The sequence below is a fragment of the Coffea arabica genome, chromosome 7c, assembly GCF_036785885.1.
Source record: "Coffea arabica cultivar ET-39 chromosome 7c, Coffea Arabica ET-39 HiFi, whole genome shotgun sequence".
NCBI classification, from domain to species: domain Eukaryota; kingdom Viridiplantae; phylum Streptophyta; class Magnoliopsida; order Gentianales; family Rubiaceae; genus Coffea; species Coffea arabica.
In genome coordinates, this window is record NC_092322.1 from 23,192,126 (window position 1) to 23,264,214 (window position 72,089).

General features: G+C 35.2%; 2 protein-coding genes and 1 long non-coding RNA gene across 8 annotated transcripts; 1 reads left to right on the plus strand and 2 right to left on the minus strand.

Annotated features, from left to right (window-relative positions):
- The first annotated feature begins 12,938 nt into the window (after positions 1-12,938).
- On the plus strand, positions 12,939-34,483 carry LOC113700046 (uncharacterized). 5 transcript variants are annotated; one of them, XM_027220470.2, is made up of 15 exons: positions 12,939-13,271; positions 14,173-14,323; positions 15,448-15,551; positions 16,405-16,466; positions 16,560-16,651; positions 16,731-16,854; positions 17,318-17,404; positions 18,363-18,468; positions 18,690-18,794; positions 19,642-19,742; positions 27,757-27,822; positions 27,930-28,017; positions 28,799-28,862; positions 31,946-32,009; positions 34,173-34,483. In XM_027220470.2, the coding sequence occupies exons 1-15, from the start codon at positions 13,199-13,201 to the stop codon at positions 34,302-34,304; spliced, it is 1,419 nt and encodes a 472-aa protein (XP_027076271.1). In that variant the 5' UTR covers positions 12,939-13,198; the 3' UTR covers positions 34,305-34,483. The 5 variants fall into 5 exon arrangements, with proteins under 5 accessions (XP_027076271.1, XP_027076272.1, XP_071912719.1 ...); XM_027220471.2 differs by having other exon boundaries at positions 28,802-28,862; XM_072056618.1 differs by lacking the exon at positions 34,173-34,483 and adding an exon at positions 33,110-33,331 and having other exon boundaries at positions 13,046-13,341.
- Positions 34,484-34,509: 26 nt separating this feature from the next.
- LOC113700048 (uncharacterized) lies at positions 34,510-40,058 on the minus strand. 2 transcript variants are annotated; one of them, XR_011817419.1, is made up of 2 exons: positions 35,888-40,058; positions 34,510-35,056 (listed from the first exon to the last, which is right to left on the minus strand). It is a non-coding gene; the product is annotated as an uncharacterized lncRNA (long non-coding RNA). The 2 variants fall into 2 exon arrangements; XR_003450514.2 differs by having other exon boundaries at positions 34,510-35,089.
- A 2,071-nt stretch (positions 40,059-42,129) lies between these two features.
- Positions 42,130-47,295, minus strand: LOC113697766 (large ribosomal subunit protein bL21c). The gene is made up of 5 exons (XM_027217348.2): positions 46,920-47,295; positions 46,159-46,239; positions 42,894-42,995; positions 42,753-42,827; positions 42,130-42,491 (listed from the first exon to the last, which is right to left on the minus strand). The coding sequence occupies exons 1-5, from the start codon at positions 47,226-47,228 to the stop codon at positions 42,423-42,425; spliced, it is 636 nt and encodes a 211-aa protein (XP_027073149.1). The 5' UTR covers positions 47,229-47,295; the 3' UTR covers positions 42,130-42,422.
- Positions 47,296-72,089: the final 24,794 nt, after the last annotated feature.

Sequence of the window (72,089 nt, forward strand, 5' to 3'; positions counted from 1 at the left end):
ACTTTCCTCTATCAAATTGTACTATAAAGGCAAGAGCAAAAAAGCAAAAAACCACACAGGTCTATCAGCTTTCTTGAAGATTGAAATAAGAAATTGGGAAAAGAACTTGATGCATGTTTCATGGCAAGTTCCACCACAGGACGACCGTCATATAATTCTCCAACATCTTTTACCATCAGGAATTGATATTGTGGTTGCAATAAGAAGGCGACAATAAGGATTTCGAAAAGTGAAAGAAATTCAAACAAGCTATATTTTTGCTGCTTTAGATGCAAATATTTCCAAGTGGTATGAAGGCAATGAAACTGATGAGGTTTCTAGCCAATGCCGACAAGTCAATTCTACAATCAATAATGGAAGACGTGTGCAGAATAGAAGGCTGGAGCTACCAAATTCCTGGTTCACCATGTTACTGATGAAAAATCTTATTCTCCTGGCTACATATGTTTTTATTCTCATTGTTCAAGCGATTAGATAGGCCTATGAAATGTAGAATTATCCTAACTCTATGTGTAGGATGTGACGGCCCCACCTCCCCCTAAGGTGAATCCGTAGTCCCGGCGAGAGCAGGGCAGGCGATCCGCTAAACCCTTTGGTTCGCCTTAGGGGAAGGTAGGGCCGTCACAGGTGGTATCAGAGTTTAGGTTTCAGATCTCTGTAGTGTATCCTAGGCTTGAAGTTTAGGATGCCGGACTGTGAGTTTGGTTTGAAATATCAGTGATTCTTGTAGGACTGAAAGGTGGACAAGTAAGTGTTATTGACTCTTAGTGTCTGCTTGGAACACTTGAGTGATTCTTGCGGGATGTCTTGACTTGATTGGTATAAGATGGAATGTCGAGAACGACATTCTTTTAAGGAGGGGAGTTTGTGACGCGCCGAAAGAATGAGTGTGAGTGACCTCAAACTATTTCCAAAACTACTTATGAACTGTTTTCTTGCATTATTTATCGATTGCATATCATGCGTGCTTGCATGTGAGTTCATGACATGATTTGGCTTCACTAGGTTCTTGGGAAGTCTTGTGCTAAACACCAACGTTTCTACTCCTGTTTATTTGGAGCAAATGGCTCCCTCTCTCACTGTTTATTGTTACTGGATCATTTTGAGCGTTGGATGTTTAAGTGCAAGGATTTCACTGGCTTACGAGAGCAATAAACGTACATTTGATTACTGATTCATGACATCATTGAAATGAACTATTGTGAAACTGATTTGATTACTGATTTTACTGGTTACTCGCTGAGCTTTTAGCTCACCCAAAAAATATTTTGTTCCTCTCCACAGGGCTCGTGGCGAAGGAAGGCTTGTAGTAATTATTCACATGATTGGATGGCATATATCTTGTATAGTTTGGATTTGGAAATCATTTTATGTATACTTGGGAATTGTTTTCGCTTCGCTTATGACATGTAATTATTGGAGAATTTGATGTAATATTTGATATTTATATTGTAATCTATTTGAGGACTGTAGTGAACGATTGTGTTCCGGCGAGAGTTGGGCAGACGGTCCGCTAAACCCTTTGGTTCGCCTTAGGGGAAGGTAGGGCCGTCATATAGGACAAGAATGCAACAGCAGGGTATAATCAGTTATATTCTAATGCTTGAGAACATTAAGTGACTCATTATATGAAAAATTGCATACCTGTGTCCTGTCAATGCTTTTATGTTAATACATATTTAGTATAGCAGCAAGGTTGTGACAAAGAAGACTTGTTTATAGTTGGTAATGAAGTAGTGCATATATGTTTCCTTACATATTTACCAGATATCAATATAATGAGTCAAAAAGCAGTACATACAACATGTCCATTGCAGAAGCAGTAAAAAGATCAATTTTGCTATCCAGGAGTACAAGACAATCTCATTGTTCAATTAGTTAATAGAAAACAAAGTGCAAGTTTAAACACCACAAATAATCAGATAAGAATTGACTATAGCAGAAGAATACTAATAAGGATAACCTTGTTATTATAGCCTTGTTATCAAAGTATCAAGGATATATTACACAATCTAATAAGCAACAATCCATGACAAAAGCAAATAGCCATCTTTTAACCACTTAAAAGATGGATAGGATTGCAGATTTTTATTGAACTTTACAGCAATATTAGGCCACATTGCAATCTAGTTTAGTCTATAACACCATCTACAACTAGTTGTTTAGATGGTGAAGATTGCAATGCCAACAAGTCACACAGTCAGGTGTACTTGTATATACAAAAGATACAAGTGGTGCAAGAAATTTACAGCAATATCATAGTGCAACACTTAGGCAAAAGCATTACTATTATATTTTAAAAGCCAGAACCTGAATTTACCATATAGTTACTACTACTTTCCTCTATTAATAAGAAGAGGAAACAACACTACTTAGAATCTCAAACTGAAGCTACTACTTATGCTCTGAGAGGCCACAACTGTAGCAGTGCTAATGCTTACAGAAGTTTCAGATTGTGATCCTCCAGTGGGTATAGCTCTAAAACCTATCACAACTTGATTTCCTGATGTGCATGGTGCATTTGCACAACTTTGTGCATTGTCATTCGACACAATAATTTTATTTTTCTTTACAGGTCTTTCTCTCTGAAATGAATATACGAACCACTTAGATATGAGGCATGTTGTAAAACACTCAAATATTAGAATCAAAGATGTGTTTGCCTTTTCCGTTGCACCATTCAAATGTATATTCAGTGAAGTTGGTTGACTAGGAAGATTGGGATTACTTCCTTGGCTTGATACAACAATTGGCACACTTCCTTGTGCAAGCACCTATTGAAACATGTCACACATAAATCATTTAACATTCAGATGAGGCATGTCAAAGATTCAAACATATTGAATGACAGTTGCAGCATTTATTGCCCAAACTCTAACTCCGGGTAAGCTTATGTTAGCTGTGCCTCTGCCTGGTTTTCCTTTTCTAGTAGCAGTCTGCAATGAAGCTAGTGTCTTAGTTATCGTTGTGAGGACCCGTAAAAACCCTTTCAATTTTATTTTATTTTATTTTATTTATTTCTATATCGTCTTATTTCATTCTATTTTAGTTCATTAAAGTATTTTATGGCATTTGCATCGAAACAAAAAATTCTTTATAGTTGTTGCACGTACTTAAATTGTTTCATTTTTTTATTATTATTGCATGAGTATTTAAATTTCACGTATGGGTTTAGGCTCGACCATTAGACAGAGGTTACGAGCGATAAGTATTGTGTTCAGAGTACACTAGTGAGAGGAGAGAAATGGAGTCGATGGTGTTGCGATGCGACACTAGGTCGAGTTGACTTCGACGCGACATAAAGTGGCTTCACTTTATGTCATTTCTATTGTCTTTCAAACTCAAAAGTCAAGACACAAAACTTTCACAAATTCCCTTTCCTTTCCCCTACCTTGGCCGACTCTCTCTTTTCCTTTTCCTCTCAAGAAAAACTCTCAATTTCTTGGCAAAAATCCTTGCCAAAGCTTGCTCGATCTTCCTCCATCCTCTTGCAACATTGAAGACCCTTGATTCTTGAAGAAAACCCAAGCTTAAGGAGGCAGATTTATGGTGGTTTTGGTGACTTTTGGACTCTTAACTTAGAGTTTCTTGCTTTGGAAGATAGGTAATTATCATCTAACCATTTCTTGTTCCTTTAGAGTTGTTATCTTAGTAGAATCATAGCTTCATTTGCTAGAAATTTGGTTGTCTTAGTTTGTTTGGAAGTTGGGCTCTTGGAACTCCCAACTTAAGTAGAATGCCTTGAGGAGGATTATTAGGTAGTGGGTTTGAGAATTTCTTGTATGTTGGTTGTTGTTATGGTGAATTCTAGCTTGGTTTTGGTGTGAGAGTTTAGGAGGAAAATTTGGAAAGAAAGAAAAAAGGCTGCTATTCGAATTTTTACTGGAGCTTTTCCCCTATTTTAATTCCAAAAATTTGTGGTTAAATTGATGCAAAAATACTTGCTACATGTTGGGTTATGTGTGTGTAAATTATCTTCCAAAAATCACTTCATTTGATTGAGTTAAAGTTATAAACTAATAGGAGAAGAATAAATCTAGAAATATTTTCTGTTCTGGTATTGGCTGAATGTATGACCGTTTTGGCCCCATCTTTGTCAAAAATTTTTGTGTGATTTGGCTACAAAATTACTCAAGAAAATTTGTTAGATACTTGGCTTCAAATGTGAAAAAAATGGATGTTGTTTACTGTTAGTTTGAATGTCAAGAAGAGATAAAAATTTCGTGTACAAATTTGGAAATTTTGGAGCAGGGCAGCCAACCAATGTTCACTAAACAGAACATAATTTATCGTACAGGAGTCAAAATCAAGTGCCATTTGAGGCATTTAAAACTAGATTCCGAGGGTTTTCTAACGGTATAAAATACACATACTAGTTCATTTTCTATGAGTCGCAGTGAACCAACAAAGTTGGCTGTTTTCTCTTCCTGTTTTAACTGCGACACAAGAACAGCTGCAATTCGTAACTCAATTTCACTCCCCTTATGAAATAAATTTGAAGATAATTTCTTCCAATGATTTTTAGTATTTTGAATCTAGTTTTCAACGCCATAAACCACGCTAATTTTGGACTTGTGTGGCCTTAGTTGTGAACTGAATTAGAAACTGCGTCGGGTGAGTTCCAAAGCTGGAAATTTGAATTTGTGAAAGTCAAAGTTTAGATACTCACGCATAAGTTAGTATGGATGGTTTTTTATGTTTATTCTTGGCCCAGGTGATCAAGGCGACCTCGAGGCCGAGCCATCTTTGGAAGTGTAGTGCCAACTTGATCACTTGTTTTACTTTTGGTGACTGTCAAGTGCATGACTTGATGACGTATTTGTTTATTACTTTGATTATTTTACATGATGGGATGTGATATATATATATATATATATATATATATATACTACACTTGATGAGGCGGACGTGTACTTTATCTCATCCGACCTCCTTTAATTGTCTCGATTTGTCTTGCTTGTACTTGAATATTGAACTTGCACCTATACCTGGCTAATGATTGAGCGTTGTCTCATCATCTTACCTGTTACTTGAACATGTTGGGGATGCCCAAAACTCATCGGTAAACTTTTCACTTCAGGCCAGCAAGAGCTTGGCCGGGAGATTGGTGAGCCATGGGTCTCTATTGATTTACCGTCGGTTAGAATGCGTTCACCGACTAGGTATACTCGAGTATTACTAAATAATTTATTTTTGACGAGCGGGATCGATTGAGGGTTTGAAACGGTGGTTGGAAAGTGGTAGTAAAGGTTGTTCTATGGACTTGTTGTGATTATGTTGATGGAGTGTCAACTCATGAGAATCTGGATCAAGCCGTGAACTAGCTCCAGAGAGCTCCCGTATTCTCTCTTGTTTGAACTTTATTTTACGCACTTTTGTATTTACTTGGAAATTTTTGATGTTCGTATAAATTGTGAAATGGATGTTTATTGACATTATTTGCTTGCATGTTCGTTTTGAACTCACTGGGTTTTGCTCACTCCTTTAAATTTGGATTCCTTAACAGGTTGTGAACTGGAGGTTGGTGGCTACAGGATTTCCTTTTGTATAAGTTTAATAATTTTGTACTTGGGATACATCTGGCTATACACCGTGCTTGTAGTATTTTGGTGAAACAAGTGTAATGTAATAGTGTAACTTTTGGTTTGATGTGGAAATTTTGGAGATACTTGATGTTTTATATTATGACTTTTAGTGTTGAATTGTAATTTACTATTTTTGGCTTGCTAGTAGTTCTGGCGAGAGTTGGGCAGGCGGTCCGCTGAACCATCTAGTTCACCTTAAGGGAAGGTGGGGTCGTCACAATCATTCATACATGTTGAAGTACCTATTACATTATATGTTATACCTGATTCTGATCTGTAGAGTTGCTAAAATTTGTAGTCACATGCCCTTCTTTGCATATTCTTTTGTTATGAGCAAATTGCAAACACTTAGAACATTTAAGAGTAGTTTATCTTCTTGTTGAAGAGTGAGGAGCAGCTTCATCAGGACCCATTTTTCGAGTTCTTCTTGATCTACCTGGTACCCTTTTAATGATTGGTGGCACAAGTGTTACAGGGGTAACTTCTTTCATTGGAGGCCAATTTTTTTCATGGCGAATAGGCATTATCATTGATGAGTATGTGTTCTTGTACTTCTCAGATCCAAATGCTGCATCACAGTAGTTGTCTAGGTTGTCCCTCCTATACGTTGTTCCCAGTGCAGCATGCTTGCGTGGCATTCCAGTGATTTAAAAGACCCTACAATCACATGTTCTCTCTTGTAGTTTAATTATATATGTCCTGTCCAGATCAGGCACTTCAAAGATGAATTCACCAGCCATCATCAATTAACATTTTCGAGTTTTTTCAACATTGTCTTTCAATTTCTTCAGCACCTTTGGGGCAACAGTTGCAGTCCTTGTGGACAATATGCATGCTCCTTCATACCTCTTGTTTTACATTACTTCTCAGCCCATCAACAAGTGTCAATATAGGTGCTCCTCTAAGGTTTCTAACCCAAGAATTAAATGATTGAGTGAAGTTGTTTGTGGCATGGTCACATTTGATTTGGAGAGAGAAGGCTTGTCTTGCCCAACTTGACTTTGGAATCTAGTTCAAGTACCTCCAAGCTTTGATGTTTAGGTCTTTAATTCTTTCCATGGCCTCGTTGTGCCCTGCTACATCAAAACTTTTTGCTGCTTGCCAAAAATAGGTTCTAAGAAGTAAACTAGGGAACCGAATCTTGAATTTGTTATATATGTGCTAGCAATAATATCTTGCTTCTGCAGATGGTACTTGTTCTTCATAGACAATGTTCAATCCCTGCCAACAAAGATATCAATGAGTTACTATATGCTGGTTATTAATGTAAGCAATAAAACAAAGACAGATTATAATGGCAAAAATAGTCAATGTACCTTCTGCCTATCGCTCATGAAAGTCAATGAGATATCATTGCCAAAAGGTCCAAAACGCTCATGAAAGTAATAAAAAAATCAGTTCCAACTCTTTTTGTTCTCACATCCAACAACTGTATATGCAATAGAAAGAATGCTATTGTTTCCATCCAATGTCATAGCTGTCAAGAGAACACCACCAAACATGCATTTCAGATGACAACCATCAAAACCTACAAAGGGTCTACAACCAGTCAAAAAATCATCTTTTTGTGCGTTGAAACTGATGAACATTCTAAGAAACTTTGGTTCCATTAATAAATCAGGTCTATCATAGTGGATTTTTGTGACACCCCCGTTTCTCTCAAGGGCGAACCCTAGGGTATCGGTGGGACGCCTGCCTAACTCACGCCAGGACTCAAAACGCAAAACAAATAAAACTATATAAACCAAAAGGGTACTACTCACAATATCTATACAGCTCCAAAAGATTTCTATTTACATCTTCAAAAGTAGATATCCAAACTACTACATTAACTGATGTTAATAACCAAAAACAGAAAGTAGACCCTATAAAGAGTTCTTATACAGATCATCAAAATAAGAAAAAACATCTTAATTGTCCCACTATGACAAACGAAAACTATCTATACTAGTGATAGTGCCAGAAAGGTTTCCCGTGTCGGCCCCTGTTAAGAAAAATAAAAGGAAAGGGGTAAACTATATGCTTAGTAAGTAAACGGGGGTAAAAGCGTAAATTGCACATTAAGACGAACAAATACATCACAAGGATGTCAAATCACAAGTATAAAAGTAACATCACAGTTAAGGATACAGGTTGGCTCCAAAGCCAAGTCGTTTGCCATGTGTGACCTCCTGTCGACACTCCGTCGACCACATATAAGGGTCCGTAGAACTCCACTTGTACTCCCACCGTACACTTTATCACCCTCACTGGCTAGTCACCTCACAAAATGGCTCGAACAAACGAAACAAAATTGAACTTGATTCACAAGGTCGGTTCACAAACTTGGTTCACAGAACCACAAACTTGGTGACCTTAAAACTAGGTTGGACTGGTTTCCACCAAATCCCAACCGGTTCGAATAGTCCGTCTAGGTCTTGAGATCGGGCCCCACAAAAGTCACCATAAACTACAAGTTCAAGGGGTTTAGCACCAAACTAATTTATATAGATATGTATCTCATAGATAAACACATGTGTAAATTAGAGTTTAGGTCGAGTGAGATCAAGTACACCCTCGCCTAAGTACCCTCTCATCCACATCAAAGCACATATGCAAATTATACACAAAAATGGCCCGAATACTTACTCACAGAACAAGAACAGCAAAAGTGCAAAAATCGCGTCGCGAATGATAGTTAGTAAGCCTCACTGGTTTCGTCTAGCTCCCCATCGACTAAAATAGAAGATTGCACCACATTATTTCACAAACGGCTACTCATATGCATAAATCAAGCAAAACGACAAAAATGGACACACACACGCGCGGAAACGGCAAACGGCCGTCAAAACGGAAACGGCAAATTTGCCGTCCCAAACTGTTTTAACTAAAAGTTAGGCTAAAAATGTTGGATTAAGGTATATAAGACACCGTTTCGAAGTTAAGAAGAAGGGCTACAACTTTCATGAAGACATCTCAAGCCAGATCTCAATAGAACTATGACTAAAATGTATAAGACAGTCGCAGCCGTTTCAATTCAGGTTACCGAGCAGGTCCTATTTGAACGATTATAACTCATGACTCAGAGATTGGAATCAAGAAATTCCAGAGGCGTTGGAAAGCTCATTTATAAGGCTATAACTTTTGTGTTTTGACCACAGGTTGAATCAGTACAGAGTATAGGGAAAACGGGTTCAAAATTCCTGTCAGAATTGTCCAACTTCAAAGGCAGTTCTGACACCCGATCTTGTTTTGGATATAACTAGAGCTACGGAACTTGGATTTGGAAGCACTTTATACTGTTTTGAAACTAAAACAAAGATATACAAGTCTTATGAAGACCTCAACTCCCAGTTCCTTCGTTATCAATGTGAACTGAGCACGGTTAGAAGCAAAATCAAGAAACGTAGCACAATTCAGAGTTTAGAACAGAAGCGAGGGTTTTGGTCATAACTTAGGCTACACATATCCATTTGACCTGAAATTTTGCAGGCACAATAAGCACTTAAGAAGCTACAACTTTCATGTTTTGGGCAAACCCTGAATCAGTACATAACACAAAGAAAAATGTAGCCAAAGTTCAGATTCTGGGCTGCCTTGTTTTCCAATTTAACCGATTTCGCACGTCGCAAACACATGGTTCGTTGCTATGGTTCTCGTGCAAGTTTTCTAACCAATTTCATACCAAATAAACACACATAAACCACCTCCTGTTTGCCCTACAAGAAAACCGAAATTCCTTTCCCTATTTAATCCCAAAACTTACCAAACACTAACCATAATTTCTAACCTAGCTTTATATACATCATTGAACCTAATCCAACCATTACTTAGCCAAACCCTACCCAACCAAACCCTAACCAAGCTAATACACCCTACCTTAATCTAGGGTTTCTTGATTCAAACCAGCCCTTGCTATCAACCAACCAAACAAATGAGGCAAATCATCAAATATATCAATTACAAGTTAAACAACACAAGATTAGAACTAAGTAACATGTGCATCATTAAACCCTAACTAGGGCAGCCATAACCAAAAATTTGGAGCAATAAACCACTAATATAATCTATTAAACTACTCTATAATCACCATATAAACCATAAAAGTTTACAATCACAACAAAACATCACTTTCATAGCTTCAAGATTTCACCACCAAAAGTTAACTTCCAAGTAAGATGATTTACCTTCAAGTAAGCCTTGCAAGTGATAAAACTCCAACAATCAAGTGCCAAAGTTGTTGTCCTAAGCTCCAAGATCAAGATTGAAAGCTAGAAGAAGATGAACTTGGAAGAAATTTCCTCCTCCCTTGGCTTCTTACTCTCGACCCTCTCTCTCTCTTTCTCTCCTTGGTTTTGTTTGGTTTATTTCTTATGATTATCTAGCAAAACCTATGGTGTATTATAAGTCAAAGCTTATGGAAGATATTTTCCACCACAACCAATCACATAAAAGTTCACATTTTGCTTCTTAGCCCTTACACTTTCACTTTGTCTTTCTTACATTCTTGCCCATAAATATATGAAAAGCTTTCAATTAACTCCATAGGTTACAAACTTAATCTAATCTAAAACACTTAATCACACTTAAGTCCTTTACTAATCATCCTCCTATAGTAATCACCTATACTTAGTCATACCTTATCTCACATAAAAGCAAATAAACAACAACTTTCTTATCATGGGAAATATTAAGGGTTGTAAACCCAACTTAGGGTTCTCATAAACCATAACACTAGAGATGTTTTTCCTTATTTAGGGCTTCTTAACTTTTTAAACTCACTTAACCTATATAAAATGGATCAAATCCTATACTTACTTGTACTAACACACACACTAGCATAACTAACTTTAACTACAACTCAAACTTGTGATTAATACAAAAACTAGGGTTTCAATCCTAACCCAAATTAGAGTTTTCTAATTAGCCCTAAAACCCAATTTTACCGCACAAATAATTCACCTCACCTACTATCAAACTTAAGGACTAGTCGGGGTCTCACAATTTTCACAATATTTTGGTAGGTTGCTATAGGATTTTGCATGTGATTTTTGAACAATCTCTAAAGCTCTCTTTTTGGCTCTATACACTTGGTTCAACACCAAATTTCAGCATCTTAGCAATTACTCCCTCAGTTGTGATATTAGGATGCTCTCTCAACACATCAACTAATTTCACTGCAATCCAGTCATAGGTTGTTTCATTATTCTTTTTATTCATTACACATGTGTATTCAGGATTGTAAGATTTCACCATGAAAGTGATAGAGTCAGCAATTGGAAATGCATGTATTCTCCAATTGCAACCTTGTGCACCACATTTAGTAGTCACTCTGATTTTTTCATTATTCAATCTCACTAATGGAAAGTCTTTTTGTATGATGTAATCTTTTAGAACAACCCTAAAGGCATCAACATCAGTAAAAAGCATCCCTTTCTGAAATTCAATTTCATCTCTGGGATTGTAAGTCCACATTTTGGACTTCATTACAGCTTTCATATAGTCTGGTTCTTCGTCAGATTCAGTATCAACCACAACACCTCCATTTTCATTTTTTTCAAAATCTGAAAAGTCTGCATCATTATTATCTTCAGAACAAAGCGAAGCATCATCATCACCTTGAATGTCATGTAACTCATTCTTCAAATCATATCAGAACCTGAATCATAGTCCTAATATTCATCCTTACTGCTAACCATGTCATCCAAAAGTACCACTGCATTATCTTGTATTCCTAAGTTCTCTTGGTCAATCCCATGATTATTTCCTTCTATGTTGTTAACTTCTGGAGGGGGAAATATGTCTATGTCTAACAAGTGAAGGTTAATAATCAGGTAATTTTCATGTAGTTTGAACATTTCCAACACTGACTTATCATCAATGACATTCAAGAACCCCAAACCTCTAGGGATTACGCACCGTATATGTAGTAGTATGTTTAGATTTCCAAGAAACTGATTTAATGCCTTTTCAGCAACATCATTAAGGAGTTCAATATAAGAGTACTTATCAACATCAACATTAGGAATTTTACATTTTCTCCCCATATAATGGATAACAGTATCATGTGCGACGACAAATCCCATCCTACATTTAATACAAATATTCAAATTTTGTGAAATGCAAGCATATACAATAAGCCACACATATCATAAACAAGTACTGCATTGACTTTAGCACATAAACATAACATTATAGAGGTTGCATATACAGCAGCAAACATAACTTTGTCTGATATTTTTCTAGAGTTTTCAGACAAATAATATCCCAATAACCAAACTACTAATAACATACATCATCTTAAGCAGAAGACTGACATTTGGACCAGTTTGCAATCAGCATGCTTACTCCTATTGATAACACAAATTACACCAGCATAGAGATGGATTTTGTACCTGATTTTCCAGCTAGAGGATGTGTCTAAACAACAAGCAGATGTTTGAGCAATCTCATGGGTTGATCATGTATGATATAAAGGAGTTCAATCACTATGTGCAAGGTTGTAGTGTTCCTGGTTCTTATCCTTGTTCTCTTTGTTTGAACAGAGAGCAAGAAGTAGCAAGTGAAGTTTCAACTCCAACACCTTTGCACTTCCCTTTTGAAGTGTCATTTTTATGGCTCCAAAAATTCCCGCTTATGATTACTACAGTACCAAAAATTGGCGCCAATCACTAATTTCTTGTAACTATTTACACACTTTGCTTCATAGTTTTTTTCCCCACCAATCCAATTCATTTTACCATGATAATTTGCAAGGCAATTTCATCATTTAACTCTAATTGATGGCAACATTTTGTCCCCTCGATTTGACAAGGGAGTTAGGTGTTCATTTTGAAACCACAGGGATGCTAGCTGGGATTAGGCCTAACCTCAGGGGAGGTTTCTGAATTTATCCCTTATTTGAAATGGTCTTTTTGTCACTTACAAAATTCTTTCCCTACAACAAATTTTTCCAAAACTAATGGTATTACCTCTTTTTTTTTGCTTTTGTTTTGAGGACAACAATATCACCTCTTAAATGATAAAATTCATCAATTATGTTAACTTTATGTACATTAACATGGGCACCGTTGGCTGAATTATTGTTTTAATTAGATTTAAAACCATTTTAACCAAACAATTTTTTGTTTGCAAACATGGATAAGATATTCAAATTAAACCTAATTGAAACATGTAATATCTTTGTAATATCGTGAATCAAATTAAACTCCAGCATAATATGATGATCATTCAACATTTCTCTTCACTTGTGGATTTTTGACGTGACTAGAAGTAGATAATGATGATCTTGAGTTGGAGAGGGAAAGGATAAAAAAGAAGGAAAAGCGATTAAGGAAAGGATCAACTCAGTTAATAAGAGAAAAAAGGTAATTTGTGAAATTTTAGAAAATACTTGGATCGTTTGAAACGAAGTTTGACTTTTAAATTGTTAGGGTATTTTGTTGGTAATTTTCAGCGCATATGTTGGTATTTAATTTTTTAAAACTGCAGGGGCAAACTTGTTCCAACCCTCGTGATTCATGTCTTCCTTCCTCTGCAATCTTTTTTGTACTAAATTCGACGCTCTCCTTTTACTCTTCTGCCTATATATGCAAATTCAAACCAACTGCCCATTTCTAACCGTTTGAAGCCCAATGGAAAGAGGAGAATGTTCTACTCCTGTGTCCAACCCCTCCGACAATGGTGATGATATCTGGGCCAAACTTGGTTAGCCCCTTGTTCCTCTCTCTCTCTCTCTCTCTCTCTCTCTCTCTCTTGGAATTCTGCCAATTCTGCGGTGAGAAAGATAATTCTTGAACTTTTAAAGTACATGATTGCTTTCAATCTTTTATTGCTGTTGTTGAGAGCATAGCCCCCTCTCTAATTGCTTCATTTTTCTTTTTCCCTTTTCCTCCCTTTTTTGTTATATTTGGTAGAATTCTACTTAGTTGCATGTTCAGAAAGATGAATTCTTGAACTCCTACATCTTTGTAATTGATCCCAATTCTTTTTTTTTTCCCTTGTCGTTGTTAGTATAACAAGGGTGCATGTTCTTGCTGTAGAATTGAGGGTTTTGAATAGTGTTTCTAAATAAGGTAGAAAGATTGATTCTTTCTCCATTTTGGAGGTTTATTAAGCCATAAAATGTTGTTGATTTTCTCATGTCTACCCTTATTTGGTTCATTTTTGCCTGCATTGTAAATTCTTTGAATATTGAATATCTTGAATTTCGTTTTGTGAATCTCTTTTGTTGGAAAGAACAGAAAAGACAGTTTTTGCCCTTGGTTCTCGTCCTTATGGAATTTAATCAATGAAATTTGGACCTAATTGACTTTGTTATGATTATACTGATACTGACTATAATGAGCAATTCTTTCTTTTATGTAGCTATTAATATGAGGGGGGAAATATGGCCCTCTGTCATGTTTGAACTTTACAGTGCTAGGACATTGGTTAATAACAGTGAGATCTTGCCAATTTGACACTTTTACTGTCAGTAATTCTGAGAAAACGTAATAGCATTTTTCTTTGTTTTATTGGGTTTAGGGTATAGACTGTGCCCCTTTACATGAATAAGTGTGCCAAGAATTTAACTATTGTCATTAAAGGTCTTTTTGTTCTTTTGTAGTACCTTCAAATTCGCAGTGCTCGGACATTGGATTGACGTCAAGTGAGACACTAATATGCTCTGAGATCAACATCTCATCATCTGCAAAGTCTGAGTGGTGTAAAATTATAAGAAATATGGATCTGGCTTCTGCCACAATACAGAACAAGAGGTATGCAATATTGTAACGCAAAGTGTGCTTTAGAATATTCTGTTAGTGGAAGTATTTCTTGTGCTTTACATATATCAATGAATAAGGGAGCAATTGTGATTTTCGTTTCGATGAGAACAGTGTATAAAAATGGTTTCATTGTCACGAAAGGAGTTACTACTTATCCTAATTACCATACCATCTGAGATTGAACATCTTACTAAATTGGTGTCTGTATTGCATTTTTTTTAATCTTATGACTTGCATATGAGTCAAAAAACTATACTTTTCATTGAAGAAGTCAAATTCTACATATTTGACTTTGGATGAAACTATTGAGGTGAACTGGTGGATGGTAATTTTTTCCCCTTTTGCTAAATAATTATTTTTGATAAATTCTGTGGACTGGAGTAGTAAATTATTTATTTATTGACACATCATGTTTGAGTTGTTTTTGTAATGCATTAATTTACTTGTTGATTTTTACCAAAACTTCTTTCTTTGGCGGCTATGTCTTGGTGCACAGCAGGGAGAAAAGAGCTGTCTTTGCAGTTGTAGCTGTAAAGAGAGTTTCTGCAAAATATTCTATGAAATATTGATGTGTTCTCATAAGAGAAGTTAGTTTGTGTATGATGTGCCTGTTATTTAACCTGCCTTTGGTTGGTCTACATGTACTTACGAGGAAATTATGGGAGACTTTAAGCATTACCTTTAATTCATATAATTCACTGGTTTAGTCATTGTTGTGTTCCCCCTTTTTTTTTTTACTTTTTTTTGTTGGCACCAGTTATGTTTGCTGGAAGCTGTTCTTTCTGGGGTGACAGTTTAGTTTCTGAAATTGGACATCCATCTTTCTTCAATAATTTGGCTCTTGTAATATCATTTGATTAGTATACATCAGTTTATGCATCCATGAATTTTTCTTAATGTGTTTTGTTTGGGTCTTTTTGTATCACTTTTATGTGGTTCTTTCCTTATAAAGTGAGGTTCTTTGTAGTTGACCTGCTTTCTTATTTTAGTGCTATTTTCTGATCAGATTGTGTTTATCCATGATCCATCTAGCTGATTGTTTGGCAATTGAATTGGTTTTCATGTCAGTTAGGGATTTAGAATTTTTAGTCATCTTTCTTTTGCTGATATTGTAGTGAAAACGAAATCATTGTGGATGAGATGGTTGTTTCTGGTGAAGAAACTGCGGTTATCAGATGTGGCAGTGAGATTATCCCTTGTTCTGATAGTGAAGGAAAAGGTGAGATTAATTACTTGTTTCGGCTTTCTTTTAGCTAGTTTCTTGTCCAAATTAATCTTTTTTGGGTCTCCTTGTGAAAATTTCAAGCTATTTATTCACACAATTGCTGGTGGACTTCTTAAAGTGTTTCAAAATTTTCAGGATCTACTGTTTAATTATAGCATCTGATATAGCCAAGAAATGTGATCAAATTCTCTGTTAGAGGATTAGAGGGCATCAAAATTGGTAATATACCCATCAGAAAGAGATACAGTTCTCACACAGGCACTTTCCCCCTCGCTCTATTCCTCACATTAACACACACACACAACACACTCACTGACTAAATCTCACGTGCAGTCTTACATACAGCCTTTCAAACTTACATGTGCATCACTACCAGCCTGTGAAAATAAAAGCGCTGAAGTTGCTCTACTAACTGGCTTCCAGTAGTTAAGATTGGGAAAATATCTGAATCCACTGATGATTCTGCATTATGAGCTGTAAATACTTTTTACAATCTGTTGTGGCAGGTGTAGTCGTTTTAGGGTGTTAGTTTTTTATTCTGGTATTTCTTCATTATATTGCATTATCCCATCTTTCGTGTAATTGTTGATACAAACCCACCAGTATATGCCTCTGATGGCATACAGTTTGCATTTTATAATATTCTTGTCCTATTTAATTGTAACATTTTTTGATGTCTTTTATTGTTTGCCTTAATTGTTAGTAGTGTCGAAGATGTGATTTTGGTATACCTGGAATAATTTGTTCATCGTTGTTAGTTTTGTAAAATTTTCTATTATTTTTGTGCTATGATAAATCTTATGGATGAGCGCTGTTGCTTAATGCTGGCCAATGTCTTTTTTTCCAGGGCTTTTGAGTTATAGATTTAAAGTAATGCCTACCTCCGAACCATTCAAGAGAGACCTGAAGGTGACTGACATTAGCAACACATGAAGCTTTTAAGTGAACAGTGATACATGTTTACCATTCTTTTGTGCTTAATTTGATATCTTCTTCTTGTAGATTTTCCTGGATCCTGAGCATGCAAAGTGCTGCATTTGTCTTAATGTTTGGCATGATGTTGTGACAGTTGCGCCCTGCCTTCACAACTTCTGGTAAAGAAGAAAGGCCTTCATACTTTCAAATCTATTTGTACCTTATTTGGATTATTATTGTTTATTCTGTCTTTTTCAGCAATGGATGTTTCTCAGAGTGGCTAAGAAGGTCCCAAAAGAAACATTCAAATGTTTTATGTCCTCAATGTAGAGCAGTTGTACAATTTGTCGGAAGGAATCATTTTCTACACAGTATTGAGGAGGTAAAGTTGATGATTCAACCACTATTCTTCTTAATAGAATGCATTCTTCAATTCCAAGATACTTTCAATTTTCTTTCCCGAAATGAAATCATATCTCTAGTTGGTGGTTATAAGTTGAATTTGTCCCTAGCACTTAATAGATTTTGTAGTTCTTTGTACCTTTGAAGGAATTGCAGCCTGTGAGTTGTCACCAGAAGCCAACTTTTTAAACCACTTTATGTAGTATCCTATATGTGTGATATTGCCTTATAACCCCTTTGTCACAGTCTCTTTCTCCTTCTCTACCCCTCCCCCCTGTTGGACCTTCTCCTCCATCCAACAATCCTAGGGAGTTCTATTGCGGCAGCAGAGGCACCAAGACTACAAGCCTTGTTTACTTTTTCTTGGGGACAGTTATAGCATATACACATCTGCAACTCGTTTTTTAACTTCTGGTTTTGATTGTAAGTCCTTTCTTCCACAGGATGTATTAAAAGCAGATGATTCGCTGAAGCGGTCAGTTGAAGAAATTGCTGTCTTAGATTCATATGCATCAATTAAGTCCCCTCTGGCAAGTTATTTTGTTCTGTGTGCTAGTTGTTTCGTTAATCTCAGAGTCTCTTTGAATAAAGTTTCCAATTGCCCTATGCGCATGTCTTATGCTTTTACTTTGTCCAGTTCTTGCTTTTGTTTGGCCTTAATAGCTTATAATATCTCAAAGAGTTGAATTGTGTGGAGTTACATTGTTAGGATGTTTATGCATGTTTTCATGCCAAGTATTTACAAAACAAAAGATTGATAATCTATATTTTTCCTGGCTTCCTTGCTGTTATTCCAGAGTCAGAAAATGGTGATATTTGAATTTTAAAGTGATACAAGTTTGAAAAAGAAATGAAATTTCATAGAAGGAAAGATATACTTTATTGTTTGAAATGTATGTACCTGTTGAAATTTGCTGTTCTGAAAAAAATATAGGATCGACTAAAAATCTATGTTTATGCATATTTCAGTAAAAGGCATAAAACCTTGTAGGTCACCTTGGGCTTTGTTGATATAATGCATGTTGGTTTTAGTGAAAAAGATTGAGCATGTGCATGGTTCGAAGTCTTGTTAGATAAGTTAAAATGGGCTTCTCGTTTCTTCACATTTTGTTGGAGTTCCTACGCAAATTGCGAGTTTGAACTTGAACTTGGTGCCGATATTATTGATATAATTTGAGAGCATTCATCCTTCCGAGGCTTAACAATGAGCTAGTCAAACTTCTCTTGGCAGATTATTTTTTTTAATTTCATATTACAAGAAGTTTTCATTATGCTTGGCTAAGCAATTACTGAGGGTACCATATCCTCTAAGACTATTTGGGCTAGAAGGGCTTGGATGTCTAGTGAACTTTTACAAATGTAATGCCCTTTCTCGCGTCACTTATCTGATACTTCACCTCAAACTTCATTTAGTGTACATGTTGTTCAATAGTCATGTTTGTCTATTGGAAACAGACCTATGTTTTTTAACCAGTACCCGTATTTTAGGTCTTGAACGCTGGGAAAAAAAATCGTCGGAAGAGACTGCGTTCTCCACCAGAAGATTTTCCTCGAGAAGCTGAAAGCGATTTGGAGCTTCCATGCCCTCAGTGTGGTATGATGATTCCTTGAATCATGTAATATTCTTTGAGTAAGCGGCTTGAGTTGCAAATTTTAAACATGGTTGTATTTCCATAATTGATTAGAAAAAAGTCCTTATTTCACTTTTCTATTGTAATAAAATCACAAGAACCTTCCTTGTATTGTTATCCTTTTAGATGATACCTATAACTTTTCTGTTTTCTTTTGATATTTATTAGTAAGTGACTCTTTCAGGCACTGAATTTGCTGGGTTTCGGTGCAACCAAAGTACAGTTCACCTTCAATGTCATTCATGTGGTGGAATGATGCCTTCCAGAACGAGTGCTGTCCCACAACACTGTATATTCTTTGGCCAAACTGACTATTCTGCAATGTTCTTTTACTAGTTATGCCTTTGCGAAAAGAAGCTAATTGCATGTCTTCTGTTGGCTTTTGTTGATCTAAATTTTAATCCTTTTCTGACTGGTCTATACAAGGTCATGGTTTTTCTTAAAACTCCTAATCTATATTTTGGTTTTCTAAACATGTTACCTACAGACAGGTAACCTTAATTGTTGAACTTACAATTGTCATGGGTAAGTGCACAAATTTCCTTCTTTCCAAAAATGATTAATGATATTTTCAAAATAGCTTAGGTATTTTCAGTGTTAAATTATAGTAAGTGTGTTCCACTGAGAAGTTCTTAACAAGGTGTAAGGCCAACCGTTAATCCACCTCCACTTCTAGATGCTGACAGCCGATACCCTAGGTGATTTCTAGGCCTTGCCATAGTCTCCAAAACTACTACTGTCATACTGTCTCCGTACCCAATATTATAAGGAAAATCATCATTGGCAGAGCAGGTCCTCATATCCCGCTGTGCTAGTATCACCAATAGCAGATCCATCCATGTTCAACTTAGCCCTGCCGGCTTTTGGAAACTTCCATCTTAACAAAATTGATCCCTTAGTCATTAGGAAACCACAGGAAAAGACATCCTGGGACTCCTTAGTCTTAACAAGAATGTGCTCAATGTGGAGTTCCGTCAGCATGTCTTGACCTTCATGTTCTGTTATTCTCACTTTTTTTTTGATGTTGTGTTACTGTTGCTTTCCAGCATGGCTTCTTAGTTGCTTTTTATGCAGGATGTCTTTTGACTATGATAATGTTCTTTCTATATGTTTAGAGAGTTCGCTTTGTTCTGCAGGTTTGGGATGTGATAGAGCATTTTGTGGTGCTTACTGGAATGCTCAGGGTGTTGCTAGGAGTGATTCTCATCCAATGTGCAGTTCTGAGACTTTCAAACCAGTAAGCACTTGCCTTTCTTGGATTAAACACATTTGTTTTGCTGATTATTATTGGTATATAGGATGTAAAATTTACATATTAGGACAACAAATAGTCTCCTTGCAACAATGAAGTGAGCATATGGATGCACATTGAATGTAGATATGCAGAGGTATCGGACGAAAACATGTTGAACATGTGAGGGAATTTTCTTGCATATGCTTGTTATCCTTCATATGGCAATTGGTCTTCTAATGGCTAATATCTATTTAGAATGAAGTTCCTCAATACTGCTTTTATCTCAATGGAATATTGAAATTTGCTTGAAAATTAATTATGCACCAAGAGATAGAGAAGCTATGGACGCTAACTAGATATTGAAATTATTAAGTGGTACTAGGAACCTAATTAGCTTCCATCTGATGCTAGTCGGTGTTTGGGAATAATTTTTTCTTTTATGTGACGATTAAAGACCCAGTTCTGTACAGTAGCAAGCAGTTCATAATTCTATTTTTTGGCATGCACTATGAAATTAACTTGGACCAAGTTTCTGATAGGATATTTCATTTTAGTATATATGTTTAATGGCCTGTATATGAGTAGAAGTTGGAATTTTGAGAGAAGAAAGGGATAAAAGAAGAGGATAAGAAGGAGAACAGGAAACTATAGGATTCCATCCTAGACTTTTTATGGATTAATCACCCATGGTAAGGCTGCCTTTTTGTCAACATGACAAACACTTTTATTCCATCTCCACATGAAGCTCTGTGTGCTTGTGTGTGTGTGTGTGTGAGAGAGAGAGAGAGAGAGAGAGAGAGAGCTATGCGAGAGGAAGCAAGGCTAAATCTCTGGGGGAAGGACTTCTTAACAACTAAGTGAACTTAATGACTAGGAAATCTTACAATTCAAAGAGCAACAAGCTGAAAGTTTTGGAAGTCAAGTTGGATTTGACTGGCTGATTGGAGGCAGCAATCAAATTAACTTAAAAAGGTTGGTTTTGACCATCAGCAAATCCTAATTTCTGATACCATCTAGGTGGTCAATATTAGCTTCACCGGAATTTCTGAAGGGCTTTTCTGATCTTAAGCTTCAGAACATAGAATAACTAACAGTACATTAAGATAACCTAAAGCATATTATACCGTCTGATACACAAGGGTGCCCAAAAATTTATTCATGTTTCTGATTCCCTAACTGCTATTGTTATCCTCTTTGCATACTCCGTCAGTATGGATTAGAGTATTTCTTCCATGAGGATCTCGATGATACTCTGCTAGCTTGGTTTTAAAGTGCATTGTGAAAGGCCAACAAATTGCAGTTGTGGTTAATTAAAGTTATATGCCTTGCACAAAATAATTCCCCAAGGACAGAGACTACTCTATGTTGATGTATGAAACCTACAGACCACCCTCTTCTGCCCATGTAATTGCTTCAAACATCGAATACAACCATAAAATTAGAGAGAGAACTTAATCTTGAATGTCCTTGTAACGAATAATTCATCAACTGGTGCCAGTGATATAAGAGAGATGGTATATTCTTTTGTATGAAACTGAGGACAGGGAATAGGACTTAAGGGATGCTCTCATCAGTGACAAATGAAGTACTACATCAGCCACAGCATCCTCAAGACATGCAGTGATCTGCTGGTTTGTCAAGAGAGTTATAGATTTATGCCTTAGCGCTTAGATCAGAAAACATATGTATTTATAGAACAAAAAGCATCCTGTACTACTTTATTTCTCAATAAGAAACTGGCATCTTGTAGGACTCTAGAACGTTTAGGAACTCACCTTCTAAAATGACTCTAATCACTTACCTAATATAATAAATACCTAAAAAGACTCAAATGATGCATTCTGAAAATTTCTGGTGACAACTAAAAGGCCAGAATACTTCTTATGATCTAAATAGTGGAAACTATTAAAATTAAAGACAATAAATTAATTCTTGCTTCCAAATCTTCACGGCAGTTGAGGCTTGAGAAAAATCATGAAAATTGTTGAATGTAGATTTCCTAGAGCTCTTTCTTGACTACAGCATCATTATCCCTTGGTTGGAAAAATACTTGACCTCAAGTTTTACAGAATTGTAGGATAAAGAATCCTAAGGTCTTAAACTAACTTGAAACGAGAAGTACAGTTCCAAAAAATTTACTTGCCACTTACTTGCGGGAGTAACAAGAAAAGGTGGGACTTCATTGGCTGAATATCTGGAAAATCACCAATGCCAAAGTCAATTGTCGAGTCAAGAAATTAGAAAACATTTTTCTTAGCTTTGTTCCAATTAATGATGCAGTCAAGAAAGAGTTCTAGGAAATCTACATTCAATGATTTTCGTGATTTTCCTCAAGCCTCAAGTGCTGTGAAAATTTAGGAGCAAGAATTAGTTAAGTGTCTTTAATTTTAATAGTTTCTCTTATTTTGGCAATAAGGGGTGTTTGGGTGTATTGGTCTTTTAGTTGTTGCTAGAAAGTTCTAGAATTGCATCATTTGATTTTCTTTTTTCAGTTATTTAGTATATATTAGGTAAGTAATTTGAGTCATTGCTAGAATGTATTTGTTTGATTGTTTTAATGAGTTTGAAATTTTGTTCAAGCTTGGTTTGTTTATTGAGGCAGACTCTAATGAGCTTCTACCAAGCCGAACTTGATTCGAGTATCGAGTAGCTTCGTTTGTCTTTTAGCCCTACCAACAACGAGTTAGTTTTGTATTGAGGATGAAAGTTGGAGTTTAGAAAGTTTTTGCTCTATAAATACTTGTGTTTCTACATTACTGCTTTACAGTGAATTTGATGAATAAAGATTGAGTTTTGGTTTATTAGTTAATTTGATCTTTGAAAACTAAGATAAAGGGAGAGAAAATACTCTTCTTCATATCTTTGGACTACACAATATACATATATATATATACACAAGTGTAACTTAATTTAGATCCTAAAATCATGCTAATATAAATTAATCTACTACCTAATTAATATATGATACTATAATCATATGATACCTAATTAATACATGATACTATAATCATATCTTTCCTAATATTTACAATATCAAATCTTTCCATAATATCAGATCACATATCTTCAACACTCCCCCTCAAGCTGGAGCATAGATGTTGCTCATGCCCAGCTTGTTACAAAGATAATCAACTCGAACCCCATGTAGAGCCTTCATAAAGAGATCTCCCAATTGTTCTCCAGTCCTTACAAATCCTGTAGAAATCAAGCCCTGCTGTATTATCTCACGAACAAAATGACAATCTATTTCGATGTGTTTTGTTCGCTCATGAAATACGGGATTGGATGCAATATGAAGAGCCGCTTGGTTATCACACCACAATTTGGCAGGCATTGAGGTTTTGAGACCTACTTCAGTTAGAAGTTGATTTATCCACATGATTTCACATATCGATTGTGCCATAGCTCTATATTCTGACTCTGCACTCGATCGCGAGACAACATTCTGCTTCTTACTCTTCCATGAGACCAGGTTTCCTCCAACAAAGACACAAAATCCAGTTGTAGATCTTCGATTTGCCTTGGATCCTGCCCAATCAGCATCTGAAAAACACTCAATCCTAGTATGACCATGATTTTTATACAGAATACCATGTCCAGGAGCTCCTTTTAAATAACACAAAATTTGTTCTATAGCTGCCCAATGATTAACAGTAGTATTAGACATATATTGACTAACAACACTAACTGAATACGCAATATCTGGACGAGTCACTGTAAGATAATTCAACTTTCCAACCAATCTTCTATACCTCCTAGGATCTTCTAACAATTCACCTTCTTTTGTGAGCTGCAAGTTAGGAATCATTGGGGTACTAGCTGGTTTAGCCCCTAATTTTCCCGTTTCAGATAGTAAGTCAAGAACATATTTCCTTTGGGACAGGAATATCTCCTTCCTACTCTTTGCTACCTCAATACCCAAAAAATACTTTAACAGCCCCAAATCCTTTGTCTGAAATTGACTATGGAAAAAAGTTTTAAGAGATGAAATACCTGCAACATCATTCCCAGTGATAACAATATCATCCACATATACTACCAACAAAATAATACCAGCTTCAGACTGTTTGTAGAAAACAGAATGATCATATTTGCTTTTCTGCATCCCAAACCTTTCAACTGCTAGACTAAATTTTTCAAACCAAGCACGAGGACTTTGTTTCAGTCCATACAAGGACTTCCGAAGATGACAAACCTTCCCAGACTCTTCCTGAGCAACAAACCCTGGTGGTTGCTTCATATAAACTTCCTCTTGGAGGTCTCCATGAAAAAAGGCATTCTTGATATCTAGTTGATGCAAAGGCCAATTATGAGTGGCTGCCATAGAAATGAATAACCTGACAGATGTTAACTTAGCAACAGGGAAAAAAGTATCAGAATAATCCTCTCCATAGATTTGGGCATAGCCTTTGGCAACAAGGCGTGCTTTTAACCGAGCAACCGACCCATCAGGATTGAATTTAACTGCAAAAACCCACTTACTACCAATGGCCTTCTTTCCTGCAGGTAAATTTACTAAGTTCCAAGTATCATTACCATCTAGAGCAATCATCTCCTCTATCATAGCATTGCGCCATTCGAGATAGGATAGGGCTTCATGAACAGTTTTAGGAAGGGAGATAGAATCAATAGATGTAATAAAGGAACAAGAAGAGGTGGGTAAATGATTATAAGATACACACGAAGACACAGGATAAGTGCATTGACGCTTACCTTTGCGAAGAGCAATAGGAAGATTATCACTTGAGACAGGATCTAGTAACGAAGGAACTAGTTCAGGGCATGCATCAGGAGACTTTTGTCGTCGAGAATATACCTGAGTAATTGGAAGTTTAGCAGGGGAAGAACTTGAGGATGTGACAGTATAGATTAACAAATCATCATCTTCCTCCTGACATGAATGAGATGAGGATGGGGTAAAAGGTGTATTTTCAAGAAAAGTAACATCAACTGACACAATGTACCTGCCGAGACTAGGACAATAACATCTATATCCTTTTTGGACACGGGAATAACCAAGAAAAATACATTTCAATGATTTGGGGTCTAATTTAGTGACTTGGGGACGAGAGTCGCGGACAAAATATGTACACCCAAAGATTTTAGGTTCGATGGGAAACAAAGGTTTATTTGGAAAAAGAGTGTTATAAGGAGTCCCACCATTCAGAACAGATGAAGGCAGACGATTAATTAGAAAGCAAGCTGTGGACACTGCATCAGCCCAAAAATGTTTAGGAACATGCATTTGAAATGATAAGGCTCTTGCAGTTTTGAGCAAATGTCTATTCTTTCATTCTGCGACTCCATTTTGGGATGGTGTATCCACACAAGAGGTTTGATGAATAATGCCATTTTGCACCATATAAGATTGAAAAGGTGCGCATAAATATTCTTTGGCATTGTCACTTCGCAATATTTGTATAGAACGCTTAAATTGAGTCTTAACCTCAGCATAAAAAGCACAAAAATGAGAAAACAACTCTGACCGATTTTTCATCAAATATAACCAAGTCATACGAGAATGGTCATCGACAAAAGTAATAAAATACTTGAATTCAGTTTTAGAAATGACTGGACTAGGTTCCCAGACATCTGAATGAACTAATGTAAAAGGAGCATCCGCTTGTTTATTGACTCTAGGACTCAGATTAAGACGATGATGTTTGGCAAACTGACAAGACTCACAATCTAATAAAGACAAACTCTGAAATTGTGGACAAAGTATCTTTAACAACGGGAGAGAAGGATGACCCAGCCTACAATGTGCTTCAAATGGAGTTACAATTCCAGAACAACCTATGGACTTTGGTATCTGTGTGTCAAGAATGTAAAGACCTCCAGATTCATGCCCTTTACCAATAATCTGCTTCGTCGTAAGATCCTGAAACAAGCAATAGTCAGGAAAGAATTGGACAGAACAATTGAGGGCACGAGTAAGTTTACTCACAGAAATTAGATTAAAAGACAACTCAGGCAAATTTAAGACAGATGACAATGAGATCAATGGAGTGGGATTAACTGAGCCTAATCCAAGAACACGAGATTTTGACCCATCAGCTAAGGTAACTGTAGGTGCAGATGTGTGTGACTGAAAGGTAGAAAATAGACTAGAATTACCTGTCATATGATCTGTGGCACCAGAATCAATTACCCATTTGGAGGACGAAACAACAAGGCATGTGTTTGGTTTACCTGACTCAGCGATGGCAGTTACGGGCGTAGATGAAGACTTTAATGATTCTTGATACTGAGAAAATTTAGCAAATTCATTTGCAGAGATCATAACTGACTTTTCATAGTTAATAGCATCATTGGTAGAAGCAATATGTGCGGATTGAGTTCTCTGGTTCTTGTACTGCAATTTCTTACAATCGCGCTTCATATGACCCGGCTTATGACAACAGTGACACACAACCACTTCTGCATTCTGTCCCCGAGTGTCAATTCCTTTACCACCATCTTTGTATTGCTGTTTTCCAAGACCAACAAGAGCACTGCTGGACTGAACAGACTGGATATTCTCTGTGCGAAGTACCCTACTAAACACATCTTGCAAGGATGAGATCTCAGGACTGGAAAGAATCTGAGATTTAGCGGCTTCAAATTTAGGTGAAAGACCAGCCAAAAAACTCATAATTGCCATCTGTTCCCGTTGAGTTTGCTGAACTTTCACATCAGAACTAAACGGTAATAATAGATTAAGCTCCTCATCAGTTTTCTTAAAATCCATAAAATAAGTCATGATGGACTTGTCTTGTTTCTCTGCACGATATAAGGCTTGACACACCTCATATATGCGAGAAATATTCCCTTTACCAGAGTACAAAAATTCTAAATACTCCATTAACTCCTTAACAAATTCACAGTGATTAATTAAGCTAATTACCTCACTGTCAATAGAATTCCGTATTTGCAGGAACAATCTAGTATCTTCCCTTAGCCACGTCTGTCTTGAACCATCTTTTGGAGGATCATCAGTCAGATGATTGTCTTTATCAATGCTTCGCAGATAAAGACGAACCGTTTTGCTCCAATCAAGATAGTTAGAATTGTTGAGTTTGTGGTCCGTGATCTTAGACATCACAGGAACCACATCAGACGTAACTATAGATTTCGTTTCTGTCATGGGTTTAGAATTAACAGAAAAAAACAAAAGAGGACAGATCTGAACTCTTTAAAACAAGAGTGAAGAATAGAACACAGATATGTCCTATACAGAACCAGATGAACCGAATGATGACTAATGAATTTTCTGGCAGCGGACAAAGACCCTAACCTTGATGGTAGGGCTCTGATACCATGAAAAAACTAAGATAAAGGGAGAGAAAATACTCTTCTTCATATCTTTGGACTACACAATATACATATATATATATACACAAGTGTAACTTAATTTAGATCCTAAATTCATGCTAATATAAATCAATCTACTACCTAATTAATATATGATACTATAATCATATGATACTTAATTAATACATGATACTATAATCATATCTTTCCTAATATTTACAATATCAAATCTTTCCATAATATCAGATCACATATCTTCAACAATTTTCTCCCCAAAATTCTCTCCCTCTCGCATCGTTTCTTTCCAAATTCCCTTAAACAGGCTATGATTGCCTCATTATTCGTGATACTAGGCAAGATTCTGTCTATCTTCTCCTACATCAGAACTGGTGGCCTCTTTCCAGTTTCTAATTTGTCTTCTGTACTCTTGCATTACATCATAGGAAGAAGGACAAGTTTGTGGCCAGAAAATAAGTTCTGGACGAATGTCCAATACCCTGGCATGCTTGTTAATGGTGATCATTTGTTTCCTTAAATTTGATTGCTCATTTTGGACAGATATTGCTTGAAATTAAATGCTCTGACTTTTTAAGCTGCATGGTCTTTGTGATTTGCTCAATCCCGTAAAAAGGAATTACAAATTCTTCTTCTTGACTAATTTTTTTCTCATCTTTATTATCCAGTATTTGCAAAAAGTGTATTAAGATACGTGTCCTTTTTGCAGATCATTGAACGTACAACCACTAGATTGCCGTTTTGGGTACATGAGAAAAACCGGCATGAGCAAGATGTATGACATTTCGTTTCTTTCTTCTGTTTCCTTGTTTGCTAGGTTATATCTGGGCTTATTTATGATGTGTGGGTAGAGTGATTATTTATTTATTTATTTCCTATCAGATAACGGAGAGTTGTATCAGGCAGATGGGAAGATCATTACAGGACGTGATCTCTGAGTGGCTGACAAAGATGAACAACCGAGAAATAGGTATCCTGGAATATTATTTGAACGATGAGTGGGATGGTGGGTTATGCATTGCTGTGGTGGTTGTATTGCTATTGACATCTCTGTTTTGTGTATATCCTTCTCATGTATCATATTTTATTTGACATATTGGAAAGAATTAATTCTAAATTAGTTTCTATAATATTTTTCTGTTTGTTGAGAGAAATTATGCTCGAGTTAAAATTTCCTGAAACAATTCAAAATTATGCAATGACTGTCAATTGTTTGCAATTTTGAAGTGTTGCTTTGTATGTTTAGTTATTCAAGTCCAGTTTCCATCATTCCTTTTCACTCTTTGCATCTCTCTCTCTCTCTCTGCCCTCCTTCGCCCCCTCACCCTCCAAACAAACCAAAACTCTCTCATTTGCATAAAGTTGGAGGATTTCATCCACCTCTGCTTTGGGTTTTGTTGAAACAATAGTTTATCCAGCACAGGCAAATAAGGCTATTGAGTATGCTGGCATTCTTATTACTTGTAGAAGATGAACATATTCTCAGAGTTTACTTGAACTTTCAAGTCTAAAGTTGATTTCCCTACTAAAGAATGATGACTGTAGATAACATTTGTGTGTGTGTGGATTTCTATGGTTGTTTGCTAAGGAGGGTGGTTAAATCAGTCAAATTGATTGTCATGCTAAGGAGGCTATGATTGAAGTATACTCTTTTGTGAGACATTTTGACAATTTTAAATGTTGGGAAACTCTATAAGGCAAAGAAGACATCTGAGCTAGTTTGAGATTCCTTTTTTTTTCTTTTTAATTAGCAGATCGAACAAGGATGCCGCTAAATCATGCTGAGACGATTACTTCTCAGGCGCATACTTGCGTGTGAGTTACCTCTCATTTTAGTGCTTGTTGTGAACATGCTATATGTGTTGCCTCTTGACAAAATGCTATTGTATTATTGGTTGTTTCATCTGTTTATGTTGTGATGCTTCCTGCAATGTTGGGAAGGTTAAATAATGTTGAGGAAGTGGATATGAGTCTAAACTCATTTTCTTGGAATTCTCAAATTGTCACTTCGCTCATACGTGCAAAGCACTCTTCCAGAAGATGATTAGTTTCTGCCGAGAATGAGCTTTACATTCAGATTTTGTTGTATGAATTTTTATACTTTTCTGAATTCCCAAGTGTGAAACAAGTAGTTCAAAATTTTTGACATCATCCCTGTCAACAATTAGAGATTCTGAAAGACGAAAATATCTATATGTTGTTGTTAATAATACAGGACTATGAGATCCCATACTCTAAAACAATCAACTCCCTGCCATCCTCTTGACATTGGTTAGAAATCTGCAAATACTTAATGGTGACAAATCCTGCTTAATTTCTTCATGTGTTACTTTTCATCTTATCTTTGTCAGCTATGCTTTACCATTAACATTCCACTGGCCAAATTCCTATGATATCCTGTAGATGAGATGACCATGTCTTACTGCAGATTCCCTTGAGATCTCTTTTATTTTTTTTTTGTAAATCTTTCTAGAACTCTTCCTGATGAAGAGGGTGAATTCAAGGGAAATGCTCTGCAAGCTACGTTATCCTATGACTATACCACCGTGCTGCTTAATTTTCTTGTCTCTGTTGGGTCAACTGGATTCTTGTCTTTATCATATTTCAGAGACAGTCATGTTTTCACAATTAGATGCCATTTCTGGAAAATGCTGAAATTGCTATGCTATTTTATTGATGTGTGCATATCACATCCTGCCCAGCAGTCTGAGTCTGAGACAAGCACTTTTTTGGTGTTTAAAGGTAGAAAAAAAAGTTGATGTCCTCTTACTTTGTCAAAAAAGGTTCATTAATAACTTAGAAATGCGAATTCAAGCTTTTTGGTAGCTTTTCAGATAAAATTTCATGGTGTTGTAAGTTTTTAATGTGTAGTCTTTTGCTATTAAATCTCTTAATTCTTTCTCAGCACAAATATTCAACCATTGCTCCCTTAATAGCTGATGTTCTCCCATGGTTAAGTTGAATTTTATTCTACCTGTGTGTATCTTGCATCAGCATACTTTGGTGAGTATAAAGAAGTTAAGAACAGAAGTGTTTCTTGGTATCATAGAATTGTTTGTTTTTCAGTGAAGCTTTTAAAGACACCCTTTTCTTTTTTCCTGTACTTTACCTTTTGAGCTGTGTGAATCGATATTTGGCATTTCTTAAGGTAGCATTACTGGCCTGTCTCCTTGTATTGTTACTCATGCAGTATTTAAGGTTCAATCTAGTCAATGTGCACTTATCCTGCAGTTAGTGAAATGGAGTTTTCAAAAGCAAGTAGAAATCAGGGGGAAAATGGACAAAGATTTTCTTCTTTGATGTTTATTTGCATGTCCTCTTTATTCCTAAACCTGCTGTCTGTATAAACTGCTACTCCTTTTCATTCCTCAGTTACTGAGTCCGTGATAATATGGGAGTAAATTCCCCAAAGTTGGGAATTTTAAAACAATTCTCAAAAGGTGGTGTTTTTGAAACCCTTTCCAAAGGTGAAAAACGCATGTAGTAAATGCAATGTTTCCTGAAAAGGCGCATCCACAAAATGTGCTTTTCTATTTGTCTAGGTATCTACTTAAGATACACATTCACTGAATGCATTGTTCTAGGATTTTCACTATTCGGGAACTCTTTTTGAAAACAACCGCTGTTTGGGATTTTACTCAGTTAGATGTGCAAAACAACAATATAGGAAGAAGATTTGAATGTTGCCAAATGGTAATCAGAAATTTCTACAAAAGATGTTGCATGCTGGCCAGAGGAAAAAAGTTTCTTTATTAGATGACATTGATTCCATGTACTGTGAGTCTGAAAGTTGAGAAGCAATGAAGATTACTACTTGTAACAAATTTAATTCAAGTATTGTAGATTGTTTTGAAGTAAAAACCACAGCTTTGGCTGTTTAATTTCTTATTTATTTATTTTTTGTGCATTAGATATTGAAGATTTAATTTGTGTTTTTGTTTTGGCATTTTAATGTTGATCTTTCCCTGATGACAGTTATCATTTGTAATTAATCTGTATATATGTCTCAATAACCTTTACTTTTACCGCGATAGACCATGTCATTCCACCTCTTTACTCTCAGATGAACAATTGAATAGCGCCAAGCATGAGTAACATACATCCCTAAAGGACTTTTGCTGTGTTCTGCATGTTGATTGTTGTTTTGTTTTTTCGGTCGATATCACCTTGGATTTCAAAGAAATCAGATACTAACAACAAGCTAATGGGAACCATGAAAGATATGTTTACCAATTTTATTAGTTCCCACAACTGTAGTATTTGATTCACTTTTTCAATTTGTTAATTGGCAGTCATGAACCTCTCAGAGTTTACACTTATAATGATTTAGTAATCACTGAAGTCTTTTGCAATACTTGTAAATGCGTACAGTTGGAATTCAGCTTCATCTTTATGAAATCAGGAATGGAATTTTGTGTCTCTGTGTCAATTTTTTTATAGCTTTATGTTTTAGAAGGTACTTGAATGCATTTTACATGCACAACAATCAATGTTTGTGTAATTGAAGCCACAACCATAGGAAGTTTGAAAAGTTTTTTGAGGATATATTGACTCTTGATTTGCTTTTCTACCAAGCTTTTTATTTTGATATTACATTCTTAAGAAAATGTGTTTGTTTTGAAGCTTTAGAAAGTGATGTCCTGTTTTTATGTTTGTTGCCATCATTCTGTTAACCAGCATATACTTGGGAGTTGACCTGAATTCCTCACTACATTATGAAATGTACATAATTTTGGAAATCAGCTTGTCAAAGAAGGATCCTGTTTAATACTTCGACATGTTCTACCTTTTATTGCACTTCTGTCCTGCAGTGCTCCAGCAAAACTAAATATTCCCTTTCTTTTTTATGTTTTTGTGTAAAATGTTCCTCACGTGTGACTTGCTGTATTGCTATGCAGTGATTGCTATGACAAATTAGTCTCGTTCCTGCTGTACTGGTTTCGGATCACAATGCCAAAACATGTGAGTTGTTTATTCTAAGCCGTTGTAATTGGTCTTCTCATCTTTTTAATTAGTTTTCCACTGTTTGCTTGTTTATTCATTGTTTTGCTGAAATGTTGTCCAGAACTAAAATATTGTTAATTTTCTTGTATTTTGCATGAATTAGCTATATGGTTTTTTAACATCCTTCCTCTGGACATTAGCATTAAAGGTGGAAAACTATGGTCGAGTAAATTCCCAAGAAGTGGGATTTTCTAAAATCACTTCTCAAAAGGTGGCGTTTTTTAAACCTCTTCCCAGAGGGTGAAAAACACATTTAAATGCGTTGTATCCTCAAAATACACATTCACAGAATGCATTCTTTTATTTATCTAGGCAATTTTTTCCCTTAAAAATGCATTCACTAATTGCATTGTTTGAAAAGACGCATTCAATGAATGTGTTGTCTCAGAACTCTCACTCTTTGACAACTTGTTTTGAAAAATATCACTATTTGGAAATTTACTCTGTTCCTTATTAATAATTTTCCATTTAGTTTTTTAAGTGGCTAGTAGTGTTATGAGGTTTTCAAGAGCATAGAAAGGTTTCTAACTTATCATTGAGTTAATAGTTATCAAGATATACTGTGTATTATTTGATTGCATCCCTCAAAGCCTAATTACTTTGATTAGACTCAGAATAACTGAATCAGAATATTTGTCCTGGTGGCGAGGGAAGGGCTCCTAAATTCCTCTCCACTAACAGGTCCAGGGCTCAAATCCTGGGCTTGGCAATTGGGGGTGGGGGGAAAGGAATGAAGGGGAAAAAGGAAAGACTGAATATGAGTATTTGCATTGTAACATTTAATGAGGCCATTTCACGATGAGCTCACTCCTTGAGTTCTATACTTGCTGGAATTTTGCAGTTAATAAAAGAAAAGCAAAACTAAAGAAAACATAAAGTAGCATTTTATCCTGGTTGGCTTTCTAATCTTTGAATAATAATTTGGAAAAACATCTTTCAAGTGAAAAATGTGGTCCTGCAGTTGTTCTTGGAACACACTGACACGGTCAAGAGGGTATATAAAAGTGAAAGAAACATTGGCAATCTTCAGCTACATAATGGAATTTTTATCTTCACAGAGGTGTACAACCTCCCTCTCTTCAAGAATGGTCCTGGATTGCTCTCCAAGTTGACTTCTCAAAACAGCATCAGAGCCTGGAAAGGCAACCAAAACAGTGGAAAATCAAACCCAAGTAAACCCAGATTGAGAATAAACCAATCTCAACTTTAAAACGTGAACTTTGTGACTCCAGAAACAAATTATTCGGACATTTTTATATGAAAGAATTTATCTGCTGAAATGCCTTTCAAATTCCTCTGTCCATAATTTTTGTGAGTTGGGTTTCTGTGTCTGAGAGACAAAAAGGTAAGAGTAAAAGACGAAGCACGAGAGATAGAGGTACACTTCTCTGACTCTATGTGAAATGTGAAAAAATCAAAGAGATCAATTTTACACCACCGACTTTCTGTAGGAGAAAGCCAAGTCTGAATATTCAAAGAATCCAGTTCTAACTGGAAAAAGTTATCTGATTAGAGTCTTTCTTTTCCTTCTTAACAAGTTCTCTTATCCTTTTCTCAATGGGGCTGCAGCTGCAGAGGGGGAGGTAGGGGTTGGGGGAACGTATGAGTTTTTTGTTTTCAAGTTACTAAAGTTTCAAATTACAAAAGTTTGGCCTGAAGGTTTCACTACATGATTCAGTTTTAATTCTTTCAATAGAATTGATAACTGGCTGTCATTTGGATTCATATTTAAAAAAAAAAAAAAAAAAAAAAACTCTAAACTTACTGGCCCAAGGAAGTGGAATTTGTTTACTTATGGAATCTGTTTCGGTTTTGTGAAATGGTTTCCATGTCTGACCTCCCAGTGTGATGGTTTGTTTCATATATTTTGTTTCCACTGCTTGTTGAATCCCCTGTTCATATATTTTCTTTTCCTGTTTTATGCCTTTTCAGTCATTTTAAGATTGGCATAGTTCCAAATGTACAAGCCTTTTTTTTTTTTTTTTTTTTTTCAAACTTCAAATTCTTTGCCCTTTTGAGATAATTAATCATGAACATCTACATTTCAGATCCACTCCTCTAGACGTAGTCACTAATACTGAAATTGCATGAATCTGTTCCACTTTTGTATATCTTTTGTAGTTTCTATCCCCAGAAGCTTCTCAAAGGGAGGACTGCTGGTACGGCTATGCATGTAGGACGCAGCATCACAATGAAGAGCACGCTCGCAAGAGAAATCATGTCTGCCGTCCAACAAGGGGCAGTCACAGATGAATATGTCATGTTTCAAACTCTACTTCATGTTTTGCCATCTTAGACGCTAGAAATGTATATATTACAATGTTTTGCTGCTTCTTTTTCTTTCTCGACCTGTTATTGCCATATTTATGATTCATTTGTAGCAGTTATTCGCAAGGCTTAAGAGAAAATAAGCAAAAATAGCTGTTGAAACCTGGGTTTTTTTTTTTTTTTTAACATGTGGCAAACCCCGTTTATGGGGGACAGATGCTAGTCCTATATTTTATTAATATTAAATTGTAAAAAGATTAGGAGGGGCACATCAACCTTATCTCTAGTACAAGAGAAAAACGGTAAAAAAGGAATAGTACTCCCATAACAATGAATTAGCGCAAATAAAGAAAAGGACTATAGCATGCAATTGAGGAGGAGGCTGAACGCGAGAATTGAGTTTTTGAGCGTCTTGAGCTCGAAGCTGTAACAAATGAATTAGAACCTTTGAATTAACTTCCCACAAACATTGCTAATGCCATGAGATACGCATTTTAAGACCTTCCAATAGAGCCATTGCTCTTCCGTAGCCATGTAACCAAACCGAACCATTCGACCTTGCCTTGCTGTCGAACCAATCCAGCCCCCGTAGCCATGCCATTGGAATTTCACCCAACTTGGAAACGGAGGTATCCACAAAACAGCTTTACAAATAACTTTGCGAGGAGGTTTCGACTGTCAAAAAACTGTCAATAGAGTAGCAAATTGCAGCAACTGAAGTTTGACAGCCTTGGCACCTGATGGACACCGTGCACGCCTTACAAACCATACTATAAGCAATGGAAACAAGCATCTATTATATGGATTTCACGGGGATCTATCCTCGGATAAATTGTGTGCAGGGATGTGATTGCAATTTTATTTAAACGTGGTGCAATTTTATTTATATGACTACTCCAACCTTTGCTGAAATTTCCAAGCTTCCATGATGGATTCAAGATGGAGTTAGGCACATCTATCAAAATAATCCTACTTATGGTCCCAAGGATATATTAATGCTCAAAATTATTGCAGCTGGACCAGATTTTGAAGACTCAAATAGATATGATGCTTTTTCTCATATTAAAGTCATGAAATATGATGACTTGGAGATAAAGTATACCCTCTACGGAAGGAGTATGAATATTTTTCGAAAGAAAAAATACATTATCGAAGAGCACTTGGGTTGAGAATTGTTTTGCAAAATCTAGAAAATACACCCAAGCAAGGATTTCGTACATACAGAGGAAATGGAGCATTTTCTTCTATAATGACTACATATGCTAGAAAGACCCCAGAAGCAGCTATAAATTATTTAAATTGGAAAATACGCTTATTGGAGAGGAAATGGAGCATTTTCTTCTATAATGACTACATATGCTGGAAAGACCCCAGAAGCAGCTATAAATTATTTAAATTGGAAAATATGTTTATTGGAAAGCAGCAGAATAAAATCCAGCAATAAAGCTATCAAAACTTTGTGCAGGATGAGGAAGCATAAAAATAACACGTGTCCAACATGTACTAAAATAGAAGATAAGGACACGGCATCAAGCAATCAGAGTATGGAATAAGACGTAAGCACTTACATCACACTCCCGGAATCCAAAGTATATTGTTCAAGTCCGCAGAATTGAAGAAAGAAGGAGTCCGTGGAAAAATCAATTCACATCCAACATTGAAGTCCGCCAAACATTTATAAATATGCAGACGCCATATGAAGGAAGAGAGAGGGACTTAGAGTTGAAATTAGTGTTAGTAAGGAAAAATTGAGAAAAGCACTAGAGTTCTACTACCGATGGTCTTAAAATTTTCTCTCATGTATAAGAAATAAAGGGAGAGAGAGAGTAGTGTGCTAGGCTATCATCTTGTACCTAACTTTCTTCATTATAAGAGAAACAAGTTTCTTCACATCTTTTCATATTTACATCTGAGTACGCTTAGAGGTAGGAAACGAAACTAAGCTGTGCTGTAAAACTCTGAAGCGGCCCTTAAAGGAAGTCACCCCAGTGGTTGGAGGCTGCAACGCCCAAGTAAGAAGTCCTCAGGGAGGTAGCCGGAGTTTTTGCGGTCGAAAATCAGATCTAAGGTATGGAAGCGTGTTGGACGCATTTCTTTTGTTAATAAGAAATTGTTAAGTCTTGATATGGTTTGCACTCTATTCTCTTATCAAAAAACTTTATGGAAAATATGTCTAATCTTTTTTGTCGCGCCCCATTTTTTGATAAATAAATAAATGGATTTGAAGAATTGTGTTTTGATTTGAAAAAAATGAATTTTTGATTTGAAAGAAAAGTGGGCCTCAATGGGATTTTGAGAATGCGACGATTTGACCCAAAATTATAGTTTAAAAAGGGTTTTTAAAACTAAATACGGAGTCGCCACTTGGTAATGAGTTAAGGTGTACCAAGTTACCTAAAAAATGTATTTTTAAAGAAAAATAGGAAAAAGTAGTGAGAAACCCTTTTTAAACGACTCCTAATCTACGTAAACCAATGAAAAAGGTTCGGGAGTCACATTTGACAAAGGGGAAGGCAAGGATAAAATCCAAGGCACCCCTTTGACCTAGCCAATGCTAGTTGCATGATTTAATCAAAAATTTTCTTGTTTTAACCAAAGAATTTATTACATTTGGATGCACTACATGAATGCAAAAAGAAGGAAAAAATGCAAACCTAAATTCTAAAATGTCTCTTGTAAGGTTTTTGGTCCCAACCACATGAATTGGGGCGGCCAATAAAGGAAAACCTTATAGAGGTCGATTAATGCAAATGATGGCTAAAGTGCAAGTGTGCAAGTGTATAAAAAGGTGAACGTGTGAAATTGTATGAAAAATCCAAGTGTTTGTGTGCAAGTGTATGAAAAGGTGCATGTGTGAAATTTTATGAAAAATCCAAGTGTTTGTGTGCAAGTGTATGAAATATAGTGATAAGTGCATATAGGTGTAATTAAGTGCAATTTTGTGAAGTAGAAACCAAAATTGAACAATAAGGAAAGGAAAAGTAATGAGGAAATGTGAATTGAAAAAGTGATTAAGTGAAAAATTGAGAATGAATGAATCTAAAGGAATGCATCAGGTCGGGTATGGGAATGACTCTTAACTTTTTCGACTTCGATTTTCCCTTTGATTAGAAGGCAAAACTAGCGTGCTAAGGCTATCGAGTAGCCACACTCGCTCGTTTCCCTTATCGGAGGGGACACTCAAGCAAAATGAACCCTATAGCTAGTATGGGATGCAAAACCTAAAATGAGGGGAAAAGGGGTTCGAGGATCATGCCAAATGATAAAACTAAGGAAAATGCGTGATATGTGATGAACAAGTAAATGATGTGCGAATGAAAAGGAAATGGACCTATTGGGTCTAGCGTTGGACTAGCCCTTTCTATGAATTTCTACTAGCATTGGACTAGTGGAAACGGAACAATGAACCACAACTAGCGTTGGACTAGTGTGGTGACGGGAAAGGGGGCCACAACTAGCATTGGACTAGTGTGGTTACGTCCATTCATCCATCACATTCATTCATGACTATAAAAAGCGAGTAGACATGCGAAACACTCATAAACACATAGCACATAACATTTAGCATGCTCGACTAAATGCAAGGCCCTAACAAAGCAAATTGACACTTAACACGTAGGCATGCAACCAAACTAATGAACCTATTACATTCACTAACTGAAAAAAAGGGGAAAAGGAAAAATGGATCAAATTGCTCGCCACAGCCCTATCTATTACAAGCCAAGAGGTGTACACATACCCCATTTAAAAGAATAATTTAATAAAAGCAAGAATGAATGAAATAATGGAACTAAAGAATGGTAATGAAAGCAAATTAGGCATGCGATTCACACTTAGCACATTGGATCACATAGGAGAGACAAAAGGGATAAAAGAAATTATACCTCCCTTGAAATGAAACTCTAATGGAGTGAAATCAACTTATTTACCCTCCAAAATAATAAAGGAGTCAATGTGCCAATTTATTTGACAAATAATCACAAAGGATAAAAATAAACATGAATTTGAATCAATTAAATCATGTCAACAACCCACATTTAAGAAGTCAAGAGAAGAAAGGACTTGATTGCAAAGATTGGCAAAAATTTTGGGGCCAAAATTAAAGAAAAATAAAGTTCAGGGACTCATTTGCAATTGAACCAGGGACTCAATTGAAAGGAATGGAAATGTCAAGGGCCACAGTACAGTTATGGAAAAATGCAGGGGCTGATTTGCAAAATAATTTTCTGGTTTCTTAATGGACCAAACCATTGGGCCATTTTTCCTTATTTACTTGGGCCAAAACCTTCCAGGCCCAATCGAAAATCCAAAACAAAAGGGAATGGGCCATTTTCACTTTTCTTGGGCCAAGATCACTTGGCCCAATCGGAAGTCCAAGGAAAAACAAATGGGCTAGTATATTATTTTGGCCCAAAAAAAAAGCCAACCAAATAGATGGGCCTTGACCCTCTAGCCCAAACACTTATTTCATCAAATCCAACATGGTAAAATTAAATTATATTAAACCACAATTATGACCTAAAACAAGAATTAATTTATCCCAAAAGAGTCACATAAAATAAGCAAACATAGAATTAAGCTCAAGAAAGGCAAAATGGATTTGATTTTTCCTAATTTTGAGGCCACGGTGAACAAGGTGGGAACCTGGGGTGTTCAAATACAACAAAATAGGGATATAAATGAACAAGATTTGGAAGTTACGCAGGCTTTAATGTGGTTTCACCAAAGGACTAGGGCCAATTGCAAAATTTTCAGAAACTTATTCATTCAGGCTTCACTGAAGCTTTCTTCTTCTTATGCAAATGAACGTGAAAACGTTTGGCTTCTTCCCCCTTCCCAACTGGTGGAACGCACAGGTTCTGCCCAGCTTTGGGCTGGCCAGATTTCCTTTTGGACATAAACAGAAAACGCACAAGCTTGATTCTTTTGGTTTGAAATTTCGTTTGGGCATTTCATCAAACAGTGAATGGGCATTAAAATTTTCTCGGTTCTTTGCTCCATCGGTGTTATAATCAGCCCAAAATTATCAACAACAAAAAGATTCTAGCTCAATCAGTCATACAAAGCATGGGTATTCAAAGAAACATGAACAATCAGCATAAAATTGAAACAAAAAATGCTCATAGCAAAACACGATAGACATGCTCTAAAAGCTTCAGAGCTTATGCTTAAATGAAGACTGAATTATAAACGGAGTAATTACCTTACAGTGGCCTCTCACGGTGGCAATTCACGGATGGCAGCGGCGGATTCCGGCGATGGCAGCTCCGGGTTGCAGTGGTTCCTTCAATTTTGGTTTTCTTGATTTCTTCAACTTCGGCCTGTTCCTCTGCCTTTTCCTTTTCATCCGCCAACTATTTTGTCATCAGCCGTCCCTTGTTTTTTCTTGCCGTAGGCTTTTCTTTTTCTTCTGCCTTTTCCTTGCAGCTTGGCTATGTTTTTCTCAGCTTCCTTCCTCAGCTCACCGCCTTCGCTTGCCCCCCTCCGGTTTCTTTTTTTTGCTTCTGTTCTGTTTTTCCCTTTTTGTCCGCCACCCAAAACCCCCCCTTTTCCAAAACTTCGTAGCCGCCCCCTTGTTTCTCCCCCTTTTCCTCTGTTTTGCTCTGTCCTTGTTTTAGTTGCCTCCCCTTCAGCCCGTGCCTCCGTTTTCTTTTTCCAAAAAATCTTAAAACCTCCCAAGTGTCTCTCCCTTGCCACCTAAGTGATGTGTTGTTAAAAAACAAGAAGGGACACTTGTCCCACATGCAAATTTTCACTTGTCAATTTTTCTTTTCTTTTTTCTTTTTCCTTTTTTTTTTTGAAATTTAATATGAAGACCAAAAAAAATAAAATAAAAAAAATAAAAAAAATAAAAAAAAAAATAAAAACCCTAAAATTGAAACAAATCAAGTTATTAAATTAATTGAACAAATAAAGTTAAAAAAAAATCAAAAATTTGGTGTCTACATTTTTAGTACTTTATCAATAAATATTATGCATCTTGAATACAATTTAGAAATAAAAATATCTTTTGAATCAAGAACAGTAAATATAAATATTGTGTTAGCCAACCCAAGCTTAAATTATGTTTCCGCAAATTTGGGCACCGAAATGCTCTGTCGAAGCCGTCGGAGTAGAGTGAAACCAGTACACAATCAAAGATTAAAAACAGGAGTGAGGCTGAAAAGGAATACCAAAAGCTGCACTATAAGCCCTCCAAAAAACGGTGATAACATTTTTGAATCCTTGCTCGTAAAGCCTCGGTTGCTAGTCCTTTTTTCTTTGTTTTTAATTTTTATGGAGAGAAACTATGCATTAGCAGTTAACTTGGTGTAATGCAGCCTTCATCTTAGATATTAATCTTCTTTCACAATCATTATAAAGTTGGTGTTTTTACGCTAGCTAGTTTGGATGCTTGACGTAAAAGTTCGATTTAAGTTTTCAATTATCTTTGTTTACATGGCTTGCAATTCTAGTTTGGATGTGTTAAAAAAATCTTGGATTAAACTCAAATACCTGGCCTGAGGTTGGAGGTATATTTTAAGAAATAAATATCACAAACTTCTCCACATATTTTTGCCACTACCACTTAGTACCCTTGAACTTCTTAAATCTGACCTATTTCACCCAATTCAACGTTTTTTTTTAAATCATATTCAGCTCATAAGACAACATATTTCCATTCTAAAGTTGCTCTTTATGTTCTTTTACTTGCTAATTCAGGGCTGCAAAGATACACCTGCAAATGTCCCACCACATTCTTGATTCCTAGAACCACCACATTCTTGATTCCTAGAAGTAGGGATGTACGCGAGTCGAGCTACTCGCGAGTAGCTCGGTCAACGACTCGGCTCGAACTCGGGTTGACCGAGTTCGAGCCGATTTTCGAGTAGCTCGAATGAAAATCGAGTCGAGTTTCGAGTCCAAATAGCCCAGCTCGAGTCGAGTCGAGTAGCTCGACGAGCTGGAGTTATTTAAATAATATATTTATAATTAAATAATATATATGTATTATAATTATAAAATGACCATTATGGGTATAAGTTATATGAAATTTATAATATATCCTTCTTTATAATAAAATCCTATAATGGCAAAAAAGTAATAACATAATTGTAAAAAGACCTAAAATGAAAAAAATTTTCGAGCCTCGAGTATCGAGTCAAGCCTCGAGCCTAAAGGAAATTTTTCGAGTCGAGTCTCGAGTATCGATTTTTTGGGCTCGAGCTTTGGTGTATATGAGTCGAGTCGAGCTCGAGTATAGCAATACTCGAGTTCGACTCGGCTCGATTACACCCCTACCTAGAAGTACACATCAACGTAAGAGAAGAAATTCCCTTAAACGCTTTGGCTTACAGATTTCCCTTTCTTAAGACTTGGCATTGTGCATTAAGTCTCGTATAGAAAATTTCGGGTTGTGGGCTTGCTCTGGCGAGCCATCAATGGAAGACCACTAGAGTAGAAAAAAAAGAAGTTAAAAGAGTATTTACAGAGGCTACAACCAAGGAAACAGCTCAGTTCTCGCGCATTGCAAACAAGGGAAGAGCTCACTGTTTTAAGGTAAACAAGAAAATTCGGTGATCTTAATATGCAATTATGGACAAAGATCAAATTCCTTGCCGCCAAAGCAATTTTTTTTTTTTACTAAATATCAAAATTACCCTGCTCAAGTCAAATTGGTACCATTTGCAATTGTAAAATGACTTGACCAGGGTAATCTATTTATTTTAGGCAATAAAAGCTCTGGCATTAGAAGTAGAATTCTGGCAATATCATTTGTCATTCAGCAAGGCTGCGTGTGCTGAAGCCCTCTGCAAAACTGCGAAGAATGTGAAATAATTAGACAGTGCCTTTTTTTAACTGAGTTTCTATCGTTGGCTCCGAAAAATTTGAGTCCAACTTGCACTATCACGGTTAAAGATTCCAAACAATATCAGACAATTTACACTACTGTCATTGCTAGAGTAAAGAACCAAACCATGAGAGATCTCCACAAAGGAAGGCCTCACAAGAGTCTGCCTCGTTGTCCTGCCTCAAATAGATTACAGAGTGAATAGGAACTGAAAGAAAAACATATCTGATGAATTCATCCAGCCCAAAACTCAAACTTTGCACAAAACTCATCTATGGAAGTGTTACTGCTGGCGAGTCCTCATAACCAGTGATGCCCATTATCCTTATCCGTGTAATTGGCTGTACACATTAGAACATTGCATTGTCAATAGAGATTTTTCAAGACGAGTTTTAACCTTATGAAAACTTAATTGACCATTCCAATTTTTACTTGTGCATTAGCCACGCTCGCCACAACCCTTTTCAAAATAAAAAGAAACTTGTACCAAATTTATGAACTCCCATATATTTTAAACACTTGAAAGCATTTGTCCTAGATAATGAATTGAATTTCTTGCAATCAACATCTTACCATATTCACCATCATAAAAATCATCATACCTGTCGGTGACCAATATTCCTGCGGTAATTCTTCTTCTTCTTATACTTGAAAACAATGACCTTCTTATCCAGTAGCTGCATGAAAAGGAAGATTAATTAGCTAAAAACTGCTATGAAAGAGAAGAGGACAAAATGCAGTACCTGCTCTTCCACAACAGCATGAACTGCTGCATTAGGCACCACTGGTTTTCCTATGTAAGTGCTTGTTTTAGTTCCAACCAGCAAAACTTTATTCAGAATTATCTGCAAAAAAAAAAGGTCAGGATAAAACTAGTTAGTTCAACCAAAGAACAATTAGATATTAGAACAAAAATTGGAAAAATCTAGGGCATCTGAATTAAGCTACTCTGCAAATCTACTAAGGTAACATAGAAAGAAGAAAAAGCAAAACTTAAAAAAATAAATAAATAGAAGAAATTTCAGATAGAAAATGAAAAAGGAAGCCTAATGACAGGCCAAAATGTCTTGATTGTAAAAAAAGGAAGCTTAATGCAAGACCAAAATATCTTGATCATATGCACAGTCTGCAATCCCCATGTTTTCTCAGTACCAGATTAGTACAACCTGGACCATTTAATGCTTAAGTGATAAAGCTGTATCCATGTAGCTTAGTCAACATGAAGTTCAGTATAACGTGTAACACATGGATGACCAACAGAAAAATAATGGTGACAGAAAGTAGTTATCAAGGAGAGACTTTGAGACTTGTAAGTGCAAGCCAAAAACAACAGGAAGAAAAAGGAAAACATTGTTGATCTGCAAAAGTTGAAAGGCAAATAGTTACTTGGAAGCCAACTCCACATGAAACTCAAAAAGGAAAACAATATGTACTAATCAAGCCTAAAACCAAGTTTGGATTATTGAGAGACATTCACAGTTCCTTGCTTAAGTTGATCTCAGTTTTGATGAAGGTGCTACGGAAAAATACATAATCCGAACTAAAATAGCAGATCGTGGCAGCGAAGCTTAACATGGCAGCACTCAAAAATATTTATGCTATTCACAACCACAATAGCTTATGGATTTAAATTTTCTTCACAAATATGTGGAGGTACTATCACTTGGGCAAATAATACTTCCCAATCAAAGAAAACATGACCAAAGTCTGAATTGTGAATTCCATTTACAACCTGTATGTATTCATTCAAATCAGTCTGGAATATTAAAACAAAAATCAATTGCAAATCACCATGTCTCAATTTCATAATCTGAGTCTTAAATGCTTGATTTAGAAATGGTTCTAAAGACTGAAATGGCTTGTGACTCCCTTCTCAACCTGATGAGTCAAATTACTGGATGGTTTCTCATCTGCAACACATAATTGGAAAATATTAGGACTTCTTAGGTAAGGGTCTTAGCATGCTCAATTTGTTACCCAATATTAAGCACATTTCTGAAGTTCCAAAATACAAAAAACATTGCGCTGATTTAAAAGTTTCTGGTAATGAAGTCCTAGGCTAGCCTCAGATTTAATTAAATTTAGTTGTGCTGATTCATCCACAGTATTACCAATACATCTGCTTTTGCAACCAGCAAAAGTAAGGCAAGACGATCATAAAGGTTTCCACTTATTATTGTTAAAAATGTATAATAGTTCGGTGCAAAAAGTAAAGCACATCAAACCATTGCTACCAAATTCTGACAGAGAACAGTGCATTGCAGGAGGACTCCATGACCAAAGATCTTGGCATAGATAAATGTGCTAGGCTAGTTGTTAGTGCAGAAGGAAAATGCAGATAATTTGGTGCAAAAGTCTTCTCATGTCAATAACAAGGAAAAGAAACTTTGGTTTGAGCAAGGGATTGCAGAATGTGAGTTACATGCCTAAAACTCTCTAAACTCTATTTTCTATTAACAAATACAGTAGAACTTTATAGATAACACAGTAAAGGTGATCCATGGTCCCATAGATTTGATTGCATCTACACTTTTCTAATGTTCTAAAAAATCAGCTTCCCACAAGACTCCAATTAGGAGAAGGAAATAAGTAAAAAGATATATGTTACAAGAGGGCATATAGTTTGTAAAAGTCCATGGAGAAAGTAGGACATGATTTTCTTTGATTTGCACTTTAACAATGGGAAAAAAAAATCCATAATCATTTGCCAGATTGAGTCACGTTTCTTAATAATGCATTTAAATTGACTATTTAGAGCAATTTGATGTCAAATAAAAGAAAATGCTTTCCCAATTAGAGCAATGCACATTTCCTATTGAGGTAGCAATGAACCAAGTATACACAATAGCGTAGATTGGAAAATCACTGTGGACTGAGTCTGCTTAAAATGTGTGTATGTCTCTCTTGCATTATTATTGAAATAATTCATAATCCAGTTTTGAATTCTAGGAAAATCTCCTCGTAATCTCAGATAATGGATAAGCCTTAAAGGACTCCTCAAATTTGGCAACAACAAATGCAGATGATTTACAATTGAAAGAAAACTCACTAAAATGTCAAAAATGCACTTGCACATACCCAAGTTAAAATTATAGGTGGTGCATCTATTTATCCTTGAGTTTAGAACATAGAAGCATACACTGAATTTGACAATTATAATACGCAAACACAGTATAAAATAGTGAAAACAGAATAAAAAGAAACATAAGCATTACACCTAGAGCTCGCTAGGAATCATTGAGTAAAATAACAAACCAGTCTGTTTATAGTATTCTGTACATTATGGTTTTTGACCATATTGAAAAAAGTTCTTGGGCTTTAGAGTTAAAAAACTTTGGTCCAGTGGACTTATTTCCGCATGCGGATTGATAAACGAAACACATCTTTTGATCTCCTGTACTAGATATGCTTTCTGGAAATTCAAGTTACACAAAATTAAAGCAGAAACAAGAAACAGATAAGTAATCAAGCCACAATGATATTGGCCAGATATAAAACCACATTATACAAGAACTTTAAGTTTCAACATGAATGTTAGGATGGCCAAAAGCTCAAAACTTACATACCACCACAAAAACTATGAGAGAGAATTCTGATCATCCAAGTATATCTTACTGAATGTAAACCAGATTAATTGTTACAAAATCTTGTGTAACAAAAACTATCAGCAACTAGCCTCAAAATTTTAAATTTGTTAAGTCTATGGATCATTTATCCCATAAGCAGCTCTTAAATTCCTCCCCATGTCCCCTCTGTTAAGTGTTGCCTGAATCTTTTTCTTCTGCATCTTTGTGATGGCAAAGGAGGGACTGATGGAACAAGAAAGTAGTGAACAAATTTCTTAATCACCACAAAATGATATACCAAGCATGTAGATACTGGTTATACAATTTACTTCAACAAACCAAATACATAGACACTCTACAATAACGGGGTCAAGAACAAGTTATCCGACTGCAAAAAACAAAAAAAATATATAAAATAAAAAATGACAAGCCAAATCCTTACTTTGTCATTCTCTTTTGCACCTTTAAGCCTTTGAGTGTAGATATATCGGCCGGGGATAACAATGTACTGCCGTGATCCAATCTAAACAAGGACAAAGTAAAAAATCAACATCACAAAGAGAAGAGTGAGAGTGTAACCCAGGATGGCCACAAATAGCAATATTTAGAGTTCAAATAATCATTTATGCACTACAGCCAATCCATCAAGCTAGACCATATGAGTTTGTGAATTTGTACTGAGAATGTGAAAATAATTTTTTGGGATCTGATATTCATTGAAATCTGTATAACCATGTGAAACTGGACAATGCCATATGTATCGCAGTGTGAGCCTCAGGAGCAATTATAAACAACGTAAATGCCAAAGTCTACCAGTTTACACAAACAAGCCAAGAACACAACAGAAAACAAGAAAATGGGGGAAAAAAAGCATTCAATTTTAGCAATTCTAGCAATCTATATCCTCAAATGAAGAATTTAACAGATACCATCACACCAAAAAAATTAATAACAAAGGCGGATAAGTCACATTATTATTCACTGACATTGTACATTTTGCTCAATATCTAGTACCATGTTCTGCTTTTACAATTTCCGCCCCACCCACCCCACCGATCAAAACAACCAAAGAACCCAATGCATCATAAAATTGAAGTAAAATTTCATCTGGGATCATCAAAAAATCTCTCCAGAAAGGACAACCAAAAAGAATTCTAATCAAGCATGATGAAAAGAATATAATGGATATTAGTGGGACCTCACCATAACAACGGCAAACACTTCTTCCTTTTTGGGTTGTTGCTGAACTGGGCTTTCAACAATTTCAGTTTCAGGTGGTTCAGTTAAAGAAGGTGCTGCTGCCTCAGTCTCGGAGTATTTGGGAACAAAGGAAGAGGATGGGGTGCCCCTTTTAGAACAAGGTGTGGTGAGTCTGAGGGATGATAGAGAGTGACAGAGGAAAGCAACAGTTTGGGACTGAGAAAGGGGCATTGACGGGGTTGTTGAGGATAGTGCCGGAGCTGCTGCTGATTTTGCTGCAAGAGACGAAGCACAAAGGGAAAGAGTCGCCATTCTCAGTTGGGAGAGAGTTTTGGGCAGCTTTCTTTCTCCCTCTCTTGGTTGGGTTTTGTTCTGAGTGTTTTCTATGACTAGTTCGTTTCTTATCCTATCCGTTATTCGTCAATGTTGAATTCCATTTTTGTCCTTGCTGATAGGGGCGTGCATCTTGACTTGTTTTTTTTTGGGCAACGATAGATGTACTATAATCTAAACTAGCCTAATCTAGGGGGAAGGGGTAAGGGGAGATAGTCAACTAAGACCAGTCACATATTGTGCCAAATTTTGAGGGAGGCACTGACCTCCAGCATCACCAAAGAGGGTGATAACCATTGGACCAAATGGCTAGTGGCGGACGCGCATCTTGACTGGCGACTGAAAAATTGGGTAATCCAAAATTCTGGTGATCCGATTCAAATCATGTCCAAATAAATTAGCAGATATCTGATCTGAATCTTATGTAAATTAGCGGATCCGGATATCCAAATCGTCAGGTTACATGGGATCGCATCCGAATCAAAAAGAAAGTTTTGCAGATCGAATTTTTTTTTTTTCCTCTAACGGCAACATTTTTTTTTTGCAGATCAAATTTGGATATCATTTTTTGTGATCCGGGGATATCTTATCCAATCCGCATTGTATTTTTTAATGTTTTAGATTTTTCTTATACATTAATCCACTAATTTATCATAGTTTTATTTCTTGTTTCTTATTTTAATATCTATGTCCTCTTTCAAAATAGGCTTTTCTTTGCATATGGTGTTAAGTGTTTAAGCATATTGTTATATAATTTGTGGATAAAAAATTGTAGGTGAAATATTAAATCTTATTTGCTTGAATCAAAATAAGAAAAAAAGGAAGCTACTTTACATTGCCAAAAAATATATATATAATTTTGATTAAACCTTTTTTTTGTATGACTAAAAACTAAAATGTAAGTACAAGAAGTCACTTACATGATATTTTTTAAACTTTAATACATTTAAATTTCATATTACTTCTTTCGAGAAACGAAATTTGACTAATTAAACCTAATCCCAGAAGTCAACCCAAAAGCCGACAACTCTTGGATTACTCCCAGAGACTTAACTACCCAAATCCCAACCCCCCAAAGCCGATGTGGGATAGAAACCCCTCATTGGCATACGGATTGTCTGTCCAATCGATTCAATTCGCATAATGCGGATATCCAAATATGAACCAAAAAATGACCTGTCAGATTTTTATGGCTCAGGTCAATATTTTGATTTCTTGGTCGAATGTTCAACCAGTGAACATCCCTACTTGGTGAAACACGGAGATGGGACCTCTTAGCTTCCAATTCTCTCTAGTTGTGTTAAATAATAGAATTTTGGTGTAAACAGATACATTTTTTGGTATGAACGTGAATTATAATTGAGTTGATGTAAAACTTATGATTACATCAAAAATATATTAGTTTATTGAGACAGTACCAATTTACACAACTAAACAAAACCTCAACTGGAAAAGCCTCGAATACGCTGAAACACAATAGAAAGCCAGAAACATGATCAAATCAAACGTGTGGGGAAAAGGAATAAAGGAATTCTCTAAGAAAAACTTTGTAACAGTAGAAAACAATGAGGAAAGAAAGTAAGGGAAACTGGCAAGGAAACTCTTCACAAATTTGTCTAAAATCAAAGGGAATTAGTTTCTACACAAAAAAAAAAAAAAAAAAGTGAGGAAACGATGAAAGGAAATGCTAAATGAAAATTATACAATGAAAAATGTTAATAAGAACACCATTATAAAAGAGTTGAGTCAGATCAACATTTGGCAAATGATGAAAAGCAAGTCTAAAATGGGTCAACTAGTGGACTTTCAATCGGGTAGAATGGTGAAATTGGGTCAATTTAAAAAGAAGAAGGGATAATTTCATAAACCTCTCTTGAGTTATCTAACAATATCACCTTCTATCCCTGAAGTTTTAAAAATATCATTTGCCTCCCTTATTTTCAATCTTTTGTAATATCAACTCAATTCAAAATTAGTTTTTGGAGTGTATAGATAATTGCATTCCAAATTGCCCTTTTTGTTGTGCTTCCTTAATTGTCATGACAAACCAATTTGAAATCCCTCAACATATGAAGATATACCAGTTTAATTCTTTAATGGAAAATTATAAATTTTTATCAAGGTTGGGAGGTCCTTTAACAAAATTTATTTTGTAATTTGGTTAAAAAATATTAAAAATTTAACTTATAAAATAATTTATAAAACATGTAAAAATCGTCCATAATATCGTATAAGTGAAATAACTTTTTCTTTTTGCATCTTGAGAGGATTACAAATTAATTTTTTTAGCCATCTCAAATAAGTTATAAAATACAATTTTGTACACTTTTCCTTTTTTAAACTTCCAAGCCATGAATACGGATAAAAAATGAAAATGCTAAATAATTTATAATATTACTTAAATCCACTCAAAACAGCTTACAAAGAAGGTAAGGTTTCTTTATTTGGTAACTTAAAAGGCACCTAATTAGCATATCAAAAAAATAAATAAATGTGGACCCAACATCAAAGTTTTAAAATCAGCATCAATCCCTTAAGTTGCAACATTTAGTAGAAAAAATCCACCTTTTCACCAAAATAATTGACTCCCTATTATAGCACAAAATAACTGAACCCTAAAAAGGACAAAAAAATTATTTTTCTAGTTTGAAAACATTTTAAATACATTTTTCTTTTTTTTGCAGTTTAAAAAAATTTTGCTTATGGGTTGATATATTTTGTTCCATGATATTTATATCTTCATATTTTTATTTTTGTTTTGAACTTTTGATTAATATCCTTTTTAATTTGTAATAGTAAGGCAATCGAAGGGAAACGTTAGAAAGAAACTCTGTTCTCATTCTTAAAATGAGTATTTGTCACGCCCCGAGCCCGCACGTGCCCGTCACATGACATCCGCCATACTCCCAAGTACCACTCAAGAATACAAGGCTACATTAACTAATTTAACTTTAACAGTACTAAATAAAGTGCGGTACGAATTACATATAAAAGAAAGCCTACGAATATTCAAGACATTCGTACGTTTATTCTCTAATTGAAACGGCGAAACAAAAGTAAATAAGACTAACAACTAGAAGCAGCTAGCTTGCCAACTTCTATTCATCCACAGCTAATAAAAGTTATCCTCAGGGTCTTCTATGTAAACCAATTCATACTCCTCAGAATCTGTAAAATGGTAAGAAGTGGGTTGAGCGACACATCGCTCAGTAGGTAATATCTACCCCTCTGTTGAACCATGCACTCTTGATTTTATAGATACATATATAGATATAATCAAATCATTGCACCTTGTTCACTTCCAAAATCAGGGAGGCACCGTCTATAAAATCATCAGTAGTAAAGAATGACAAGCAATTTAAAAGCATCTAATTGATAATTAAACATGAGAAATCGTAATGTCATAAATCATTTCATCTCAAGTCACAAATCAAGTCATATCAGTTCATGAGTCTCATCTCAGATCAGTTCATAAATCATTCCATATCAACTCGTAAATCATTTCATATTAGCTCATAAATCTTTCCATATTAGCTCATAACAAGTACATGTAATGACCGGCTACTGAGTACTCAATCTAGAGATTAAACCCCTTCTAAATGGGCGACCAATAGATTTCGTGACTATCGATTGATCTCATTTCATTCTTGGGTCAATCGGCCGGACTTTATATCAGGCTAACATGACCTTGCCAATCGGCTAGACTTTATACCAGACTACCATGGCTTCGTCAATCAGCCGGACTCTATACCAGACTACCATGACCTTACCAATCGGCCGGACTTTATACCAGGCTACCATGGCGATTTGACAGGACTATAGTCCCTACCGTCTATTCCATGACTGCTCTGAGTTTTACTTGTCAAAATCCATTTCATATATCATATACATAAATCTTTGCTTCCATAAAGGATTCAGCTCATTTTGTATATAAGAACATATCAAAACATTTCAAATAAATCACATAGTCCATTTTGTATAGTAAAATATAACTTTCATAAATATCCAAGTAAAGCATTTAATCAAACACCTTTCGAGTCAACACAACAAAATAGGATTGAAAACAAGAATTTCATTTTACACATTTGAAATCTCAGAAAGGTAAGTACCACCTACCTTTGTTTAGCTACTCGAGTGGAACTACCTTAGGTCCTTGTACCGTACCTATCAAATGCATGAGTTCTCTAATTAGTTGTTACTTCTTATAGATGCATAAATATACAAACTCCAAATAAGTCGAGGATTCGTGTTTAGCCCATTATATGAACCCTAATATCCTCTTCCTTAAATTGATGATTTCTATTTTTGGAAAGTTTCCTAATTTGGAAAGTTTCTATTTTTAGAAAGTTTTTTAATCGGAATGGCTCTCCTTTTAGTAAGGTTTCCTAATTTAAAAGAGAATAATTACTCATAAGTATGCTTATTATATTGACTACTGTCTTACTATATCAATTTATAATTTATAATTATTCCTTATTATTATTATCATTATTATTAGTGTTATCATCAACATTATTATTTACCGCTATGATTATTATCATTAGTGTTATATTATTAGCATGATTATTATTATTATTATTATTTTAACATTTCGTTTAACAATTTAGAACTTATCTTACCTTGTCTAATTTGGTTTCATACGGCTAAATTACGGTGTTTTAGGTTTCTATTTAAGTATCTTATATGTAATTAACTAAGTATAATTTTACATTACTAACCCTCAATTCTAACAATTATATTAAATTAGATCCTGAATTTTAATACCCACGATAAACTATAATTTATAGTTTTAAAATTTATTTATTAGATACTTACTACATTTTATATTATATTTTGGTCCCTGTATAATTTGCCAAATTTTCTCTGTCCTCAGGTTAAACCCATGGTTGGCCAAAAGGCCAACCAGTTGCCTGACCATGGTCGCCACACTTGCTGGCGGCCATTTGCTTCCATTGGTTGGCCAAAAGGCCAGCCATGGCTTTTACTTGCTGGCGACATCCTCTTCAATTTTTTTTTTTGTGCTTCGGTTTCGACCAACCTTTCCGAATTCTTTCTCTGCCGCCAGAGATGGTGACTCCCCCACTCTTCCCTTTTTGCGTGTCCGCTGCTCTTCTTTCCCCTTTTTTTTTTGTTTTTGTTTTTTCCTCCACCAGATTTGGGCAACCTATTTACTCACAGATTCAAATCTAACACCCCATTCCTACAGATCCACATATGAATCTTCCTAAAATATATATATCTACATATATACAGCAACAATCCATATTCGTAAGATTCCTAGGACAATTAATTTAACTACTAAAACTTAAAAATAGAAATTTTGCGTGACTTCGGGACTTACAGGTTTAGGTGCCTAGTCGTCTGATCGGTTGACGGTGTCGCCTGCTTCTCCTTCTCTATTCTCTGACGGCTCTTACTTTAGGGAGGCAGGCGAAAGAAAGGCAAGGAGGGTGTTATTTTTCTTGCTAGGGTTTCAATAAAATCCTAAACCTAGCACTATCCACTAGTAGGTGGTTTGGATAAGAGTTTTAGTTTATTAGGAACCCTTATCCCATCCTATAGTTATTTTATTTATCTTTCCTAGTAATTTTATCCTTTTTAATTAATTGGGAAAATAATTAATAAAAACAGATGCCAAAAACTGTGGGTTTCACATTCTACCCCCCTTACAAAAAATTTCGTCCTCGAAACTTATGTATCTTGGTAAAAAAGATCGGAATATCTGTTCCGCATGTCTTTTTCTAACTCCCACGTTGCCTTTCGCGGTGTATGGTTCGTCCATTGCACTTTCACGTAAGATATGGTTTTTCTCCTTAGAATTTGATTCTTTCGATCCACGATTCTCAAGGGAACTTCCTCCACTGACAACTTCTCCCTTACCTCGATAGGTTGATCCTCTAAAATATGGCTTGGGTCAGGTACACAATTTCTCAGTTGGAAAGCATGAAAAATATTATGTATACTTGCCAAAGCTGATAGGAGAGCCAATCGATACGCTAGAGATCCAACTCTATTTATTATTTCGTAAGGCCCTACATACCTCAGATTTTACTTGTCACTTCTTCCAATTCTCATCGCTCTCTTGGTAGGAGATACTTTCAAATATACCCTTTTCTCCCGGTTGAAACTCTAAAAGTCTCCTTTTTAAGTCCATCCAACTCTTGTTTCGGTTCTAAGTTACTTTTAATCTTCCCCGAATAATCTTAATTTTCTCTAAAGTTCTTTCCACCAAATTGGGGCCAGTGATCAGCTTCTCACATACTTCATCCCAATATAAGAGATATCTACACTTTCGTCCATACAGTGCTTCAAATAGTGTCATATCTATCCCGCTATGATAGTTATTATTGTACAAAAACTCCATTAATTTCATCAACCTATTCCAACTATCCATAAAGTCTAGTGCACAAGCTCTTAGCATGTTCTCCAATATCTGTACGATTCTTTCCGACTGCCCATCCGTTTAGGGGTGAAAGACGGTATTTAGTCTCAGATCAGTCCTCATAGTCTCTTGGTAGGTCGACCAAAATCTAGACGTGAACCTAGAGTCTCAATCTGACACTATTTTGGCAATCCATTTTAGACCAGATATCACATTCTCTCCCCCTATAAAGGTTTCGTCCTCGAAACCTAAAAGACATAAACATCGAGATTGTGACGACTGGACAAATTTCCTTATATTTTTCTTAAAATCCTCTTTCATTTGGAATTTATTACTTTAGAATAGTCTTACTACTCATTTATCCCACAATAAGTGCAAATAAACATAGAATCACGGGTTTTTCCTTTTGTTTTCAAGTTATCATAAATTAGGGTTTTGCGCCTGTCCGTAGTGCGACTATCTGGTATGAAGTGTGGATCAAATTTGGTGATTAAAAGTGAGTTTTAGATGATATTAAGTGTAGGATTAGAGGTGATAATAATAAGTTAGTGAATTATAAGTTAAAGCCCTGATATACGCGATTTAAGGAAAATCGGCTCGAACTGACGGGTACCGCTCACTACCAATTGACTACACCACTTGACTACCACTTCCTCACCATAAAATATCATTGATATTGGTGCAAAATATCTCCCTCATCCTCAGCCCTCTTAGTCGAAATATTTGACCAAAAAATGCAAGGAAAAGAAAAAAAATTTGAGATGGATTTTGGTTGCGACAAGTGGCAACCATCCCTTAAGTGTTGACCAACCAATTTTCCTCCATATTTATCATAAAAAAACACACAAATTGTCCTCATTTTCTTCCTCCTAGCCGTGAATAAGTGAGAGAGAGAGAGAGAGAGCAAGAGAAAAACAACTTCACTTCATCTTGATTTGCACCATTTGAGTGAAAACAAGTAAAACTAAACTGATTAAACACTAGTTTGGGAGTTTGGGAAGCTTAAGGAACCAAAAATTTCAAGGGGAAGTGGAGAATAACTCTAGCAAGCTTTGTTTTTGAGGTAATATGGCTGACCACTCTTTTCTTTTTCCTTAATCATGTTGGAGTTGCTTAGTAACTTGTATTTGTGGTTGTAATGCTTATATCAAGTGATTTTGGATGGTTGGGGTGATGAATTTGAGTTAGGGTTTGAATGATTCACTTATCATACTTGTTGTATGGGTGGTATATGATGTATATAAGTTGGTATAAGAGGTGGTAGTGATGGTTTCAAGCTAAAAATGAGATTTATACCTTGATTGTAGCAAATTTCCAGAATTGAAGTTAAGGTATACTCTGTTCTGCCTGGTTCTAGTTCACCTTGTTAGAGGCCGAATTTGGCTTAGTCTAAAATGTGAAAGTTGTAGAGAATGATGTTTTATAGTTTTGTGAAAAATTTCAACTCAATCGGAGCACTGTATCTCATGAAAAGACAAAACTACCCCTGAGACTGCCCTAGGTAGAGTCTAGCAGACAGTTTTGACATTGCCTCACGTTGGCTGCATTTTGTCACCTTGATCCGTATCAAACCAGTCTTTTGCCAAAACATGAAACTTTTAGCCCTATGTTTCAGCTGTCCAACACCCCTGAGAACGCCTTAATCAGACTTCGGTATCTTGAGTTATGGCCATTTGAATGTAGTGCAGCTAAATAGCCTGTTGGTAGGAATCCGGTTATGTAAATTGGGAATATGACTTGGATACACTAGAAACTGGACTAAGTGGCTTTCATCAAAGTTGTAGGCCTTTGTCTTAGCTTCGAAACGGTACCAATTGCACACCAATCCAATAAGCGTAGCCTCAGTTATGTCCGTTACGTAAAATGATGTCAAATCTATCCTTTGTTTCTTGACTCAAATTTCATTTCCGCACATGTTCCTAGTTTGGTTTGGTACTTGTATGACCTTGAGCCTATTGAACGGTTATTGAAATGAGATTATTTTGTGTGTAACTTTGGGACTGATTGAGGAAATGAATGAATCCATAAATGGCTGGAAAATAGGTAGATACAAAGGGCGTGCTGCCCAAATTTACACTCGAGAACTAGGTAAGGATTTGAGGACGAGTACCACTTGAACCATCTAGGATATTTGCGTCTTCTTATATACCTAGAATTCGTTGAAAAAATGAAATTTACGACTAATAGAAATACATTTTCTTTGTCACTTCGACTCAAATGGAGATTTCAAAGTTTTACAAGCGAGATAAGTTTTACAAATATTTTACTCATGTTCTTTGGTTCACCTAAACTTTGGATGGTTTAATCGTAATATTTTCCCTTGGTTGTTATTAGGGTTTCTTGGTGAATGAGGGTATTATCCGAAAGGATACTTTGGACGTTATTTTGCTTAAATAGGTGAGTGTTCCTTGTTCGTTATATTTTCCTTGACTTCATGGCTTGTTGTTATGGGTTGATAATGTGTTAAATGCTCTCAATGCTTGCTAAAATGAGTTTTCTCAACGAGTGTATACTTTATCGCACTCGACCTAAATGTATATGAAATTTTCAATGATTCAATGATTGAAACGTTACTTGTGCATGAATGTAAGCCTTTTGGCTGAATTGGGCCCTGCCCTTCATTACCGATCGACTCAAGCTAGAAGCGGACTCGGTCGGGCGATATGGTGACCTTGGGTGAATGTTTGGTATACTCGAGTATTATCTTGTAGTCTGGTGGAGTCCGGCCAAGGTTCGAAAGGGGGTGAAATGAAATGAATGAACGATTAGTAATGCGAATGAGGGGTTTTTATTTACAAAAATGCATTTTCAAATGATTGGAGAAATAAGGGAATCAAAGGAGAATGAATGAATGAATGAATGGCTCCCTGTGAGCACATATCCTTTTAATGAATGTATTATTATCGTTTTGTATTGTAAATGTTTTATGACTTATTGTTTGACTTATTGCTTGATCATCGCTTTCAATGAACTTATTGTTTGATTATTGTTCGGAACGTCATTGAGCTTTTATCTCATTCCTTTAATTTTGTTTTCCTTAACAAGGGAAGGCGAGCAAGGACGAGAGCTCTATATAGGTTAGCCTAGTCTAGCTCTTTGAATTTTTGTAATGGTTCTAGACCTAGCGTTTGGCGGGCTGGTTGTATGAAGAATTAAGAACCTTTGTATATTTGAGTTTGTACTCCCTTTCGAGATAGAAATGTATATAAGTTTCGCTTTAAGTTTTGGATTGTTGCTATACTTATTCTTGTGATTTTATTCCGGTTTTGATTGAGATATGACTGAGTCCCGGCGAGAGTTGGGCAGGCGGTCTGCCGAACCCTTTGGTTCGCCTTAGGGGAAGGTGGAGCTGTCACAGAGATAAGTTAACAAAATTTCCAATGTTCTTGCAATACATCTTGGGAATTATTCCTATAATGTCTAAATTGGATCGATTTCCCTATTTAATTCCATCAAACTTCTGCTGCGCACTCTTATTTTCCGCAATACCTTCCATCTTCATATTTATATAACTCAGATGAACATAATTTCTCTCACAAATCCGGTGTTCTAAATATCGGCTTAGAATACTCCATAGAGATCAACTTATAAGAAGGATTCCATAAACACTAACAGTACCATTTCTTCTTTTGGTCACATATTCTATCCCAACTTACTTATCTACTATCACAAAAAGTGATCATTATCTCAATATATGAGTTCCTGCCCACTGTGTTTGTAATTGGTAACAGAAATCTATTATTTCTCTCAAATCTCAAATCTATCTCATTTCAAATTCCAAAAAAGATCAATAATATTTCAAATAGTATCACACTTATTTCCAGATCCTATAACCTGAGTTGTTATGCCACTAGATGTTATAGGAATCTTATTTCCTTTGGTCATATTTTTTAAACCTAACTCAATTCAGTGTTTGAAATACATAAGTCAACTAACTATACTTCTTACAGCATTAGAATTTAGAGTACAAAGAGAATTTATCAAGAATTATTGTTAGATTTTTCTATACGATAAGGAAAAAAAATATTTTTTTTAGAATACTTTTATCTAAAGCTCTTTTGAGATTGGATGAGTATAAAAAAAAATATTTTGCACAAGATTGTAGGATATAATTATTCAATATAGTTATTCTTTTTTTAATATAGATATATACATATATATTTAGAAACTATATTTACCAAGCAACTGTAAGGTAAAGGTACATAAAAAAATTTTGATTAAAAACTATTTGTGCAAATAAAATTTTAGTTTCACCGTTTATTCATTTTTGGGGAAAAAGTATGTAAAATTATATATTGTAAGAAATTTATAAAATATGTATTGCTTGATCATGATGTAATAATATCAAAACTAATAATATCAGCTAGTTTAATAAATGTCTTGAGCATTAGATCTAATTATCATAAACCTCAAAATAAGTCAACAAAATTCCAAGATCCAACGTGTATTGCTTGCGTTCGATGACATCGTATTGTTGATCATTCATACTTTTGTTGTGCACTCTAATTTCCTCAATATTTTCAGTTTTCTCTATACTAGACTTCAACTAGACATAAGATTATCCATAGATCTGACATCCTAAATGATAAATTTGAAATTTATTATAGAGATCAAAACTTACAAAAAGAACACCATAAATACCCTTTTTTATTATTATTTTTTTGGTAAGTGTCAATCATATCTGGCAGGTGGGCTTGGTTACCTTTTCAACTTAACATATACATATAGTCACCACTTACTTACTAAAAGTAATCATCATCTCAACACTTGAGTTTATTCCAGTAAATTCGTAACCTAAAATTCTAATACCATTAAATGTTATGGAGTCACTTATTTTCTTGTAATCCCTTATCTATTTCATTCCAATTCTCAAAATCACAAATATCTTCAGTATCTTTACACCTACTTCCAACTATTACAACTTGAGCTTTGATACTACTGAAAAGTCACAGCAATCTCTTATTTCTTTTGATCTATTTTTCCATTTTCTTTCAGTTTCCAACAGACTACTTCAAATACACATAATATTTCCTACACGTCCGACATCTTAAACTTAGAGTGTACTACCAAAATTACATCCAATAAAATGACAACATAAACACCAATCGTACCATTTCAATTATTCACACATGCAAATTTTCAAGTCTATTTTTTTAGTCACAATTGATCATTTCCTAGGGTATACTTCCTCTAAAGAGTAAATCGTACCTCAGGCTCTATTATCACTAAACATTATGAAAATCTCTTATTTCATAATCTTCTATCCAATCTCATTCCCATTTCCTAAAATCACTAATATTACAAATATCATACAACATACATCTAGATCGCATAACCTAAACTTTGATAACATTAAAAATCAGATGAATTTCTTATTTCCTTTAATTCTCTTTTTCTTTTCATCTCATTTCAATTCTCAAAACCCCTAATGCCTCAAAAACCATTTCACATACTTCCGAACCATATAACCTAGGCTCTGATACCACTAAAAATGTCACGCCCCAAACCCACACGTGTCCGTCACATGACATCCACTGTACTCTCAAGTCCCACTCAAGAATACAAGGCTACATTAACTAATTTAACTTTAACTGTACTAAATAAAGTGCGGTACGAATTACATATAAAAGAAAGCCTACGAATAGTCAAGACGTTCGTACGTTTATTCTCTAATTGAAACAGTGGAACAAAAGTAAATAAGACTAACAACTAGAAGTAGCTAGCCTGCCAACTTCTATTCATCCACAGCTAATAAAAGTCATCCTTAGGGTCTTCTATGTAAACCAATTCATACTCCTCAGAATCTGTAAAATGGTAAGAAGTGGGTTGAGCGACACATCGCTCAATAGGTAATATCTACCCCTCTGTTGGACCATGCACTCTTGATTTTATAGATACATAAATAGATATAATCAAATCATTACACCTTGTTCACTTCCAAAATCAGGGAGGCACCGTCGTTTATAAAATCATCAGTAGTATAGAATGACAAGCAATTTAAAAGCATCTAATTTATAATTAAACATGAGAAATCGTAATGTCATCAATCATTTCGTCTCAAGTCACAAATCAAGTCATATCAGTTCACGAGTCTCATCTCAGATCAGTTCATAAATCATTCCATATCAACTCGTAAATCATTTCATATTAGCTTATAAATCTTTCCATATTAGCTTATAACAAGTACATGTAATGACCGGCTACTGAGTACTCAACCTAGAAATTAAACCCCCTCTAGGTGGACGATCAATAGATTTCGCAACTATCAATTGATCTCATTTCATTCTTGGGTCAATCGGCCGGACTTTATACTAAGCTACCATGACCTTGCCAATCGGCCGGACTTTATATCAGGCTACCATGGCTTTGTCAATCGGCCAGACTCAATACCAAGCTACCATAACCTTACCAATCAGCCGGACTTTATACCAGGCTATCATGGCGATTAGACAGGACTATAGCCCCTACCGTCTATTCCATGACTGCTCTGAGATTTACTTGTCAAAATTCATTACATATATCATATACATAAATCTTTGGTTCCATAAAGGATTCAGTTCATTTTGTATATAAGAACATATCAAAACATTTCAAATAAGTCACATGGTCCATTTTGTATAGTAAAATATAGCCTTCATAAATATCCAAGTAAAGCATTTAATCAAACACCTTTCGAGTCAACACAACAAAATATGATTGAAAACAAGAATTTCATTTTACACATTTGAAATCTCAGAAGGGTAAGTACCACCTATTTTTGTTTAGCTGCTCGAGTGAAACTACCTTAGGTCCTTGTACCGTACCTATCAAATACATGAGTTCCCTAATTAGTTGTTACTTCCTATAGATGCATAAATATACAAACTCTAAGTAAGTCAAGGATTCGTGTCTAACCCATTATATGAACCCTAATATCCTCTTCCTTAAATTGATGATTTCTATTTTTGGAAAGTTTCCTAATTTAGAAAGTTTCTATTTTTAGAAAGTTTCTTAATCGGAACGGCTCTCCTTTTAGTAAGGTTTCCTAATTTAAAAGAGAATAATTACTCATAAGCATGCTTATTATCTTGACTACTGTCTTACTATATCAATTTATAATTTATACTTATTCCTTATTATTATTATCATTATTATTAGTGTTATCATCAACATTATTATTTACCGCTATGATTATTATCATTAGTGTTATATTATTAGCATTATTATTATTATTATTATTTTAACATTTCGTTTAACAATTTAGAGCTTATCTTACCTTGTCTAATTTGGTTTCATACGGCTAAATTATGGTGTTTTAGATTTCCATTTAAGTATCTTATACGTAATTAACTAAGTATAATTTTACATGACTAACCCTCAATTCTAACAATTATATTAAATTAGATCCTGAATTTTAATACCCACGATAAACTATAATTTATAGTTTTAAAATTTATTTATTAGATACTTACTACATTTTATATTATATTTTGGTCCCTATATAATTTGCCAAAATTTCTCTGTCCTCGGGTTAAACCCATGGTTGGCCTTTTTGGCTAACCGGTTGCCTGACCATGGTTGCCACACTTGCTAGCGACCCTTTGCTTCCATTGGTTGGCCAAAAGGCCAACCATGGCTTTTATTCATTGTCGCCAGCAAGTGCTGGTGACATCCTCTTCAAAAATTTTTTTTTTTTGCTTCGGTCTTGGGTTGGCCAAAAGGCCAACCTTTGCAAATTTTTCCTCTGCCGCCAGAGATGGCGGCCCCCCCACTCTTCCCTTTTTGTGTGTCCGCTGCTCTTCTTTTCCCCCTTTTTTTTGTTTTTGTTTTTTCCTCCACCAGATTTGGGCAACCTATTTACTCACAGATTCAAATCTAACACTCCATTCCTACAGATCCACATATGAATCTTCCTAAAATATATATATCTACATATATACAGCAACAATCCATATTCGTAAGATTCCTAGGACAATTAATTCAACTACTAAAACTTAAAAAGAGAAATTTTACGTGACTTCGAGACTTACCAGTTTAGGTGCCTAGTCGTCTGATCGGTTGACGGCGTCGCCTGCTTCTTCTTTTCTATTCTCTGACGGCTTTTGTTTTAGAAAGGCAGACGAAAGAAAGGCAAGGAGGGTGTTATTTTTCTTGCTAGGGTTTCAATAAAATCCTAAACCTAGCACTATCCACTAGTAGGTGGTTTGGATAAGAGTTTTAGTTTATTAGGAACCCTTATCCTATCCTATAGTTATTTTATTTTATCTTTCCTAGTAATTTTATCCTTTTTAATTAATTGGGGAAATAAATAATAAAAACAGATGCCAAAAACTTTGGGTTTCACAAGTGCATCACGATGGGTACGGGGAAAACTAATACTCGTGACTTTAATTTTCCCTTTAATAGAAAGAATACGAGCGTGCTAAGTCTAGAGAGCCATACTCGTCCATATTCTATATTCGAGGGGTTAATCCTATCTTAGTCAAGCAAATGACCTAACCTAGTTCTAATTTTCTTAAATGCAATGCAAATCTAATGTCATGATTCATACATAGGGGTAAGGAATATACATATAGGGGAAATAAGGGATATACATATAAGTGAAATGTCATGCAAAATGATAAAAACCCTAAAAAATAGAAAATATGCATGAAAATGTAGTGATTGGTCACACAAGCATGATCTAGCGCGTGGACGGTCCTTAAGGTCTAGCGTTGGATTGGCCCATGTTTATAAGTTCTCACTAATATTGGACTAGTGAGAAATTGAAAAAAGGGCCACAACTAGCGTTGGACTAGTGTGGAGTCATAAAAAGGGATCACAGCTAGCGTTGGACTAGTATGGTGACATCATGCATTTATTATAGTCTAATAAAACATATAAAACATAATAAAGCAAATAAACACATAAAACACATAGCACATAGGCATGATATTTAGATGCAAGATCCTAAGAAAGCAAGTAACACGTAACACACACATGCAAAACACATAAAGCAAATAAATTCCTAACTATTACATTTGGGCGCTCTAACTACAATCTAAAGGAGTAAAGAATGAAATAAACTAAAAAAATAACCTAACTATTACAATTTTGGCATTTAATTGCCTTCCAAATAATTAAAAAATGAAAACCAATAAAAGTGAATAAATAAATGAAATAAAATAAAGAAAACATTCAAAAAAGCATGCAATTACCCACATAAAAGTCACATAGGAGCCATAAGATCAAGTAAAATCAAAATAAAGGAGTAGAGTATACCTCCCTTGAATTGGTGACCTAATGAAATGAAGTTTCTTATTTACTCTCCAAAACAAAGAAAAAGCTCAAGGCATCACTATAATTAACAAATAATCACAAGAAATAAAAATAAACAATCAATCAAAGCATTCAAATGAAAATAAGCACCCCTTTTTCAACAAATTAAAACAATCCAAGACCCAATTGAAAGAATTAAAGAAGTTTGGGGGGTCAAATCATTATTATTACAAATATTGGGGTCTAAAATGAAATAAATTAAAATTAAGAGCTTAAGGTGAAACCTACCAAAACAAAACTAAAATTCACACAAAATAAACGAAAAACCATTTGTTACAATTAAACAACAAAAATACCCAAAATTTCACTAAAAATCCAAATCAAAATCATAAATCTCTCAAAAACTATTAAACCTCAAATTTCATCCTAAAATTCACTAAGAATCTATCCAAAAATCACATTAAATCATATGAAAGGAAAATAATGTTTTGAATGGACAAAGTTGATTAAGTTTTACAATTTTCTGGGCCATAGTGAAGCAAGGGGAAACTTGAAAAGAATGTAATTTTTTGAAAATCTTTTTCATGCAAGCTTACGAGGAAGCTTATGCTTCTGCAATTTTCCAGCCACGTTTTTCTGCAATTGTTGTGTTCATTCTCATGCAATTTTTCCATCCAAACCCTGCTGATATCTCAACCCAACATCAAATCCTCGATCTCAAACAACGAAATCACAAAACTCAACATCCAAACAAACCAAGAAAAAACTTAGAATGGGAACATGCAATTCTGGAAAACTTTCTGCTATTGCTGCCACGAACAACAAAGCATCATTTTTCAACCAACCCAACATCAAACTATCATCTAATCTTCTTTCAAGCACAATATTGAGTAGTAAACCAGGTGACAAAACCCACTTGGTGGGCTGTCGTGAGAAGGAAAACAGCAAAACATAAGAACGCACGAAGCTTTCTTCCAATTCCTGAGTTTTCAGTGCAAGTGTGCAAGTTCCTCTTCATTAAATATAACTAAAATCTGAACCAGACAATCACCCTTTGATCTTAAGTAATGAAATTACAGAAATTCAATCATCCAAGCATGCAAACTTTCGGCAAGAATTTTCTGCAATTTTCTGGGTTTCATTACCAAACAGATAAGTCATGCAAATCAGTTTCTAAAATAGCAAACAGTGCAACTTGTACCCATTGACCTGGCCTTATCAGCCTATCAACCAGCTTCCAGACTTTTGGCGTTAGTCAAACTCAACCACACCGCAAAGGAATCAAATAATGAAATGACAAACAGCAAGAAAACCATCACGCAAACCCAACAGTGGCAGGATGAAAGAAAAACCAGAAATTTACGCATGCTAGTATCCTAATTAAGAGAGAAAAAGAGCTCACTGTCGCGTCACAATTTGATCTGGATGATCAGGATCTTCCAACAATCGAACGAACTAGAGGACATATTCCTTTGAGCAGACCCAGAAAGTACCGGAACTCAAGCTTCTGATTTCTTTGGTTTTCTGTTTCTCTTTCCCGTTATCTCTTTCTCCTGTCCACAGCTCTATACCGTTCCTCCAGCCTAACTTCCTCTTCCCTTTGGTTTCTCTTTTCTGGTTTCCCCAGCTGCCGTAGCCTCTATTCTTTCTTCCCTTCCAGACTCTCTATCATCCCTCTTTTTCTTCCTTCAGCCGCCACCTTTTTGGTTTCTTACCCGCAGCTTTCTCTTCCTCAAGCTCCCTCTGCTCTCTCTCTTTTTTTACCCACGAAACTCTCTCCTTTCAACCCTAGCCACCCAGATCTCTCCCTCTCTTGCTTAGTTCCTTTTCCGTTTGGTTTTTTCTTTCTTTCCTCAAACCCTCTGCCCGTAGCTTCCTCGCCTTCCCTAGTTTATCCATCACACCTAGCCCTCTTGCATGGCTTCCACTTGGCTACTATCCACCTAATACACTTGTCTAATAATCCCCTATTACATTTGTCTTCTTATTTTATTTATTTATTATATATTTTCCAAAGACAATTTAGGTAAACAAAAAAACAAAATGTTAATTCCTTATTGCACAATTTTATTTATCTTGAAAAAAATGAATCTAAAAGGTTTAAAGACAAATTTTGAATTTTTGTGAGAATTTTTCCTTTTTTAGAAATTTAATGCAAAAATATCTTAAAAATAAAAATTATGAACCTAATTTATAAAAATAAACAATATGAACATTAACTATCATTTAATCAATAAAATAAAAATAAAAATAAAATAAAACAAGAGTAAAAATAAAGCTAAAATTGAGTTAAATAACAAATAAAGCTAAAATTGAATTAAATACAAATACAAAATAAAGCTAAAATTAAATTAAATAAATGAAATTTTGGTGTCTACACACACATACACACACACACACACACACACACACACACACACATATATATATATATATGTATGTATGTCATGGTTTTAGCATTGCTCAGGATGTCTATGCATTACAATTCTAGAATTCCATCTAATAAAAGTGGAAAAAAATTATTCAAAATATTATGTGTACAAGTATATTTGTAAGAATGAAACTAGGATTGCACATAACTTGCACGTCGAATTTTCTAATTTTTATTTGCAGTGGCTACTTGTAAGAATGTATTATGCGTTTATGTTATATATTAGGTAGAGCACATCAAACATTATCAATAACTTAGCGTGTGGTCCATTGATGTACCTCTTTTACATTTTTTTCAGAATAAATCTGATTCAGATTAGAGAAAACTTATTAATATCTTGCAATTTTAAGTGTCGTTCACTAATAAGCATTTGAAAGTTTCGTTCATAAGTATGTCCTACTTCATTCTTAATCGTCGACAGTTATCTTATATCTTCACTCTATTGTACGTCAAGTTGTCAAACTCTAGCTAAAATTTTGAGACTTTTTGACGCACTTTAGACTAACTTCCGCTACACCAGTAATACAATATTAGACTTCTGAAAGAAAAAGAAAATTGCAAACTCAATTTCAAAAAGTGTAATATAACAAACCGAACTTGTTATATATATAGTTTAAGATTAATTTCAAGATATATGGTAGATGAATGGTAGAATGTCCCAAGACCTCTACTAAAATCTTGTATGCTCATCGTTACTACCAAATCCCATCATTTGATCCAATTTTCTAGATACATGGTTACAAAATAGTTAGCAAATAGAACAAACTTGGAGTCCCCCTTTTTAGAAATTTTAAGAATGTTCTAGCATTAGAAACATAGATTTATAGAAACGGAACATATTAATAAAGGAGTTTTGCTCAAAAATAGACATGCCATGAACTGGGGGAGAAAAGATGAAAAATCAAGTCAAAATTATTTCTAATGTAGATTTCATTAGTGATTGGTGTAGAAGTTACTAGAGTTAGATGTGCTACCTTCTTAAGGTATGTAGGCTTTATTTTCTCTGAATTTTTGTTGAGGATGTACTAAATCTTTACCACTATATTTGCACTCAATTGATTTCTGAAAATAGATTCAGCATATTATATATCTTGGTTAGGTTTATCACTTGATGACCACGTATCCTGTGTAACATGTCAATCCTTATAGGCAGCTTATTCAACTCTTTAAATTGTTTTATTGATGCTATCTATATTGCCACTACTATTAGAAATTATACATCTTAAGGGCAAGAAAAGTGAGAGTCACTACATGTAACTTGATAACTCTGAAAAATGTTCAATTATATAATCACCTTTGATCAATATTATTGAATTTGGATAACTATGTAATCTCAAATGATAACTGTAACAAATTGCTTTACATAATTAAACTGGCTATTTAATTATGAAAATTCTTGACTAGTACACATAATAGAACTAGAAGTCCCTTTTTCTAAATTTTTCAAGATTTTATAACATAAGAAACATGGAAAAAATATTTTTGATGGATTTTCTATCCTATACGAAGGTGCTAATGGGTTATTAGTTCAAAAACCAAGTTAACATATTTTTAGTGAAGGTTTCATTAACTAGTTCGTTCATAGTTACTTGAGACATGTTGAAAGCTTTCTTGAGGCATGTGCATATTGTTTTCTCTGAATTATCTCGAGGCATGTACTAAAACCGTACCTATTGGCAGATTCTTAATTATCCAAATCCTATTTAAAAAAGCTTTTGGTGCTTGAGAACATGTATATCTACATAGCTAAAAATTGACGCATTAACAAAATTGTGAAGAACATGAAATTGAACAAAACTCAAACAGATATACTAACTTAAATCTAGGGAGCTTCTACTTGGTTGGGACGGCAAATGGGATAGCCACCTATAGAGGTTTTGTATGTTTCACTTCGTGAAAAGACTCACTCATTTATGCTATGTCAATAACAATTCTTCAATAATATAAGGAAGGTAGCTAGGCACTCAAGTACTTGCCATATAAGATTAATTGCAATAGAAAAGTAGGGAGTGAGATTATTCCCCAAAAGTAAATAAAACATAACCATAAATAGCTAATCAAATGTGGAAAAAAATCTACTTCATAGTTGCAATACTAATAGATATTTATCATGTTTTGAACTATTCATTCTATCAAATTATTAAGGGAAAATTGCCAATTTCATCCTCAAACTATTGCACTAAAACCGATTTGGTCCCTTAACGTTTTATCACATGAATTAAGATCTTTAACTAAAATTCTTGTGCCAATTGAGAACCTATACGGTGTCGCCACCCAAAACATATGTTTCTGTATCTAGACCAATGGCGAGGCAAGGGCACTTTTGGAATCACAAAATATGATTTTCTATAGGAAGCAAGACATCGACCGTTTTGGGACCAAATTGGGGGAAACCTTTGAAGCGAAATAGGTGAGCAAAATTAGGCCTTTTCCTGAGTAAAATCGCCCCCAAACGAGCGAGATTAGATAAAGGAAATAGAGTCGAATGGAGAAGCTGGTTTACGGCCAGCATAGCAGAGCAAGGAAAAGCTCCAGTATTTTAGGTAAGTCTTGGCCTGCTTATAAATCGTTGAAGTTAGTATTTTCCTAATAAGTTGAAGTGGACGTACAAGCTGCTGTTCATCAAGAAAATGGTTAATTACTTTGAGGACATATGGTTAGTCATAATTAAGTTTTGTTTCATTTACTTAACTTAAATTCAATATTTTTTTGCCTTCTTGCTTTGTAGTTTCAAGTACATAGCAATAACCAGTACTTTCCACTAAAGTTGCTGAACTAAAGAAGAAGAATATCAAATGCTACTTCTATCGCACTCTAGGGCATAACAAAAAGACATATCCTTCTATACAAGCACCAGGTTGGAGAATAAGGAAGGCGAAAATGGATGCTTATGGTCCGTATGTTGAATCGGTTGGAAACAAGTTAAGGACCAAGCAGAAAGCAGGTTTTTAGCATTGAAATGAACTTTACATTTGCACCATAAGTCATTCCAATGAATAATACTTATTGATTATATGCAAGCTCATAGACTTATAGATGAACCGACTGATGAAAATGAATTGGAAATAACACAACATGACTAACCATGCACGTGCGATGAAGAAGCTCCACTTAGTTTCACTCTTACTAGGCCTATCTCCAAAAGGACCAAAATTGTAACTTGCTGCTCGCTGTTGTCCAAGATGATAGAACGTGACTAAAATTTGTGGTGCTGTTCTTATTTGGGTCAACCAATATTTTGTATAGCTTTTGTTAACATGGTTGAACCCAAAATTGTGTTTAGCTTTTGTTAAGTTACAATTGACTTCATCAGTGAATGATGGCTGATAAGTGTACATTTTGTATGCTTTTAGTGTGTTTTACTATTTAGTTTTGGAGTGTGTTTTAATTTTTTTTATAGCTAATTAACTAGGTTTCTAGTGAAGATTGACATTTTGTGGTTTCAGTGTCAAAAATTGCATCTCTATGGATTAAAGTGGTGAAAACTTCATATTTTTTTAGGTTTAATGATTTAATCATCAAATGGAGTTAATTGAGAAGATATTTAGTGATTTAAAGAGAATATGAAGTGCAAAGATGAAATGCAATCAAGTGTAAAAGAAAGGGATATTTGACAGCTTTGACACCTGTTGGTATTTCGACAATATCTTGAGCCACAAGCATTTGATTAAGGTGATTCTTGAACCATTTTGAATCTAACACATAACTCTATATTGCTTATGAAAACAAAGAAATCTAGTTCATGAGTTTTCATATCAAAATGTCGAAATTCAATCGGCCATTTCTGTTGTAAAAAACTGAAACAGAGTTTTGACCAGTTGAGGGTATTTTGGCCATTTACCTATAAACAGAGCTCCAAATTGAATGATTCTTGAAGCATTGAAAAGATAACTCAAGAGGCTACAACTTTAGTGTTTTGCATAAGAGTTAGTTTAGCCTCCATATATAGGCCTTTGGAGAGCTTTTTTGATAACTTTGGAAGGCTAGAGATAGTCTTCACTAGTTTTTCTTAGTTCATTATTTTAGTATAGTATAGTTAGTATAATTTTTCCATCTTGTACTTGTAGCTAGAAGTGGATGAAGAATTGAGGAGCAAAGATGGAGAGCTTGGATCTCATGTGACAACAGTGGCTTCTCTCCTATCACTTTTTCTTTTGTATTTGAATTCATGTTTAACTATAATATAAGTTTGGATCTTATTTTCATGTTCTTCATGTTTTGCTAAAGTTTATGCCTAGAGTTATGAATGAACTTTCTATATCTTGTTAGTGATGTCTACTTGGTTATTTGATGATATTATTTTGAGCAAGTTATTCGTCACTTTTGCTTTTCTAATCATGATTAACTGGCCATTAATTATGATAATTTTAAGGTGTTAAGTTTGCAGTGAGAATTGGGGTTTAATACTAATTCTAGGAAGTGCTAAACCTAGAGAGTACACCCACAAGAATAGAGGTGCACTTTTGTGGCTTTAGTGATTTATTTCATGTAATTTTATAGAAGAAATGAGCTTGTAGTTAATTTCATAATTATGAGAGTAGGTATGGTTTAGTTATATATTTAGTTAATTCACTACGAGAGTAGGTTTCACATACATTAGAAAATTACGCCATAATTAGCCAAAATGATAACATTCAATTAACCGATAATTTCATTTGCAAGAGTAGTGAGGAGTTCCTCAGCCCTAGGAGCTTTCTATTGTAATTTTTATTACTTTTATCTTATGTTCATAGTGTAGATTTAATTTCTTGCACTTGTGATAGTTTAAATAATAAAGGAGTTCGAAAACTATCAGTAATTGATGCTCTTCCCAGTGGGATTTACACATAATATCCCCTATACTCGATAAATGACCTGTATACTTGCAGAAAATAGGGTGTTTAGATTTTATCAAAATTTGGCACATGGTAAAACCTCATCAAGTGCTTTTGTTAATGGCTGGAAATGCAGTTGACAATATGTATTCATGGTTTTAGTTTTTTATATTGTGTATGTATTAAACTGGCAATTTGGTTGGCAGGTGAGATTGTTCATTTTTAAGCCTAAACCCGGTCCAAATTTTTTTCAAATTTTAACACAAGATAAAGTTACATGATATAGCATATAAATTATCATGTCCAAGAACAAGAATAAACAAATGCATCTTTACAAACAAGAATATTCCATTGCATACCAACCTGACCTTACACAAGTTTGCACCTACACAGTTTTCTATCAACATGCCCAATCAGCTTAAACCTACTAAAGGCTATTTTTTCCAGCAACTAGACTATTTTTAATGTAGCATTTTGAGTCCTAGTTCCACATGCCTTCTTCTTCCATTGTGAACCCACACTGCCATTAATAAGATGCAACCTCCTACCAGTGCCAACATCAACATCTTGGATTTTTTTTTTCAAATTTTGAATTTTTATCCTCATTTCCCTATTGTCTTTTTCGGCTTTCCTTAGTTCCGTTAACAATTTAGCAATCGTGTTCTTCGTATACTCCGGCAAGGGCAGATCATACCATAAAAAAAAAGTTGCAAGAATGAGATGTCTCCATTCAAAATTAATCCATCATTAGTAATAAAAAATAAATAAACACAGCCCAACCATTACGAAAATTATTAAAATTTAAGCATTTTGCTGGCCTCATTACACCATAATTTCTATATCCATGGAACCTTCTTGATGGATTTGCTGCAGTTCAAGAAGACACTATTTTGCAGGATTCTTGGCAATAGCACTCCACGATTTCCTCTCCATTGTAGTAGTCAGCCTTTCCTCTACTAAATTGTCTGACATGCGAACTTCCATATGTCTCGTTCCTTGCAGATTGATTTGTAGCTGAGCTAGACGATCCTGCATCCAAATTTCTCCATTTGTTATGCACTTCAAAGAACAAACTTGAAGACATTTTAGTTGAAACCCTGAATTGGGAATAGGTGGAAGAACCCTAATTTCTTCCTCTATTCTCTTGTTGCTCTTTTGCTCCCAATTTGGTCTCAAAATGGTCGATGTCTTGCTTCCCGTCGAAAATCATATTTTGTTCTTCCAAAAATGCCCCTACCCCGCCATTGGTTTAGGTACAGAAACATATGTTTTGGGTGGTGACACCGTATAAGTCCTCAAATGATACAAGAATTTTAGTTAAAGGTCTTAATTCATGCGATAAAATGTTAAGGGACCAAATCGGCTTTAGTGAAATAGTTTGAGGACTAAATTGGCGATTTTTCCAATTATTGATTAAAAGATGCGTGTTCTAGCTTATAAGTAGATTTGCAATTTTTAACTAAATTTATTGCACATTATTGTACTTCTAATTTCTAAATTTTCTTTAGCGGCTAATGTAAAAAGAATTATGCATTTAGGTAATATATTAGATAAAGCATATCAAACATTGCCAAAAACTCGAAATTTTGGACTAATGAAGCATCTTTTATGGTTTGCATTCACAATGTTTTTAACTCATATTAGAAAAATTTTAACATCTTAGAGTTTTTCGTGTCATTGACTAATTTGTGACAATTTAAAGTTTCATCTTACTAATTAATCATTATTATTATAACCATTAGCTTTTGTCAAAATTTTAAGAATTTTTATTCATCCATATGAAATGTTTAAAATCTAGAACTAGCTAAATATGATTTAAGTAGTTCAATTTACATAGAACTATTGGTTCAACCAAGATTGTACAGTTTTAGTCACATTCATTACTTTCAAGAGCAGCACAAATTAGCAACCCACAGCTTTTTTGCCTCTGAACATTTTTTGTATTTTTTTATATGCTTCTCTTTGCAAAGCAAAGC

Coding starts and splice junctions, on each gene's coding strand:
- LOC113700046 (XM_072056616.1), top strand. CDS start 13,245: ATGGTGATGATATCTGGGCCAAACTTGGTTAGCCCCTTGTTCCTCTCT. Junction 13,342..14,172: donor GGAATTCTGCCAATTCTGCG/GTGAGAAAGATA, acceptor GTTCTTTTGTAG/TACCTTCAAATTCGCAGTGC. Junction 18,469..18,689: donor GCTTCCATGCCCTCAGTGTG/GTATGATGATTC, acceptor TGACTCTTTCAG/GCACTGAATTTGCTGGGTTT.
- LOC113697766 (XM_027217348.2), bottom strand. CDS start 47,228: ATGGCGACTCTTTCCCTTTGTGCTTCGTCTCTTGCAGCAAAATCAGCA. Junction 46,240..46,919: donor AAGTGTTTGCCGTTGTTATG/GTGAGGTCCCAC, acceptor GTCCTTGTTTAG/ATTGGATCACGGCAGTACAT. Junction 42,828..42,893: donor ATGCTGTTGTGGAAGAGCAG/GTACTGCATTTT, acceptor CTTTTCATGCAG/CTACTGGATAAGAAGGTCAT.